The sequence below is a fragment of the Hyaena hyaena genome, unplaced genomic scaffold (assembly GCF_003009895.1).
Source record: "Hyaena hyaena isolate Hyena2069 unplaced genomic scaffold, ASM300989v1 scaffold_45, whole genome shotgun sequence".
Lineage (NCBI taxonomy): Eukaryota > Metazoa > Chordata > Mammalia > Carnivora > Hyaenidae > Hyaena > Hyaena hyaena.
The window spans coordinates 2,314,808-2,378,761 of NW_024080677.1; the positions used below are offsets into that span (position 1 = coordinate 2,314,808).

The 63,954-nt window shown below is 39.1% G+C and overlaps 1 protein-coding gene and 1 pseudogene across 2 annotated transcripts; one reads left to right on the forward strand and one right to left on the reverse strand.

The window, feature by feature from the left end:
• Positions 1–33,567: 33,567 nt before the first annotated feature.
• PPP1R2 (protein phosphatase 1 regulatory inhibitor subunit 2) lies at positions 33,568–59,290 on the reverse strand. Of its 2 annotated transcripts, none has more exons than XM_039230345.1 (6): positions 58,869–59,290; positions 45,287–45,394; positions 43,061–43,138; positions 42,314–42,411; positions 37,500–37,667; positions 33,568–35,089 (listed from the first exon to the last, which is right to left on the reverse strand). In XM_039230345.1, exons 1-6 carry the CDS (start codon positions 58,988–58,990, stop codon positions 35,043–35,045), a joined length of 621 nt encoding a protein of 206 aa, XP_039086276.1. In that variant the 5' UTR covers positions 58,991–59,290; the 3' UTR covers positions 33,568–35,042. The 2 variants fall into 2 exon arrangements, with proteins under 2 accessions (XP_039086276.1, XP_039086277.1); XM_039230346.1 differs by having other exon boundaries at positions 42,317–42,411; positions 58,869–59,288.
• On the forward strand, positions 45,825–46,874 carry LOC120230643 (annotated as a pseudogene).
• Positions 59,291–63,954: the final 4,664 nt, after the last annotated feature.

Genomic DNA, 63,954 nt, shown 5'->3' on the forward strand with positions numbered 1-63,954 from the left:
AGTGGGGCGCCTGGGTAGCTCAGTAGGTTGGGCATCAGACTTCAGCTCAGGTCATGATCTCAGGATTCCTGGTTTGGATCTCCATCCTCGCATAGGGCTCTGTGCTGACAGCTGGGAGCCTGAAGGCTGCTTCAGATATTCTCTCTCTCTCCCTCTCTCTCTCCCCCTCTCCCCTGCTTGTGCATGCAATCCCTCTCTCTTTCTCTCTCAAAAATAAACAAACATTAATAATAACAATAAAAAGATGCAGCTTAAATGCCACCTCTTTCAGGAAGCTTCTCAGTTTGCTGAAATACAGTCCTCTCTTTTCAACACACAGTGAAAGTTAGTTAATAAATATAAATGTCAAACCTTAAGTCTCTCAGAAACTTCTTCTCCCTGGGCTTCCCAGTTCCTTCCTTCAAAGTCTCTGGAACCCTGTATCCTCAGCCCTTCCCAGAATGCTTTTGATTTCCTCTGAGGAGACTTTTAACTGTAACATCGTCTTGAGCAGAAGTTGTTCACTACACCTTCCCTGATCCTCCCAGGCCAGGATACATAGTCAACAAGGATCTAACTCTTGAAACTTAGAATTTACATTCCACCTTCATACAAGAATATCTTGTTTGGGGGTAATGTCATCCAGCTACACCACTGTCTTACTGTCCTCATTGCTGTTCTCTACCAATTTCCCAGTAACTCCCTGCCTTCACCTGGCTAATTGCATTGCAGATTATCTCAAGAACAGGGAGTTATGAGAGTAACTATGGGCAGGTACTGAAACTGGGAAGCCCATGAACCCAAACATCTCTGGGAACTGGTTTCCCTCTCTTGGTGGCTGTATCCCCTCTCTGTCACCTGTTGCCCAACTCCCACCAAGTACTTCTCTCTTCTCTGAGTGGGTTCTGTTCCCTATGGGCTTGGCTTGTGCATAACCCTCCATTGCTACACATTCCTTCACCAAGTTGGCTGTCAGATGGTTCCAGGGGCAAGCACGTGGTGTAAGTGAAGCTGGCCAGGTGTAAGCAGCCATGGCGCCCATGGTCAAGAGGGAAGAAAGTATCTTGTGTACTGCTCAGCTCCAGCCTGCTTTTGCCGTATTGGGCCTTCAGATTTTATAAGAGAAGCCAAATAGCCAGGTTTTAATGTGAAACTTTCCCAATTTTCAAACGTTGGCAACACTTTCAAAATATTAGAAGACATTGCACAGGTCACGAAAATAAGTTTCAGGGTCACACTGCAACTCCTATATCTTTTGTGACAATTCTTTTTTTTTAAGTATTTTTTTAAATATTTATTTCTAGGAGAGAGAGTGAGAGAGAGACAGCGTGAGCAGGGGAGGGTCAGAGAGAGAGGGAGTCACAGACGGAAACAGGCTCCAGGCTCTGAGCTGGCAGTCAGCACAGAGCCCGACGCGGGGCTCAAACCCACGAACCGTGAGATCATGACCTAAGCGAAAGTCGGACACTTAACCGACTAAGCCACCCAGGCACCCCTTTTGTGACAATACTTAATGTATCCTTTCAACCTAAACTCCTGGAGCTTATTGCTTTAATCTGTTTCCTAATTCCCACATCTCAGGAGAAAATCAGATTAACCCAGCTCATCTTTTCATGACAAATCACACAGGTCCCGAGCTGGCAGATAGGAGGGTAGCATTACCCAATTTAATCATTTACACAGGAATGGGGGTCACTGGGAGCTGCATGACAGCTGCCTAGTAGACAAGGCAGTTTCCCTAAAAGAAGGGATCAGTGATTTGGTCCCATATAGCACAGTAGTAAACTCTCACATTTGGCCTCTGACTCACAGTCTGCCACCCAACTCCTGCCACCAGCTAGGGTGATTTCAACATTCATTCATTCTTACTTCGTTTAATAATATCCATAGGGGTGCCTGGGTGGCTCAGCTGGTTAAGCATCCAACTTCGGTTCAGGTCATGATCTCACGGTTTGTGAGTTCAAGCCCCACATTGGGCTCTCTGCTGTCAACACAGAACCAGCTTCAGATCTTCTGTCCCTCTCTCCTTCTGTCCCTCCCCCACCAGTTCTAAACAAACAAACAAACTTTAAAAATAATATCCATTAAGCAGGTATGCTGGCCAGACACCCTGACAGGCTCTGAAGTGAAATAAATAGTATTTCCCCTCTGGAGCTCAGAAAGCTACTCCTATTCTGACATTCATTTCTCCCAGAGAAGGAAATAAGGGTTCTCTTACCTTGCAGACATAAGGAATCTTGAAAAAGTAAGATCCAAGAGAAGGTGAGTAAGGTTTTCCAAGGACCTTTTAGTCACAGGGAATTGTATGAGGAAAGCAGAGGTACAGTGACCAAGACAAAGGATTTCGTGTGCCACCCCAAGGAATGGTGATCTTAAGGCAATTGGAAGCCTTTGCAAGAATTTAAGCCTGGAGTGAGAAGAACTCATTTGAATTTCAAAGGAAAGTGCGCCAAGGAGGTAGAACTGTCAGGACTGAGACCAAACACTGTTGACAATTCTGAGATTTTCAAATAAGGCCTTTACAATCAAACGATATTTGGGGCGCCTGGGTGGCTCAGTGGGTTGGGCGTCCAGCTTCAGCTCAGGTCATGGTCTCACAGCTCGTAGGTTCAAACCCCACGTCAGCCTGTTTCAGATTCTGTGTCTCCCTCTCTCTCTGACCCTCCCCTGCTCACGCTGTCTCTCTCTCTCAGAAAAAAAAAAAATTCAAAAGATGTTTAGGAAACAAAATCAAAAGGATCTAATGGTCAACTAAAAGTGAGGAAGGAAAAAAAAGACTAAACGCTTAGGGTGATTCCAGTTTCAAGTTAGAGTGACTGGTGAGAGGTGGTGCTATTCACAGAAGAAAATTTTCTCTTTGTCTCAAAATATGTCACTTAAGACAGGCCTTAAATGTTCCCACCCTAAACCTTGTCTCACCCAGTACATTCCATACACAAGCTTGACCTCCAATGTCTTCTGCTGTCTCATTCCCATACATTCACTTCATACCCCCAACCCCACCCCAGGATGCTTTTTATCTCCTAGGCTGTTGGCATCCAGCTGTATTGCCTTCCTGCTACCATTTGAACAACTCCAATTACAGTGGCCCCAGACCTCTTCCCAGGTCCTCCCTGACAGTGTCACACTCCCAGCACTGGATCGATCCAGACATTTCCTTCATGTTTCCCCTCCTAGTTCCTGAGCAGTACTGGAGGCCATTTCTATCTTAAAGCAAAACAACAACAATGATAATATGATGATAATAAATTAGTAAAATTTTTAAAGGCCCCCTGGGTGGCTCAGTCAAATAAGTGTCTGACTCTGGATTTCCACTCAGGTTATGATCTCACTATTTGTGGGATCAAGCCCTGTGCCACAGGGCTCTGTGCTGACGCTAGAAGCCTGCTTGGGATTCTCCCTCTCCCTCCGCCCCACCCTTGCTCTCACACTTAAGGTCATGCATATGCTCTCTCTCTCTCTCAAAATAAATAAACTTTATATATATACATAAGGGCATCTGGGTGGCTCAGTCAGTTAAGCCAGCGACTTCGGCTCAGGTCATGATCTCACATTCATGAGTTCAAGCCCCATGTCGGGCTCTGTGCTGTCAGCAAGGAGCCTGCTTCAGATCTCTGTCTCCCTCTCTGCCCTCCCCCACTCGTGCTCACTCTCTCAAAAATAAATGAATATATATGCATATATACATTATTTGTATATAGGAGCCATTGGAAAAATCTTAAGCCAGGGAGTGTGATGTGATCCGATTTGTGTTTTAAAGCAGGCTGAGCAGAATCACTGGGTTCTGCTCCTGAAACTGATACTACACTGTATGTTAACTAACTTGAATTTAAAGAAATAAATTTAAATTTTTTTTTAAAATAAAAGGGGCTGAGCAGGCAAGAGGTGAATGCTTTTAGCGCTGAAACTACTGCATTCAGTTATGCAAGACCTGAACATTACCTACTTTTCAGCTGGTTTTGTATTCTTTACCTGTGGCCAGATCTCTGGCCCACTGGTACAATAGCCATTCCTAACCTTGCCACCTAAGCTGTGGCCCACTCCACTCATAAACTGTAGATAATTTTGACTCTTCCCACAGAGAGTAGGAATCTTTAGGTGGGAACACTCCTAGCTCTGACCCACATACCCCCCCCCCCGCCACATTCCCATCTTCTTTACTTCTTACCCACCTACCTCAAAGGAAAGCGCACCTCTTCCTGTGCTCCTGACCTCGTCCCTTCTATTCTTCTCTGAGAATGGCTCTATCCATTATCCTCTCTCTGCATCCTCAAACTCTTTCTCAAATGACCTTTCTTTTCTCTTTGAAGAAAAAATAAAAGTATACATCATCTGTATCAGGAAGGGTGTGTGTGTGTGTCTGTGTGTGTGTGAGAGAGAGAGAGAGAGAGAGAGAGAAAGAGAGAGAATTGTTTGAGTAGGGCAAAAATAAAGAGTTCATGATAAGATAGGATGGTTTCACTCCAAGCCCAGATGATAGGCTCTCCATGGACCTTGAGAAGGATTTGGAGCCAGGACCTGTAAAGCCTGGATGCTCTCTCTCTTCCATCCTTTCCACACATGTCTTGCTCTTCTGCACATCTATAATTCATTCATCTGATGCTCCAGGCCTAGGTCTCAAGATCAGCCAACTGGAGAGAAAGGCTTTTCTCTCATGGCCCAAATTAGAAATTTTTTTAATGTTTATTTTTGAATCTTTTTTTAATGTTTTATTTATTTCTTAGAGAGAGAGAGAGAGAGAGAGAGCGTGAGCAGGGGAGGGTCAGAGAGAGAGGGAGACACAGAATCTGAAACAGGCTCCAGGCTCTGAGCTGGCAGTCAGCACAGAGCCCGATGCAGGGCTCGAACCCACAAACCGCAAGATCATGACCTGAGCCGAAACTGGACGCTTAACTGACCGACCTACCCAGGTGCCCCTTAATGTTTATTTTTTTAAAGAGAGAGAGAGGGAGAGAGGATCCAAAGCAGATTCTGCACTGACAGCAGAAAGCCTGATGGGGGGCTCCAGCTCATGAACTACGAGATCATGACCTGAGCCGAAGTCAGAAGCCTAAACAACTGAGCCACCCAGGCAACCCCCAAATTATAAATTTCTTGGGAAAATATTGGCCTAGCTTGGATGATGTAATCCCATCAAGGGCCAATCAACTACAGCAAGAGGGCAGTGTGTACAAACATGGCTTCCAGAAGCCCACTCCTATGACCATGTGGTAGGGGATCAGTTAACAAAAAAAGGGAGCCGTGAATTAGACAATTTCCCTTTAGCTATGGCCAAATTTCCCTCCATTGCTTTTTTTTTTTTTTAAATATTTATTTATCTTGAGAGAGAGAGAGAGAACGAGAGAGAACAAGTATGGGGGAAAGGCAGAAAGAGAGGGAGAGAAAGAATCCCAAGCAGGTTCCACACGTCTCCCTGATGCAGAGCTCAAACCCACGAACTATGAGATCATGACCTGAGATGAAATCAAGAGCCGGTCACTTAACCAACTGAGCCACCCAGGCGCCCCTCCATTGCCTTCTATCTAATGCTCTTAAGCACACAGTCTCCCCATTTTCTCCTATTCATTCTGCTATGCACTGCATTCTCTTTTCCACTCCCTTCCCACCCCCATCAACTTTTCAATAAGTCACTTTCCAACTGACAAACCAAAGGACACTTTTCAGTACTTATTTTTCCTGACATCACTTTAGCACTTGACACTGTTCACAACTCTTTTCACCTTGGAAATGCACAGCGCTCTCCTGCTTATAACTCTTTTACCAGTTTGTCATTGCCTAAAGCTTTGGTTTTCTAAACTTTCCTTAATCATGGAACCCTTTGTTTAAAAGAAAAAGTCTTTCTAAATTAAAAAAACAAAAATTAATTTTAAAAAAAAAAAGAAAAAGTCTTTCACCCATGCTTACCATTAATGGATAATAGTGGAGTTGGTGTGGTTGAAATGGATGGGAGACGCAGAGCCCTGCCTGCCTGGCTTCACTCCCCACCACAGATGACTCACCGGTAGACTCCAGGGGGTGCTTACAGCTCTACTGAGAAATATATAATTTGAAAGCCACAGATCTGTAGGATAAATTCCAAATTTCTTAATTTTATACATAAGTTTCCTTCAATAGCCAGCACCTACCAAACTTCCATATCTTCTTTGCCGCCTGTCTGTCTACTCCAGCAGGGTTCATGCATCCACAGAGGAATTCTCTCGGCCGCTTCAGTGTGCTTTCTCAGCCCCACCTTGGTACATGAGGTTTCCTTTGCCTGAACGGGCCTCCTCCCTTTGTGTGCCTGGTGAGCGTCTACTATTTAAAAGTTGGCTTAACTGGAAACTCCTCAGGTCCTCCCTCCTCACAATGACATGACCTCTCCTTTGTGCTCTGGCTATTTTGTCATCTGCTGAATATAACTATTAGAATAGAGTTTAGCATTATAACTTCAGATTTTTATACCCATATTCTCTTCAGACCTGGAGCTTCTGCATAGTGGCATTGTCTTCATCTTTGTAGCTCTAGAACCTAGCCCAGTGGCTGGCACTGAAGTATCTAATAAAGGTTGAATAAATGGATGTATTTCTCTCCCAAAGTGGTCTTTTCCTTATTCAAATCCCCATGATTACCCGTGCGCATGTATTTGTCTAACAGAATCTGAGCTCAGAGAATGATATGTGTATGTTAGGGTGATTCGAGGATTCTAGAAGATACACATCATGGTGCCTAATGATGCCTGATGCAGCAGTGCCCTCCTGGCTGTAGAACAGAATCCCCTAGAGAGTTTCTCTGTGTTTGTTTTAATATCGATCCATGGGCCTTCCATACTAAACCATATTTTCCAGAGGGGGTGCTGGGCACACGTCCCGCAGATGATTCTGATGCACAGCCTTCATAATTGAATCTCAATAAATGCTCGCTGCTGTTCATGTTGTAACTCTGGGATCTGGCACAGAGACTAGCAATGTAGTAGGGGCTCACTAAATATAGATTGAGTTGAAATTGAAATCTATGTTGTCAACATTTAGAACATAACATTTCTTACATCTAACAAGCCAAGGGTTTGAGGTGAAAAGGTGGATTTAGATTAAAGGAGCCCAGACCAAAACTTCTTGATTTTGTATCTGTTACTCCTTTACTTTTTGTTCTGTTTTGATTTGTATCCCTAAATAACATATTGTTTACTTCTGTATAATTTTTAAAAAGTTTTTCTAATGTTTATTTATTCTTGAGACAGAGCATGAGCAGGGGAGGGGCAGAGAGAGAGGGAGATACAGAATCCAAAGTAGGCTCTGAGCTGTCAGCACAGAGCCCAATGCGGGGCTCAAACACATCAACTGCGAGATCACAACCTGAGCCAAAGTCGGACACTCAACCGAGTCATTCAGGCGCCCCACTTTTATATAGGTTTTAATTACATATATACATATATATTCTCCTGTAACTTTCTTCTTTATTTTAGCTCAGAATCATGTTTACAAAATTAACCCATATTGATGTCTGTAGTTTTAGATCATTCTAGGTCACTCAGTTTCACTGCTGTATGAAAATACTGTTTACTATTCTCCTATGAACATTTAAGTTGTGTATAGTTCTGCTTTCAGAAACAATGCTGCAGTGAGCCTTCTTGTCCACAAGTTGGGGGCCCTAATCCAATATGAGTGGTGCCCTTATAACAAGAGGAAAGGATACAGAGATACACGCACACATATGTACACATTTGCGAGAGTATCTCCAGGGCATACGCCTAGGAGTGGAATTGCCGAGCCACAGAGTATACATATCTTCAACTTTGTACGAAGGAGGCAGCTTCCTTGCCAAGTGTTAAACCACTTTGTATTACCTCCACCCAGCATGAGCTCCCATTACTCCATATCACCAATCCTTGGTGCTGTCAAATGTTTTCATTCTTGCCAGTCTGATGGTATAAAAATCATCTCACTGAGTTTACAATTTACATATATACATTTCCCTGATGATTAATGAGGTTGAACATCTTTTTACATGCTTATTGGTCATGTTACCACTTCTATAAAATGTTTATTCACATCCTTTGCCTAGCTTTTATTAGTTATTTTTTCTCTACTTGCAGAACATCTTTGTATCAATCTTTTGTCAAGTATATGTGTTGCAACTCTCTTCTCTCAGGTATGGATGCTCTTCTTTTTATATGGTGACTTTGAATAAATAGAAGTAATTATTTTTAAAGTAGACGAATCTGTTTATGATTTGTGTTTCTTGTAGAAGACATTATTTTATATGATCTTCAAAAATGCTGGTCCTCTCATATAAATCTTTGATCCCATGTGGACTCAATATTTGTGAATGGTGCAAGATAGCTACCTTTATTTTATTAAACTTATTTTTGAGAGAGCGAGCTTGAGCAGGAGAGGGGCAGAGAGAGAAGGGGACAGAGGATCCAAAGCAGGCTCTGCACCAAGAGCAGTGAGTCCAATGCAGGGCTCAAACTCTCCAACCAAGAGATCATGACCTGAGCCGAAGTCAGACACTCAACCAAGCGAGACACCCAGGCACCCCAAGGTAGCTACCTTTAAAAAAATATATTGATAGCTCATTTCCCCAGTGCTATGCACTGAAAAGTCCATTATAACACATTACTTTTTGTCTGTTTACACATCTATGTTGCCTTACTAGCCCCCCCAAAAAAATTTTTTAGACCCATTATTCAAAGACCAGTGGATCCTGAAGAATTTCAAAAAATTTTTTAACATTTACTTATTATTGAGAAACAGAGAGACAGAGCATAAGCATGGGAGGGGCAGAGAAAAGGGGAGACACAGAATCCAAAGCAGGCCCTTGGCTCTGAGCTGTCAGCACAAAGCCCGATGCGGGGCTCAAACACACAAACTGTGAGATCATGACCTGAGCCGAAGTCGGATGCTTAACCAACTGAGTCACCCAGGCACCCCAAGAATTTCAAATTTTATCTATTTACTTTCATTTAATTATTTATATCCTGCATATTTCTTGAATTTAAAATAAATAATAAGGCAATTAAAACGAAAGTTTAGAAAAATGAACACCTTATAAGAAAGAGTAAAAAGTTATGCCAAAAACCTAGGCTTTGTTTTATGACAAGGCTAAAAACGAAATACACTGTGCTATGTTGTTCTAGTTAGCTAAAGAGAGAATTCAAACCAGTATGTCAAGAAAGACATTTTCCTGAGTTCCAAGAGGAATTTATACATTATACAATATTCCTGTTACCTGTTAGCCAATTAATGTGCACTCCCACTGAAACCTCTCTGAAATGCTGAATCTGCAGCTTTGAAAGTGCTTACACATGAGGATATTTTGGTACTTCCTTTTGGTGGGCATCAAAACACATACCATATTTGTTTTGGTACCTGGGGTACCTGGGGTACCTGGGTGGCTCAGTCGGTTAAGTGTCCGACTTTGACTCAGGTCATGATCTCACAGTTCACGGGTTCAAGCCCCATGTCAGGCTCTGAGCTATCTGCTTTGGGTTCTGTGTCTCTGCCAGGGAAGGGGCAGAGACACAGAATCCATGTCCCTCTCTCTCTCTCTCTCAAAAATAAACATTATTTGCTTTTACTATTTTTAAGAAAACATGAAAATGAAGGTTAAATTCAAGTATTAGGGGACTTTAGTTTTGTTGCTATTGTTTATGATTTAAATACTTTAAACACTTGCTCATGGTACAAAGGGGTATGCAGTGAGGAGTAGGTCTCCCTCCTGCTGCTGCTGAAGCTGGGGGAACTCAAGTCTTGGACTTCACTGCCTCTCTCTCCTTAATTGCCAATTGCCAAAGTGGACTCACAACCTTCGGCATGAACCCTTAACTGCTTTTCTTCTGAGTATCTTTCTTTTCCCTTTAACTGCCTCTAGATTCTAGGTGGAGATGCTAGGGGAAGTATTAGGCAATAGAAATAAATGTCTTCTTCCTTCATCTGATAAAATTGGTACTGGAAGATAAACCAAGGTATTGACTTCCATGGTTGAAATTTAAAACATTTCTTCAGTTTTTATCAAGCGTACAAATAGAGCTAAATAGTTCCCTTAATGGGGAAGCTAAGAAACTACCTATACCAAACTATCTGCCAAACATGGTTTATAGATGCCTCATTCTTGAATCTCCCCTAATGAAAAAGGAGCTTCTTGTCGTTGAAAAAAAAAAAGTGGGGGGTTGGAAAGGGAGAGGACAAATTTTACCTGTTTGTAAGTTCCTTTGAACATACTATCCTAAATCATGGTGCAGATCTACATTATAATTATGACTTCAAAAAATTCTTTTTTTTTTCTTTTTTAAATATTTATTTTGAGAGAGAGTACGAGAGCTCAACGAGTAGGGGAGGGGCAGAGAGAGGAGAGCGAGAATCCCAAGCAGGATCTGCGCTTTCAGTGCAGGGCCCAAAGAGGGGTTCAATCTCATGAGTTCATGATCATGATCATGATCATGACCTGAGCAGAAATCAAGAGTCAACACTCAGTCCACTGAGCCACCCAGCGGCCCCAAAAGAGTCTTTTTAAAAAGAGGTTGAGTTTCACCAGAGGGAAGTCTTCATTTTTATCTTTTATTTGAATACAGTTGAAGTATTCGTTTTTAAAATGTTGTAATGTTGGCATTACTAATAGCCTTTTGCACCAAAACAAATGCTTGCCAAAATGCTAGCGATCCTAAACTACACATTCAAAACACCAGATTTGTGTGATCTGAGAATACAAGAGGAAAAGTGATGTTTCAATTTGGTAAAAAAAAATAGCCAGAACAAGGAATAAACTGTTAAAGAAGAGGCAGAGTCTAGGAGTACAGGGGATTAAACACTCTGCACCTCCAGCCACGGGGCCTCAGTGCCTCAAAGTGTAATGCTCTTCAGTGTACTGTGATTTCTACATGTTTGGTCACAACATAGCTACGTTCAAGGAGAAGAAATTGTCCAGCTCCTCTGATCCCAGCCACCACTACCCAATTCTTCACAGTCGTGACTCCCAGCTTTCTTACCTCTCAATTAGCACAAGTGTTAGAGCTAAACTAATAGGTGGGCTAGTGCCAGTGCCATGCCGACACTGACAAATGGGTGTGTAGCACCATTGGCATTGGGTAAAGTGCTATTTACCTATAATTAGCTAGGTCAACCCTCCCCTCCACCATAGAGCAGCGGACCCGCCAGGCAACTTCTGGCAAAATTCCACAGAGGTGACCGTCAGCATGCAGGGGCTGCCAGTCTCCTCGTGGGCACACCAACCTTCACTGTTCTCCCCAGCTGATTCTGTAATTGGCAGCTGAAGGGGCCAAGGTGGGCAGGGGCACTGTCACTGAGCTGCCGGCAGCTTGTAGAAGTGACTGGAAGGCAGCAGAGGTGGGTGGCACTATGGAGATAGGCAATTCACACCTCCCCGTGCTTCCTCCCACTCCCTAACTTGGAAACACAAGGTACTTTGGATCTGGATTCAGCCTCCCGCAGCTGTTCTGCTATGGCTTATGCTTTGCCAACTGCTTCCCTTGGGACCGTCCTCAAGGAGTGGTTGGGTTTTGCCTCTTAACTCACTATAGGTCACAGAATGATATTTGGCCACACACCCAAAAGAGAGGATTTCCTACATCTAGAGTCATAATTTTACAAAGCCGTAAGAACCATGAAGATCCTGGAAAGGACTCCCCCAGGATGTCACTGGTAGCTTACAGAACAAGATTAAAGCAGACCCCCGAAAGCCGTGTTTCTCAAATTTGTGAAGCCAGGACCCATGGTCCGAAGTACATTTTATTTATTTTTTCAAATGTTTTATTTATTTTTGAGAGAGAGAGAGAGACAGCGTGAGCAGGGGAGGGTCAGAGAGAGAGGGAGACACAGAACCCGAAGCAGGCTCCAGGCTCTGAGCTGTCAGCACAGAGCCCGACGCGGGGCTCAAACCCATGAGATCATGACCTGAGCCGAAGTCGGAGGCTTAACCGACTGAGCCACCCAGGCGCCCCTGGTCCGAAGTACATTTTACCTAGTAACCAGAGAGTGCAATATCTACATATAGGAGGTTAATATATACATATATGTAATTAAAGCAGGAATGTCATGATACAGTGGTACCCTTTCCAAATGCTAAGTTGTTTGTTTAAGCTATTTTTGCCCCACTAAATTGGTCTATGATCCACTAAAGAGTCACAACCTGTAATTTGAAAAGTACCACACACATAAGCAAAAGCTCCTTGTGCTATCTCATACTGAACCATTTAACTCAGTTTTAATTATATAGTAAAATTTTCTGAAAATAAAAGTAATCACTACCCTTAATTCAAAAGGTCTCATATTTCTTTTTTTAAACATATAGATTTGTTTCTTAAATCTTTTTTTTTTTTTAAAGAGAGAGAGAGAGTCCACGCGCATAAGTGGGGGAGAGGGGCAGAGGGAGAAATAATCTGAAGCAGGCTCCGTGCTCAGTGTGAAGCCTGACATAGGGCTCAATCCCACAACTCTGGGATCATGACGTGAGCCAAAATCAAAAGAGTTGGACGCTCAACACTGAGCCACTGAACCACCCAAGTGCCGCCCAAAAGGTCTCACATTTCATGTAAGGAAAGCTCTTTTCAGAAAACCCTGTTCATCACTCCCATTTAAGCATACATAGCCACAGCAAAGCTTCTACAGTGTAAGTTCTACCATGTTAGTCATTTGCATAAAACTCCTCAGCGGCCTCTGGTTTCCTCTAATAATAATAGCTGACACTCAAGCCATGCTTACAACATGCCAGGCCCGGTTCTCAACATTTCACATGTTTCACTCATTTCTTCCTCACAATAGCTCTAGAAGGTTAGGCTATTCTCGGACTCCTCTTACAACAATGATGAGTGACCAGCACAAAGACCCACAGCTAATCAGAGGCAGGGTTAGGACGTGAACCTAAGCAGTAGTCCAGGTCCAGGGTCAGCGCTCTTGGCCACAGGGCCTCTCCCCCCTTGGCAGGTAACCGTTCATCCAGCTGCTTAAAATGCTTTCCAAGCCTCATCATGCTACCCGTTGGTTCCGGCCCCCTGACCAGTGATAGGACCTCTCACGTGCTGTTCCGTGTCTAAAATGAGTCACCTACTTCATTTCAGCTTCCGTTAGGCCTTCCTCATTCCTTTACACTACCTTAGATGTCCCCTCTGTGTCCCTAGAGTACTCCGTTTCCCTCTGTCCCTGCTCTCCCCCTTGTCCATCCATTCATTTGATAAACACTCAGCACTTACTCCATGCAAGATGTAGTAGCAAAAGTGACCAAATCCGTGTCCTCATGAGCTCGTGTTTTCCAAAAAGGGGAGAGGGGAAGAGAGAAGAGATGACTACATAATGTGTCAGCTGGTGATAGGGAGTGCACAGGGCAAGGGGCATGTGCCTATTTTATACTGGGTGACTAGGGAAGGGCTCACTGAAGAGGTGCCTCTCAACAGAGATCAAAGGAAGACAGAGCCATGTGGCTGTGGGGGGGAGGAATAGCCCATAAAGAGAAGACAACCAGTGCAAGTGCCCTGAGTGCATGGAGGGTTCAAGAAGAGTAAGAGGCCAGTATGGATGGAACAGAGTGAGATTAGAAGAGAGTCAGAGAGGGAGGGAGCCAGATGGCTTGGGGCCTTGCAGGTCACAGGCTTTTGCCCTGCCTGAGTGAGCCACTGGAAGGTTCTGAGCAGAAGAGTAGTATGTTTTCTATTCCTGCTGTAACAAACCGCAAATTTAGTGGCTTAAAACAACACAAATTGGCTGTCTCACAGTTCTTGAGGTCAGGAGTCAGACACAGGTCTCACGGGGATAAATCCGAGGTGCTGGCAGGGCTGTGTGCCTTCTGGAGGCTACAGGGGAGAATGTTTCCTTGTGTTTTCAAGCTTCCAGAGACCCTCTCCATCTTCAAGGCCAGGAGTGTACATTTCTGTGGCCATTTTTCAGTAGTCACATCTGCCTCTGACCACAGCCACTTTTAAGGTTTCGTGTGATTTAGCTTGGGCCCGCCTGAATAATTGAGAATATTCTTTGCATCTCAAGGGCCTTACTCACATCTACGAAGTCCTTTGGTAGCATATTTGTAAGTTCCAGGGATTAGGCCATGAACATCTTTTGGAGAGGGGGGCATTATTCTGCCTACAAGTCACATGATCTGACTTAAGTTTTAACAGGATCACTCTGGGGTGGATGCAGGGAGACCAGGTAGGAAGCTATTAGAGGTGAGATTCACCAAGGCCTAGGCCAAGTGCCAACAGTAAAATGGAGAGACGGGATCAAATTCTGGATGTTAAGGTAGAGCTGATAGTATTGCTGACGGATAGGATGTGGGATACGAGAGGAGTCAAGGATATTTACAAGGTTGATATACTCTCCCTTGCTTACAGAACTTGACAGATGTTGTGTTTGTTTAACTGACTCCCTTTTAGACTGAGTTCTAAGGGAAATGGGCTCAAATCTGGCTTGTTCATTGTTGTATTCTCACATTAATGAGTGTGTAGAACATAGCAATACAGTTCATAATTAATGCTTATTGGCTATTACTATGTGTCAGGGACTTTAGATTATCTCATTTAATCACTGGAACAGCCTCATGAAGTAGGTACTATCAATACCATTACTTACTAAATGAGGAAAATGAGGCCCAGATACTTTTTTTTTTTTTTGAGGCCCAGGAAGATTAAAGGACTTATATAAGTAAATACAGGAGCCGGGATTTAAATCTACATTGAATAAATAAATGAATTCAAATTAATCAAAATTTGAGGTTTAGCTAAATATTTCTGATCACATGCAGAATGGGAGATGGAGGAAAAAAAAAAACACAGGCTTATAAATATTTTGGTTTTAGGCATAGACAAACCATGTCAAGAAAACAGCAAACCTTGGCACAACTTACAAATTCTCAAAGTATAGTCAATTTAGCTGTGGTTTGGTTACCTGACTGAGTGAGGCAGACAATAATTTCAGAAATGTTTTGTAACTACTCTGAAGGCAAAGAGGAGAAAAACAGATGATGTCAACAGACCACGGTGCTACAATGAAAAGTGCTCCAGACCTGAGAGTGAGAAGGGAGAGATTTCAGTACATCTCACTTCAGTCCCAACCACTTATTAGCCAATGTATTTTGAGGTATTTATTTCATCTTTCTGAGACCATCTTGACTATGAAAAGGATATGTTTTCTGCCTTATTTACTTCATAGGTTCTTGGGAGAAACTAAATGTATTCATTTAATAAATCCAGAGCACTGTGTGTGCCTGGCACTGCTCTAGACACCAGGGGGTCACCATGAACAAAACAGACAAAATCCTCACCCTCATGGAGTTTGCAGTCTAGTGGAAAGGGAAACTGATAAAAACTAGAACAAATAAGTAGATAATTCCAGGAGTGGTAATTGCTATCAAGAAAAATACAACAGGAGGTGGCTCAGTTGGTTAAGCATCCAATTTCAGCTCAAGTCATGATCTCACAGTTCAGGGGTTCAAGCCCCACGTCAGACTCTGTGCTGACAGCTCAGAGCCTGGAGCCTGCTTTGGATTCTATATCTCCCTCTCTCTCTCTGCCCCTTCCCCACCCATGCTCTGTCTCTCACAAAAATAAATAAACATTATAGGTTAATAAACAAACATTTTTTTTAAAAGAAAAATGTAAGACAGGACTTATAAAGTGATCCAGGGAGGAGGTAACATTGGATACAGACTTGAATAAAGAGAGATCAACCTAGACAATAATCTGGGGAAAGGGCAGCCCAGGCAGAGGGAACAGAATTTGTTAAGTTCCTGAGGTCAGAATGAGTTTAGGGTTCACATCAACAGCAAGGAATGAGTAAGCAGGAACAGTGGTGGATGATGCGGAAGACATAGGCAGAAGCTCAGTCATGCACAATGTGGATTATATTATACAAATGAGAAGAAAATGGAAGCAAAAATGTGGAAAGAGCAAGTGGTATACAAAGAAGCTGTAACACAGACTTGGGCAGCAATGTGGCACACCTTTTAAGAGCATGGGCTCTGATACTGCCCGAGTTGGAATCCTGGATACACCCACTGTGTGTGCCCTTGGCCAAGCTAATTTCTCAGAGCCTCAATTTCCTTACTTGTAAAATAGTAGTAGTAATAGTACCTGTCATGTTAGAGTTGTGTTGAAGATTAAATGAGATATTACATATATAACCCTTATAATCTCTAGAACACAAGTGCTCAATAAATGTTAGCCATTATTACTACTAATTACCAACCTGTGCAACAGATTGAATTCACTAATGCGGAGTTCTCTAATTCAGAATCTACAAAATTTTTTAAAGTTTTTTTTATTTTGAAAGAGACAGAATAAACAGGGGAGGGCAGAGAGAGAATCCCAAGTAGGCTCTACATGCACTGTCAGCACAGAGCCCAAGGTGGGGTTCAATCCCACAAAATCAAGAGTCCAACGCTTAACCAACTTAACCCAGATGCCCCTACAATTTGTTTTTTAAACAAAAAATTGACATATAAAGAGAAAACTTTTTTTTAAGTGTGGGGTTTTTTTTAATGTTTTGTTTTGTTTTTTGAGAGAGAGAGACAGTGTGAGTAGGGGAGGGGCAGAGAGAGAGGGAGACACAGTCTGAAGCAGGCTCCAGGCTCTGAGCTGTCAGCACACAGCCCAATGCGGGTCTTGAACCCACGAAGCATGAGACCATGACCTGAGCCAAAGTTGGACACTTAACTGTCTGAGCCACCCAGGCGCCCCAAAAATGTTTATTTATTTTGAGAGAGAGAGAGAGAGAGAGAGAGAGAGAGAGTGTGTGTGTGTGTGTGTGTGTGTGCGCGCAAGAGGGGAAAGGACAGAGAGAGAGGGAGACAGAGAATCTGAAGCAGGCTCCTAAAAAACTGTGAGATCATGACCTAAGCAGAAGTCGGAAGCTTAACCGACTGAGCCACCCTGGTGCCCCTAAAGAAAAAACATTTTAAACAGAAAAACTAAACATATATTTTTTTAAATATATCATGTGTTGTAGAATTCAGGCAATAAATGAAATTAATCACCCCCAAAGTACTGAATAACATAAGGTGCTTAAATATAAAGGATGTTAATAAACATACTGAAGGGCTTTACTGCACATTGTTCTTTCCTTTAGGGGACCAGCCCTCCCTCTTCCCATGATTTTTCTTGGTTCATGTAATCCTGGTGAGGAGGGAAGATCCAGGTCTGTTCAGAGTCCCCAACTGCCATCACTGTCCCCACCCACTCTCTGCAATGTGCACCCACAGTGACTGTTCAAAGAATGAACAGCACAAGGCCCAGACCAGGACAAATCAGAGTCCTCCTTGGGGTTTTTGTCTTACGCAGGAGAAAAGATGTTCTCTCTCTGGTATATCTGGCTTCTACAGATGATGTGGACCAAGTACCAGCAGCCAACACTATCTACCACCAGGTGGAGAGAAGGAAGCCAACACAGAGAGAAGCAATCAAAAGGTGGAGCCAGAGCCCTGCTGAGAATTCAGCCATATCTAAAGTCAGATCTACCTCTGAACAGTTGCGTGAGCCATAAATTTCTACTCTGCTCAAGAATATAGTTTCTGTCACTTGTACCATAAGATTCTCAATATACTATTTTCTGTGAAAGACACTCTGATTTTCTAAAATCTGTAAGAGCTTGCATCTATACAACATTCCTATACAATGCTTCAAGAATTTAAAAATTCAATACAGATGTTATGGGATGGATAAGGATGAAAGTTAGAAATCAACTGTCAGCTTAGCTGATAAACCAAGGCATAGACTTTGTCAATACTGTTGGTAACCTATGTGTTCAGGACTACAGAGGATCTCATGTTAGTACTGGAGGCACCTTAAGAATGACCTGTGTCATATCAAGCTTTCGTTGTACTTGTTACTTTCAGATAAAGTGATTTCAATCTTGGTAAAAACGAATACATGTAGTACCATGATGATGCTTTTTGCATTTTTGTGTAATAATAAAAAGGCAACATCTGTTTTCAATAGTGTAATGTGATTCCATATCCACAAATTCACCCTATTTTATATTTTTATAATTTCCCCCTTACAATATTTAGAAAAACCTTATTTTTGCGGTTTGACTGGAAGAAGGAAGTTAATGTGTAATTGAAGCAAACCAAACTAAGGACAAAGCTGTTCTAAAGCCCAGCTGCCAACCAGCTACTCAGTCACCTACCTTACTTAATTTGTTCCCTTGGAACTGGATAGCAGCCAAATACAAATTCTCCTCAAAACTGGATTAAGATGCATGAATAACAAAATGCTGTTAAACAAGTCTTCTCCCATTAGTAAATAGTTTAAAAGAAAGAGAAGGGTGAAAAATCCCTAGGGATTTATAAAAACTTGGCAGAGATGTTTTATCATTTAGGTCATGTAAGAACTTATCCTGATAAATAAGCACACTGAAAAAGTCCTGGTGTAAAGCATAGCATATTTTACCACCTTTGAAAAGTAAACATGTTTTTGTTTTTATTTTTAACCTAAGTCCAGGCACCCAGTGCCTTCAAGAAGCTATTTTTGGCAACAGTACAGTGTTCTGACACATTTTCCCTGAGTAAAATTGACACATCTGCTGAAATTAACATTTTTATCTCCATGGACCCACTCATCACTGAAAAATATAAAATATCATTGTTATTTTTCTGCTAACCAGCATTTGGAAGCAGCTGTTCAAGCCAAACCTATTCTAGTCCTGTGAGAGAGGAACTATGTTATCACTAATTCCTATCTCCTTTGAATACTGTAAGGCCTTGGACAGGGTGGATAAACTCAGATCAAACCAAACTGAATAGATGTGTCTGTGGTAGCCCAAATCGCATCTGGTGGAATCCACATATAGATAATACCTTGGCATCCAGCAAGTTTGTTTGGTGCCCAGATGTAGAGAAGGAAGAGCAACACAGCTGTAATGTTCTCTTACATCGAATAAAGAAACAGGTCCAAGGCACCGGAATCTTTCCTCTTGGCCCCTTCACCCATATCCAGCTATAAATTGACACTAGGGCTCTCTTTTAGGTTCCTGGACTCAACATCCATAACATGGAGATAGGAGGCTTCCCCACACATGGCGTTAATGCACCAGACATCAGCTTAGTGTCCTACAGTTCAACTCAATTCTGCTACTATCTACCCAGAGACATCAGATATCAAAGGTTATGCGTTAGTCCTCCAAGACTGCTCCCTACCCCTCCAACTTCAGACATCAGTCACTCACAAGCCCCACACTGTTACCCATGCTTCTGACCAACGGCTATAGATTGTGGAAGTTCCAGCCTCCTATTAGATTGGATTATTTGCTGGGGCAGCTCATAGAACTCAGGGAAGCACTTACTTTTACCAGTTTGTAAAAGGATAGGTTGAAGGATACGAAATCAAGAGCCAGATGAAAATGTACATGAGGCAAGGCATGGGGAAAAGGCATGGCACTTCCATGCCCTCTCCGGGTGTGCCACTCTCCACATCTCCACGTGTTCACCAACATGGAAGCTCTCCAACCCCAGTCATTTTGGGTTTTAATGGAGGCTTCATTGCATAGGCATGATTGATTAAGTCATTAGCCACTGGCTAAATCAACTTCCAGCTCTGCCCTCTCCTAAGGAGGGAGGGGAGCAGGGGTGAAAGCCCCAACCCTCTAATTACATGGTTGGTCCTCCTGGCAACTAGGCTCATGCTTGGGTGGGGCCCAAAAGCCACCTTTAGTAAGACATCCATTTCACCTTCATGTCTCTGAAGCATTTTCAGAGCAGTGGATGAAGACCAAGTATGTTTGAGAAATATATTTTGGTCAAATCATTATATCATAGGCTCTATCCTTAGAGATTGGAATTATATACTAATGCTTCACTAGTCAATATACCTCAAAACTCAGGAATTAAAGTCATGCACCTTGCTATGTGTTAGGAAATATAAGGCATACATGATTAGTTCAAAAAAAGAGAAGACAGATACACAAATAATTATAACACAGAATAGAACATTATTGGGGAGAAATAAGCCTAATAATATAATAAGGATTCAAAGGGGGTAAAATCACATGGTAAAAAGATTAATGAAAGAAGTGAAACAACAGAAAAGATCAGAATGATACTGGGTTGACAGAAAAAAGTAAAAGGAGGTAAGAAAGAGCTATGTTAGAGAAAAAGAGAGCTGTCAGCCTCACCCAAATCCAGGGGACATACCAAGAGTAGAGAGAAATATACGTGGAAAGGTAGACCAGGGTCAGAGCATAAAGGACCGAAGGCCACGGAGTCTCAGTTTTATCTCGCAGGCTGTAGGGAGACCGGGGTCTCTAAACTGGGAATATTTTAATGTATGATTACATTCATTTTAAAAGGAAATTAGCATCCAGGAATAGAATGTAGATTAGCAAGGGTGACAGAAGTGGCCTGAAGGCAGGAGACCAGCTGGAAGGTGGGGAAGAAAGTATGAGAACAGTTACAGAGGGGCTAGAAAGGGATAGATGAAAGTGGTACTTTCAAGGGAATATTGACAGAATCTAGTAATTTACAAGATGTGGATAAAGGCAACAAGGACATCAAAGATGACTGCATAGCATGGGTGACAGGAACACACTGCTCCACAATGACAATGTTTTGTAGATAAATTTTATGAATTTAGTTTTGTACACATTGAGTTTAAATGAAAGAATGCAAACTTAAATGCTTTTGTTTTGTTTTTTCAGATATTCCTTTTGAAAAATTTTGCGTTGACTGCTAAGTTCCAAAATTAGCACTGAGCTGTCTAGCTCGGTGCTCAAGTGCTTTGTTTCGGGGAGTTAGAATATCCCCTTTCTCTAAGATCTGCCACTTTTACTGTCCAAAATTTCATTTAAAAACAAGTAAGTGGTGGTAATCTTAAATGTTTTTCTCAATAGCCTATTCCCTCCACTGCTATCAGGAGATATTTTAATTTTTATTGTAACTAAATTTTGGATGCAATTCACTTTGTTAGTAAGATGGGTGAACAAAGAATCATAAAGTTTGGGGTTCTAACTTTATACCAAAGTCTGACTTTAAAGAAATATTTTTTAGTTGCTGTGCCATCTGTTTAGAGACTACTTAATGCTTTAAAAATAGATGATCTTTTGAAGACAAATGACATGAAAATAAAAGAAAATGTTAATATAACTCTCATAAACCTACACTACAAAATACAATGATGTGCTTCAGGCATTGCTTTAAAAGAACAGGCTGAGAAGATGCTACAATGAGATGTGTGCATTACAACGTGCACAGTTAAGGAGGCGGCTACTTCTAAGAACTGCAAGGCAGTTACTGATTAGGAATTTTCATAGGTCTCTGTTCAAACTGTTACTGCTGGTGATTAATTTTTAAACTTTGGTAATTTGTACATTTAAACCTATATACTTTCTCTTCCTATCTTTCAAGTCTACACTAATTTCTAAGATACAATTATAAACATACAAATCTCTATTCTACCTTGTCTACTGTTCTATCTCCAACCTCCCTTTCACAACTAAACTTGGAACAAGCTACCCACACGTGCAGTCTCCGCGTCCACACCTTCCATTCACTCCTCAGTCCCCTTCCACCTTCACAAGCCCAGTTAAGTCAGTCTGTTCTCACCAAGATCACCAGGAGCTAGGTGGGTCTTCATCTAATAAAGACTTTGTCATGTTAGCCCTCTTGCTCTGGGAACTGAATTAATTCTGTACTCAGTAGAGTGTCTGAAATGTTAAAGACCTCTTCCAAATGTATCTTTTATTGGTGTAGCCACATCTTCTATAGGTAAATCTAGCAAGTGGATTTTTTCATTATTTAAAAAAATTGAAAAGCCATCACATTTTTACTCATTGTATTTAAAGAACAAAACCAGGAAAAGCAAAAGAAGAATAAGGTAAAGTATGCTCTTCCACTTTAAGTCTTCAGAAGAATCTCATCAATATATGTTTGGGCATAAGAAAAAGCTAAGTGCTCCAAGTATTTAAAGTCTGGTTCTCAAAATTCACAGAACTTTGAAAACTCATATTCTAGTTGGACCACAGAACTCAGTAACTGGTATTTTTTCAAAAGTGAAAAGACCTTCCTAAAACAGGTAGGGCTGGGCACGGTTCAAGCATTATTACATTACAGTAATAACCTATTTACCATGTTATGAAATTTTTGGCAATTACAGCCAGAAACAAGACACTAAGCTAGAAATGAAAAGCCTCTTGGCATCAAGGAAATAAAGCCCACACCCAGAAGCTGGCAACTTCACACACTTTACTTTTGAAAAGGACCGGCATGTTAGACTTGGGAAAATCCCCTTTAATGGACCCTTGAGGGCAAGACTTTCAGACAACACAAATGGTCATGCTTATAAAAACAAACTGGAGTCAGTAAGTAAAGATTAAGTCTGGGGTCCTTGGTTTGTGAACACTGCAGGGGATTGGCACAGAAAGATTTGAAGAGCTAAGTGGGGACCAGTATATACAGAGGAAGTGGTAAAGAAATCACTGAAGGGCTTTAAGTAAGGCAGCAATGCTTGCTGTTATAGGAAATGGATTGGAAAGCGACAGAATGAAAGTGGGGAAATCAGGAAGCTGTGACAGTATAGGCAAATGATAATGGAACTTGACTAGGATACCATGGAAGGGATTGGAGAAGGAAAGAGATTTAAGATACATCACGGAGTAGTCAAAAATGTTTACCTAAGGGACTGGTTTTATTTATTTGAGAAAATGAACAAAATCAACACTGAGAAATGGCATAGTATAAGAATGCTTAGTAGGGGGAATGGTGCAATTAAGAATAGTTGAAGGACAAAGAACTCCATTTTGGACATAATGTTTGATGCGGGAGCCCATCCTATGTAAGTAATAGACATTCTGAACTCTATTCTACTTCTTGTAGCTTATGTTCTGATTTTGGTCACAGTAGTTGCATGTATTTTTTCTAAGAGCTATCTTTTACTTTTTTATACACATTGCTCAGCAAATTCCTAGGCATATTAGTGCTTAATGTTTAATAATGTTCTCAAAAACAAACATCATTCTCCCTTAACTTTATATTCATCAGTGTGCTCTCATCCAAACCATAAAATTCTGGATAACTCTAGCCTAGGTCTACAGACATAATTGAAGTTTAGAATAACAGGGTATACTATTCTGCATCCGATTCACTTTGCAGTCTAGCCAATTTGGCTACTAGGGCTATTTGTAAAATTCCTAGATTAGATTCTATACTTTGTGATTTACCATGAAAAATTCAAGGCATTCCTAGTAGTTTAGTGGAGAATAATTTGCTTCTCAAAGTTAGCACTGGATCAGAGCACATTTCCTGACAGTTTCAAGCTAGAGTGGGACTCCCATAATTGTGGTCTTAACTGAGACCTTCTCACCACATTCCCCTACCCCCAAAAAACTGATTTAGGGATTACTAAAATGGCTTAATTGCCAACTATCCATAATCTGCTTCAACTTCTGAAATCCAACATTTTGGAATAGACTTTGTTAAAAAAAAAAATCACTTGACATTTCTGATTTCTGTGGGATTTCTCTTGCTGGGTAGGTGACTAAAAGAGATTGTACTTTGGTTTTCAGGAAAACTGCATAAAAAATCTGCTAAACAGCAAAGTCTTGCTAATTATAATCAGCCCAGCCTTCCCTACCAGAAAGGCCTCCTCAAAATGGCTAGAGAGGGTGAGTACATTGCTTACTCCTTCCGTCTCCCCACAAAGCAGTAGTTTCTACTCTATATGTATACATAAATTTGAAAAGGCAGGGGAATTCTTATGGCCACAGCTCCGAATTAGCTTGGCATGGTGCCATACAATAAAGTGCTTGTTTATTTTTCAATTGGGTACCTCTTTTACATACAAAGTAAAAAGAAAACACAGTTCACCCTTAAACAACAGTTTGAACAGCATGGGTCCACTTACATGCAAATTTTTTTGGATAAATCCACTAAAGTACTATAAATGTACTTTCTCTTCCTTAGGATTTTCTTAAAAACATGTTCTTTCCTCTGCTTTATTGTAAAAATACAGTATACTATGCATATAACATACAAAATATGTGTTAATCAGTTGTTTATATTATTAGTAGGCTTCAGGTCCATAGTAGACTATTAGTAGTTAAGTTTGGGGGGGAGTCAAGTTATACATGGATTTTCAACTGTGCCGTTAAGTCAACACCCCTAACCATTGCATATTCAAGGGTCAACTGTATATTGTCTTCTAAGTAATTGCTTATGTAAGAGATACTTCAGATACTAGGGAGTATAACCAAACAAGAATATTTCTTCTTCCCATGTTTGTTAGTTCTATTACTGGTAAGATATTTTCTTAGAATAAGTCATACTGCAAAGCTGCTTATAATCCCTTTTTGCTTAAAAAATGAACTCAAATGATATTTAAAAAGATCAGCCTGCACAACCCTCTTCTATTTCTAGTCAAACACTCTATTATCAATCCAAAAATAATTGAACAAAAATTTATAGAAGTTCTCTTCCATTCCAATAATCCTATTGGTAATAGAACTGAAATACTGAACACTCAACTTGGCAGACTTACTGAAAAACACTTCAGGTTGGGCAGTTGAGATAAAATCATGACTAAACACTTGCCAAATCCACCCTCACTTACCTACTTTCAGCATTACCTCCCCCAAATAATTCCTCAAATAAAAAACTAGATGAGTCAACCCCCCCTAACCAAAACCCCCAAAACACTTTGCTGGGGCAGCTAACCAAGGCTTGGGGGTGTGAGCCACAGACCAGAGACACTTGCTATCTGCTCTTTTATTTTCCTAATGTGTAGCAGATGTGTTCTTGTCAACCAGTTATACAAGAGCTGATGGGGAGAAGTGGCATTTTAGAAAATTGCTTAGAGCAGCAAGTCTCTAAGCAATAGTCAGATCAATACTAAACCCAGAGCACAAAACAGCTCCTGTTCTGCCACATTTGGCAGGCGACCTTGGTGGGACCAGCCCGTCATGACCCACAGTGCACCCACAGTAGTCGTGGCCCAGCCACAACAGGAGGGCACATGTAGCTCACAAAGGGAATATTCTAGGAGCTCCTGATTCTGGTTACCAGGGGTGATTGTATTTCTGGGCCTCACAGGACTCCTTCTACATAAGGCTACTCCTTGAAAACCAGGAGCTATCACCGATTCACCTAATACATAAAAACAAATTCAGAAAGGTGGGGAAAATGGGAACACAGAGGAATATGTTCCTAAATAAAAGAATAAAACAACACTTCAGAAAAAGAACTAAGTACAGTGGAGATAAACAATCTATCTGATAAACAGTTAAAAGGTCACAAAGATACTCACTGAACTGGGAAGAATAGACAAACACAGTGAAAACTTCAAAGAAGAGATAGAAAATATAAAAAAGAACCAATCAGGTGCACCTGAGTAGCTCCATTGGTTAAGCATCCTACTCTTCTGACTCTTGATTTTGGCTCAGGTCATGATCTCACAATTCGGGAGATTGAGCCCCACTACCAGTGCAGAGCCTGTCTGGAATTCTCTCTCTCCCTCTCTGCCACTCCTCCACTCACGCTCTCAAAATAAACTTAAAAAAAAAAAAAGAGAGAGAGAGAGAACCAATCAGAGCTGAATAATACAATAACTTAAATGAAAAACATACTAGAGGGAATCAACAACAGCTTAGAGGTGCAGAAGAAAAGATCAGTGATCTGGAGGGCAGGGTACTAGAAATCACCCAAGCTGAACAATTAAAAAAAATTTAATGAGGCTAGACCTCTGGGCTAACATCAATCATACTAACATTCCCATTATAGGAGTCCCAGAAGAAGAGAAAGGGGCAGAAAACTTATTTGAAGAAAGAATAGTTGAAAACTCCCCTAACCTGGGGAAGGAAAGACATCCTGGTCCAGGACACACAGAGAACTCCAAAACAAGATGAACCTAAAGAGGTCTCACAAAGACACAAACTAATTACAATGTCAAAAATTAAAGATAAAGAGAGAATCTTAAAAACAGCAAGAGAAAAATGACTAGTTATATAAGAGGGAAACCTATAAAACTATCAGCTGATTTTTCATCAGGAACTTTGCAGGCCAGAAGTGGCAGGATATGCACTACAACCAAGAGTACTCTACTTGGCAAGGTTATCATTGAGAATTGAAGATAGAGTTTCCTCAACAAACAAAACTTAAAGAAGTTCATTACCCCCAAATTGATCTTACAAGAAATGCTGAAGGGATGTAAGCAGAAAAGAAAAGGTCATAACTAGAAGGAAATTTTAAAAGAAAAAAAAAATCTCATTGGTTAAAGCAAACAAAAGGTAATGGATCAACCACTTATAAAGTTAGTATAAATATTAAAAGACAAAGTACTTAAGATCAACTAATATCTATAGTAATTAGTTAAGGGATACACAAGATAAAATGTATAAAATACGACATCAAATACATAACACCTGAGTGGGGAGGAGTAAAAATGTAATGTTTTAGAATCTGTACAAACTTGAGTGACCACCAACCTAAAAGAAACTGCTAACATACACAGGGTGTTCTATATGAACCTCATGGTAAGAACAAACCAAAAGCCTGTTAATATATACACAAAATATAAAGGGAAATACAAAAATAATACTGAAAGTCATCAAGCCATAAGAGAAGAGAGCAAGAAGAGAGAAGAACTACAAAAACAACCAAAACACAATTTAAAAATGACAATGAAAGTATATACCTATCAATAATCACTTTAAACATAAGTGGACTTGAGATGTCAGCTGAAATCTATCCCCCATTTCCTCCACTGGCAAAACACATCCAATCTGATGTATCTCTTTGGTGAATAGCTTGATCTTTAAGAACTCTATGCAACATGTCAGCACTTGAGACAAAATCAACAAGTGATTTTGTCAGTGATGGGGTGTGCTATGCCTAAAAAAATGGCCTCTCCACTCGCTGGCCCATTTCCCAACATTCGCTGGAGTTGTCAGCATTTTTGGCAGAAAGTAAGAGAACCTAACTCCAGCCAGCTCATGAAAAAAGGTGGCTATCAAATCAGTTAAAAAAAAAACCAAAAAAAAAAAAACCAGGATGACTGAATAAATAAAAAAACAAGACCTATCTATTTGTTGTCTACAAGAGACTTACTTCAGACCTAAAGACACATACAGACTTAAAGTAAAGGGATAGAAAAAGATGTACATTACATACAAATGGAAATGGAAATAAAAATAAAATAATAGCAATACTCTTATCAGACAAAATAGACTTTAAAACAAAGACCATCACAAGAGACAAAGAAAGGCATTACATAATGATAAAGGTATTAACCCAGTAAGAGGATATAACAATTCTAAGTATTGATGCACTCAACACAGAAGCACCTAAATACATAAAGCAAATGCTAACAGACATATAGGAAGAAACTGACAGTAAACAATAATGGGGGACTTTAACACCCCACTTACATCAGTAGATAGATCATGCAGACAGAAAATAAATAAATATTCTTGAATGACACATTAGACCAGATGAACTTAACAGACAATATGCAGAACATTTTATCCCAGATTATACATTCAAGTCCACATGGAACATTCTCCAGGATTGATCACATTAGACCATAAATCTCAAGAAATTTAAGACGTAAATCATCAAGTATCTCTTCTGACCACAACAGTATGAAACTAGAAATCAACTGTAAGAACAAAAAATGGAGAAAAAAAATTCATCATGGAGGCTAACCAACATGCTATTTAAAAAAAAAAAAATTTTTTTAATGTTTATTTTTGAGAGAGAAAGACAGAGTGTAAGTGGGGGAGGGGCAGAGAGAGACACACACACAGGATCTGAAATAGGCTCCAGGCTCAGAGCTGTCAGCACAGAGCTCAATGGCGGGGTTCAAACTCATGGACTATGAAATCATGACCTGAGATTAAGCAGGACATTTAACCAACTGAGCCACACAGGTTCCCCACAACATGCTATTAAACAATGAATGACTCAATAAAGAAATCAAAGAGAAAATTAAAAAATAACTTGAGACAAATAGAAATAGAAACGCAGCATTCTAAAATTTGTGGAATGTAGCAAAAGCAGTTCTAAGAGGGAAGTTCATAGCCTTAGACCTATCTCAAGAAACAAGAAAAATGAACAATTTAAGCTAATACCTAAAGGAACTAGGAAAAGAACAAAGCCCAAAATTAGTAGAAGGAAGCAAATAATAAAGAACAGGGAAGAAATAAATGAGAGACTTAAAAAGCAATAGAAAAGATCAGTAAAAATAAGAGCTGGTTCTTTGAAACAACAAATAAAATTTATTAAAACCTTTTGCTAGGCTCAACAAGAAAAAGAGCTCAAAGTCAAAAAACAAAGTTACAATCAACACAACAGAAATACAAAAGATTGTAAGAGACTACTGCAGGGGTGGCTGGGTGGCTTTAGTCAGTTAAGCATCTGACTTCAGCTCAGTTCATGATGTCATGGTTTGTGGGTTCCAGCCCTGCGTGATCACATCTGTCATCTGTGATGCCAGTTCAGAGTCTGGAGCCTGCTTCAGATTCCGTGTCTGCTCCTCTCCTCCCCTCTCAGGCTCTGTCTGTATCTCTCAAAAATAAAGATTAAAAAAAAAATTTTTTTAAGACTACTATAATTAGATGTCAATAAGTTAAACAACTAGAAAAAACGGATAAATTTCTGTAAACATACAATTTTCCAAGACTAAAAATCAGGAAGAAATAGAAAATATGAGCTGATTACTAGCAATGAAATATAGTACGTAATAACAAATACTCCTAACAAAAGTCCAGGACCAGATGGCTTCACTGGTGAATACTACCAAACATTTGAAGAATTAATATCTATCCTTCTCCCACTATTCTAAAAAACTGGAGGAAGGAACATTTTCAAATTTGTTCTATGAGGCTAGCATTGCCCTGATACCTAAACTAGAAAGATACTACCAAAATGAAAAAGGTAAGTCAATATCCCTGATGAATACTGATGCAAAAAAAAAAAATATATATATATATGTATATATATATATATCTCCTCAACAAAATACTAGCAAATGAAATTCAACAATACATTAGAAGGTTCATACACCATGACCAAATGGCATTTATTTCAGGGGTACAAGGATGGCTTAATATCTCCAAATCAATGTGACATGACACATTAACAACTTATCATATCCATTTATGATAAAAAACTATCAAAGAAATAGGGAACAAACCTCAATAAAGGCCATATGTGACCAACCCACAATTTATATCACACTCAATAGTAAAGAGCTGAAAGCCTTTCCTCTAAAATCAAGAACAACACAAGGATGCCCATTCCTGTCACTTTTATTCAACACAGCACTAGCAGTACTGGCCACAGTACTCAGACAAGAAAACGATACAAAGTATCCAAACTGGTAAGGAAAAAGTTTAACTCTCACAACTGTAGATGACAGGACACTATATATGGAAAACCCTAAAGACTCCAAACAACAGAAATATTAGAATAAATTCAGTAAAATTACAAAATAAAAAATATACACAGGAATGCTGTATTTTAATACACAATTAACAAACCAACAGAAAGACAAATTAAGAAAACAATTCCAGTTATAATTGCCTCAAAAAGAATACAATACATAGAAATAAATTTAACCAAGGAGATGAAAGATCTATACTCTGAAAACTATAAGATGCTGATAAAAGAAACTGAAGATGACACAAATAAATAGAAAGGTACACCATGCTCATGGACTGGAATAATCAGTATTATTTAAAAAAAATTTTTTTTAATGTTTTATTTCTCAGAGAGAGAGACACACAGCATAAACAGGGGAGGGTCAGAGAGAGAGGGAGATACAGAATCTGAAACAGGCTCCAGGCTCTGAGCTGTCAGCAAAGAGCCCAACGCGGGGCTCAAACTCATGAACCGTGAGATCATGACCTGAGCTGAAGTCGGACGCCCAACCGACTGAGCAACCCAGGTGCCCCTGGAATAATCGTGATTATTAAAATGTCCATATTCCCAAAGCAATCTATAAATTCAATGCAATCCCTATCAAAATATCAATAGCACTTTTCACAAAACTGGAACAAAGAATCCTAAAATTTGTATGAAACTACAAAAGACCTCAAATAGCCAAAGTAATCTCGAGAAAGAACAAAGCTAGAGATATCACAGGCCCAGATCTCTAACTATACTACAAAACTATGGTAATCAAAACAGTAATTGGCACACATACAAAAATTGTGGCACATACATATACAAAAAAACCCAAACAGATTAACAGAACAGAGAGCCCAGAAAAGAAATTCACACTTACACAGTTAATTAACCTATGACAAAGGAGGCAAAACTATATGATGGGGACTATACAATGAAATAGAACCACTACTCACACCATATAAAAAAACAAACTCAAAATGGATTCAAGACCTAAATGTTAAGACCTGACACTATAAAACTCCTGAAGAAAATATAGGAAGTGTATATATATGTATATATATGTATGTGTATTTATATGTACATATATATACATATGTATATATATATATATAACACTCCCTCTATCTCTATTTATATATATATACTTACATATATATAAATCTGACTTGTCTCCTCAGGCAAGGGCAACAAAAGCAAAGATAAACAACTGGGACTACATCAAACTAAAAGGCTTTTTACACAGTAAAGAAACCAACCACAAAATGAAAAGGCAATCGACTGAATAAAAGAAAAAGAAAATATCTGCAAGCTGTGTATCTGATAAGGGGTTACTATCCAGAATATATAAAGAACTCATACAAGTTAACACCAAAAAAATAATTAATCCAATGAAAAAATAAGCAGTGAACTTCAATAAGCATTTATCCAAAGACAACATACAGATGGCCAACAGTCACAAGAAAAGATTCTCAACATAACTAATCATCAGGAAAATACAAATCAAAACCACAGTGAGTGAGGATGTGGACAAATAGAACCCTCATGCACTGTTGGTGGGAATGTAAATTGGTATAGTCACTAAGAAAATCACAATAGATGTTCCTCAAAAGATTTTTAATTTTTAAACACAGTATCATCCAGTAATTCCATTTCTGGGCACTTACCTGAAGAAAATGAAAACACTAATTCAAAAATATATTATGTATTCCTATGTTTACTGCAGCATTATTTACAATAGTCAACACATGGAAGCAACATATGTGTCCATCAATATAGATGAATGGATAAAGATGTGGTATATATACAAGAGAGTATTACTCAGCCATAAGAAACAAATCTTGCCATTTGTGACAACATTGATGGACCTACAGAGTATCATGCTAGTAAATGAAATAAGTCAGACAGAGAAAGGCAAATACCATATGATTTCATATGTAGAATCTAAAAATCAAAACAAATGAATAAAAAAAATCCAGAAACTGACCCATAAATAAGGAGAACGGGGGGTTTGCCAGCAGGAAGGGGAACGAGGGGATGGGAAAAAAGGGGATTAAGGAGGTACAAACTTCCAGTTACAAATTACCAAAAATTAAAGTCTTATGTTTAACAAATTATGTACAACCTGAAACTACTGTGCAGTTATTGCTACCAAGGCTTCCCTCTTTCAATAGTAAACCATTCTCTTCCTCTTTTAGGAGGAAGTTCAACTATCATGTTCCCCTACCTCTATCTGGTATGTTACTTAAGGGAAAGGAAGTTATAGTGAAACATTATTTGAAAATGGTAGTTTAAATTTTTAAGGGGGTTGTTTATGGAGAATGTCTCAGACTCTTTAATATGATGATCAACATTATTTTAGATCTCCAAGAGAGTAGGAGAATAAAGTACATACTATGTGCAAATGGAATCCTTTCCAGATCTCACATATTGTGAGATGTAGGTTTCATGGAACACATTGGAAAATACTCGTTTAGGTACATGTTATGTTTTTACAGGCTAGTTTAATTCTTTCTTCATAAAATTAATTCTATGAGAAAACTAAGTTCTGAAACAACCTGCTTAGGAATAAACTTGCCAAATACAACCAAATCACATGTATTTAGACATCTCCAGTCACTGATTATTTGTGCTGGAAATTTTTTCTAAATGGCATATTAACCTCAAACAAAATAAAATTATTCCCAGGTTTTAAGATTAAAACAAGAAATAAAATCTCCAACTAAACACTCGAGAAAAACATTACTTCTAGAGCACACAATGTGTATCAGTGATCCAAATAAAGTTTATTTGTAAGATACAATTTCTAAGTTTTCTACATCTGAAAATGCATGGATAAAGAGCGTAATATTTAGGTGGTCTAGATTTGAATCCTTCATTAGCACTTACGAGAGACTGAAACTGAGTAACTTAGTCAAGAGCTTTTTCCTCACTACAAAGTGTTAATACAAATACTTGCTTTGTGTGGTTGTTTTGAGGATTAGGTATTAAAGACCTAGCAAAATGCTGGGCAAGAACAAACAATAGGTTCTTAAGAAATGGTAGCTCTTGTTACCATTTCCATCACAAAACAACTCGTTTGCTACAATATAGTCCAAGACCGTCTCCTGGTATTCAGAACACTTGGTCAACAAAACATAGTCCTAAGTAGCAACAAAATAAAACCCACTGGGAGAAAATGGTCATACTACTATAGTTTATTACATGTTTACTGTGCTAACTTAAAGGAGGGGAAAACGTAAATAAAATGAATGTCTGAGGGAAAAGCACACTTTCCTTCCGTATTCAATTTAAAGTAATTCTTATTTTAATAATCTTTCATACCATTATAAGTCTCAGATTTTAAAGAGCATCACTGTTGAATGTCAGACTGAAAAATGAATAAAAAAGACGACACCAAAAGAGTTAAGCAGAAATGATACAGACTACAAAGTTGAAAATAAAATCTACCTTGACTAGAACTAAACACTGGCAGACAACTTTCTCCAAAGGAAAATCTAACTTGAACTATAAGGATTCATTTTTTATATAGCCCAATACCATGTCAATGAGGAACTCCTGACATGAAGAAAACAGTTTCAGTTACATTTAACTACCTAAAATCCTACTGAGCATGCCAATTCCCATGCCTTACTCCTCTGAGATAATTAGCTACTTCCTGAAACCAGAAATGAGAGTTTGCCTGTGATTTAAGTCTCAAGACAGTCTGTAGAAAACAGCAAACAAATCGGTCGTTAAAGGTCTTACCTTTTCCTCATATATGTTATTTCTACAAATAAAGAATATGTGGATACTTTCTAAGAACTCAAAATGAGAAAACCCAGAAGTGTTTGTGTATGAACATATGTACAGATATATGTATAAGCTTAAATCCCCCAAAACGGATTTAAACTGGTTAAGAATACTTCAGCATTCTAAATTCAGAAAGCAAGGATAAAAACTATTTTGTTTATAAATCTGTGGTATTATGAGCTAATAAGTTTGTTAGAGTACTATATAGTTTAGAAGCACTCTGACTGGGGGCGCTTGGGTGGCTTAGTCAGCTAAGTGTCCAAGTCTTGACTTCGGCTCAGGTCATGATCTCGCAGTCATGAGATAGAGCCCCATGTCCAGCTCCACACTGAGCATGGAGCCTGCCTAAGATTCTCTCTCTCTTTTTCTACCCTTCTGCCCCTTTCCCCAACTCATGCTCTCCCTAAAATTAAAAAAAAAAAAAAAAATTCTGATTGGAGCCCATTAAAAAAAAGCCAGTCAAAATAATAAGCACATTCTTCTAACAGCAAAGAATTCTCCCACTTTTTTATTTAATCTGACATATTGGTATTTCCATAAACTTGCAGTGGAAGATAAGCTGTTCAATAAAAGCCATTTCATATATACAATATACAGAAACTATTTTAAAAGTCTGTTCATATAATGAATTCTTTTGGTACTGACAAAAAATTAAGAGACAAATAATTGACTAGAAATAAAACTATCACTAAACTAAGATACACGGGAACTGCACTTCAGTTCAGGAAAAAAATCCAGATCTTACTGTGTTAGAAGAATAAAGTACATTTGTCATAGTATACATTATCATATTCCCTTAAAGCAGGGACTATTAAAAATTTTAAATTAAAAAGTGTTCAGGATTACTTCTGTCTGTACATTCAGAAACTATCATCATATCACTAATTACACATAATTCTCTCATCATGCAAAAAATCTGTTAGTCGTTTTCTAAGGTCTAATCAAGTCAAACAATAAACTATAGCAATTTAATTAGCAAGCTGTAAATCACAGAGGTGCAGAAATTCCACAGTTCAACAACTGTATTTCCTGTCTATAGTACAGCTGCTATTCCATTTTCTCCGTGTATTAGAGCTAATAGGCATTGATACTCAAAATAAAAATTTCATTGTAAGAAGCAAATGAGAATATGTAAGAGAAGGAGTTCCTAATTCCATGCCAATCTTTATAACCTTGTAAAGGACTGTGCATGTATATGCGGAATGGAGTAAGAAACAAAAGCAGGTTAAAATAGGTATATAAAGGGAATGTTGAGATTACATTAGAATTATATTTAAAAAACTGATCTGAAAGTCTGCCCATCAAGTGTACAAAAAACAGAGCAGATATTAGTGCAAGTTTAACCTGATAATTTATTTGTGAAAAAAGCTAGTTTTGATGAGAAAAAATTCAATCCTGTCCTTGTAAACATAAAGAAACTCAAGGGGAATTTTAAAGATAATAGGCCAGAAATGCAACAATTACTCTTATAATCCTTTTCAATTAAACAGACAAATCAAGCTGAAGACACATGTTAAAAGACTTTTCAGACTGAGTATTTACCAGCCTATATAATTGGTTGTTCCAACTGGATTTGAATTAAAAAAAAAAAAAAATTTTTTTTATAAGAGCTATCACATCTAAAAGTGAAGAAAATAAATTAGATCCCCCCATGAGATATTATTTAACATCTAAAGCATAAAAAGCTATATAATATCTTATACAAATTAACCAGTGTTCTTATAAAACATCAGTTTTGGACTGATGACATTATGCTGTATTTGTGGTGAAGTACTAGGCACAAGAATGTATGTATCAAGTAGGCATTTCAGTCTAATTAGTCTCTAAAGTTATTTAATTCTTGGCAATATATAATAATTGGTATGCATTTTGGTACTTAAGTCATGAATTGTTGAGAACAAGAAGCAGTGTATTATAGTAACAGGGTTTGTATCTGACAGACAATTACAGTGTTGAACAAATCTTTTCTATGAACTCTGTGATTTGTTTTGCAGTTGGTCACTTGTAGTAGATCCTGCAAAGATAAAAAAAAAAAAAAAAAAGGTCAACATACTTTGTTGCGTACTGCCAACCTTGGCACTACTTGAGCTAAAGTTCCCTTCCACTGTCAGGGATGATAAACAAATATAAAAACCTAAACACAAGGTATATTTGATATAGCCTAATTAGTGTGACATAAAACAATCTGTGTATTTCCTAAATATTCTAAAGAGCAGAACAAGAGTGTCTACTTGATGATGGGACAGAAAGGTTTCAGATCAAACATTTTTGTTGAATAAATCACAGATAGGCAGTTAAGGCAACTCAAATACCCAAAGTTACAAAAAGATTTGCATTTATGATCTCAAAACAAGAAAATATTTCCTTAGAGTCTAAACATGCTACTTTTCTTTGTATAAAAACACCAATAAAACAGGGGTGCCTGGGCGGCTCAGTTAAGTGTCCAACTCTTGATTTCTGCTCAGGTCATAATCTTGCAATTTGGTGAGTTTAAGTCCCGCATCAGGCTCTGAGATGACAGCACAGAGCCTGCACGGGATTCTCTCCCCCTCTTTCTCTGCCGCTCCCCTGTGCACGTGTTCTCTCTCAAAATAAATAAATAAACATTTAAAAAAATTTAAATAGTGAGCTCCATAGAACTTGGAGATTTTAAAAGCCAATTAAGATTTTTTTTCCAAAGGCTCAAAAGAATGTACAAATGTATTGTAGAGGACAAATAAGGAACTTACTTGCCTATGCCTTATTGCATAGTCTTTTCTATCTTTGTGGACTTTATAATGCTAAGATAAACTCCTGTGTAAGGAATACTTCATCTCTACTTAAGAAAAATCAGCATTGAGCTAACACAAATTTTAATCATCTATTGTATTTAAATGAAAAAAATGTATGTATGTTACTAAACGTGTGAAATCTAAGTCTTAAAAGCAAAGACAGACAAAAGGCCAGAGTTAACTGTCGAAAGCCATGGCTTTAAAAAAAAGTCCTGTTAACATTTGCACGGTGGTACTGGTGCAAATTTCCAGCAAATGAGGGTATTCCTAGTGCTTTGTCAGAGTCATTAAAGAATTAATATTGGAAGTCTGAGCAGAAATTGATTAAGTTATAAGCAAAAAGACATTCACTTTGAATACATCAAAATACATCACTGAGATATAGGTAAATGGGAAACAAAGACTGATTAGGGTATGTCACCTAAAAATAGGTAATAAAATGTAAAAAAGGAAGAGAGATATATGTAACAGTAATTACTTAAAATGAAGATTGTTCAGCTAAATATAAGCTAAAAAAAAAACTATGGTGAATAAAATGGAAATGAAATGCTATATTATGAAGCAAAATGAAAGGCTAAGGCATAATACAGAATAACAAAAATATTGTAATTTAGAACATGAAATGAGATACAGAATCATCTGGTCCTACACCATAGATTCATTTTTTTTTCTTTTTTGGGAGAGAGAGAGAGAGAGAGAGAGAGAGCACGCGCGCGCGAGCGAGCAAGGGAGGATCAGAGAGAGGGAGACAGAGAATCCCAAGACAGGATCCAGGCTCTGAGCTGGCTGTCAGCACAGAGCCCAACGTGAGGCTTGAACCCACAAACTGTGATATCATGACCTGAGCCCAAGTCAGATGCTTAACCGACTGAGCCACCCAGGTGCCCCAATAGATTCATGTTTCATATATGCTCACCAAAACAGTAATGTAGTAATTATTTATTTTCCTGAGACTTAACTATCTGAGGCACAACAAATAAAGTAACTTATATCTCCAGTTTTCAAGTACAAAGCATCAGTTTTTAAATACAAAGAGTAGTAGGTAAATGGGCACAAAGCCTGCACAAGCAGTATAGGAGATTCACCATCATTAAATACCAGAATAATAGTTTATTAAAAATAAAATCGATTACTATGATGGATCAAGAGCTAGTAGGTTGCCAGGGTAACTATCCGAGACTTAAAAACAAATAAAAATCAGCCAGATATTTTATCAATCCAACAGTCAAAAGATTCAACATTGGAAAGATAGGACATACTTTGTACTTGAAAGGATGTTGTTAAAACAAATCTTCTGTATTAAAAGCATGTTTTTTGAAAAAAAAAAGTTTAAACCTTAGATTGGTACAACAGATGAAATATAATCTGAAACATCAAAAACAAAACACAGCTTAATGCGAAGACAAACATCATTGCTTAAGCCAAGTAAACAAAAAACCCCAGCCATATACATAACCCATGGTCTTAAATCAACTCCGGGCATAAAAACTTCATTTTGAAATTAGCAACAGGAGTTGAAATTTCAGAAAGTGTGGCATAGTAAGTGAATTTCAAAAAAATTTTTGAGGTTTTTCAAACTTAGGTGTAAAGCAAAACAAAGTACAGGCACAAAGAATCGTATGAGTATCAGTGATAATTTCAGAAACATCTAACCTTGATTTGATTGTTCTGTGTTCATGCTTTCTTCAGCTGCTGTCTCCGACATTTCTTCATCTTCCTCATCATCATGCAGGTCTTTTGAAATTAATTGTCTAGCTAATTTAATATTCAGTCCTTCATTGTAGTGAAGCTTCCTTTTCATTTCAAACTGTCGCTTTTTTTCTACAAGATTCAAAAAGTAGGCTTAGGAAGTCTTTAGCTCAAGGACTAGGAAACTATAGCCTGCATATCTGTCTGGTAAATAAACTACTACTGGAATACAATGTTGCTAGTTTGTAATGCTTAAGGCTGCTTTTGAACTCAATGGCAGGGTTGAGTAGATACAACAGTGACTATCTAGCCCACAAAACCTAAAATATTTACTATCTGGCCCTTTACAGAAAAGTTTGTAAATCTCTGCTTTAGATGGTTCAAGTACATCTTAAAAGGAGAATAGGAATAAAAGCCCTTAATAGTTTATATTTGTGATGAAAACTTAAAGATCCAAGAAAAATATCAAGAGTGGAATGGGAAAAAAAGTAAGGTATATAATACTATATGTCAGGGACAAAGCCTGCACATATGTGTATGCATACACACAGAAAATATAACTCAACAATACACAGTGGTTAATTCTGGGTCAAAGAACTATGGGGTAATTTGAGTCTTGCATTTTTATAATTACAAATTCCTTTTAAAACTCCTATGATCCATTAAGAAACTGCCGTGACTTAAAACACTGCTAGCTAAAAACATAACCTCATTCCCAGAGTAATTTTAAGGCAACTGTAAGACACAGTGAAGTGACTCGAGACTATTCTTTCATTTACAGTCTTCAGAATAGGAAGAAAAATTTAGCAGTAAATCAACATAACTGATATTTTGTTAACAGTATTTAAACATTAACGGTATACAAAGAAATAGTTCTAAGATTTTAAAATTTCTTAGACCATTAAATTTTAAAAAAAGGTGTGTGTGTGTGTGTGTGTGTGTGTGACATAAAACTGTCAACTGTTTATTCTGTCAAACAAGAGTATTAAAATTCATTTACAATAGTTTTATGACAGTATTCATTAAACCATTTCAATGCCAAAAAGCACAGAGAAATCTCAGAATAAGGCTACTCAAGTACTTTCTCAGTCTCCTCTAACTCCCTCTAAGTTTTCATCATCATCTACACTTATAGATGCCTTAGCACTATTTGTGTTTCAAGTGTAGGCATTTATAGTTTTTCTTAGTACTGATCAATCACTTCTCAGCCTCTATTTGGGATAGAAGGAAGGTTCTGAAACTAAAAGCCATCTCAGTATTCCATAAAAATTTGTTTCAAACTACCAAGATTTCGCCAGGCATCTTTCTTCTTCCCTACTTAAAAATCACTTTTGTGATTTGATTTATTCTTTGAGAACATGATATGGTAGAAGGAAGTAAAATTTAGAAAAGAGGCTAATAAAAAGACCAAATCCTCATAACTAAATTTTTAGTGATGTCTTTCAAGTATTCACATGATATAAAAACCAGTATTAAAAAAAATGGTTTTATAAGCTTCAATAGCAAAGCAAGTCATGGAGATGTAAGATACAGCATAAGGAATATAGTCAGTAATATCATAATAACATTGTAAATGGTGACAGATGCTGACTATGTTTTATCATGATCAGCACTGAGTAACGTATAGAATTGTTGAATCAGTATGTTGTATATCTGAAACTAATGTAACATCAATTATACCTCAATAATAAATTCTTAAAAATGGTTCTGATGGACTCCAATACCAGATATATTTACTAAAAAGGTAACACTTTTTATCATTACAAAGTAACATACATTTATGCTAGCAACTTAAAAAAAAAATCACTTGATTTCCTCACTCAAATTACATTAACATTTTATGACTTTAGAGTAATTTTCTAAAAATATGATTTTTTTAAATAAATAACTCATATATTTTTATATATGCTGTTTTTTCACTTACTATAGATTTAGGATTACCGTTATGTCCCAGTTTGCTCAGCCAAGTTCAGTTTATGCGCACCATATGATTAAACACAGTATGACCCTTTCTTTCATTTCACCATGATCCAGATTTTAGACAATAAGGTATATGAAGATATAGTAAAATTCGGCCGTGTACATAGCAGATTTATATAATTTTTAAATGGTCATAAAGTATTGAGTTACCATTTAATCCTCTATTCTTAGTCAAAGATTTCTGATTTCCCCTCCTTTGTATTTTCAGTGTTTTTATAGTGTAATATGCATACATTTTTGTGCTTTGGCTCTATTATTTTCTCAATATGAACTAGTGTTTTCTTCAAACCATGCATCAGGACTCTTTAGAGAGTCACAACCAATATTTTTACAAAAATGAAACAAAACAGAATAAACTGGATTGCATTAATATAGTAAAGCTGAGTACTGTTTTGTGAAATTTTTCTTTTGTAATTTATGCAGACAGGCATATGGAGTAGGACTTAGTAAAAAATGTTTACAAATCATTGGAATAGACTCCAGAAAACTGAACTGCTAGATCAAAGGGTGTCATTTTCTTTTGAAGCCTGTGGCTCATATATTGCCATACTGCCTTCCAGAAAACCAAACCATTTGTCATGCCCACATTATATCAGTAATTTATTTCTCCACATTCACAGCCAAAAAAAATTTGTCATTCTTTCTAATCTTTGTTGATCTGTTTTAATTTGTAGTTTCTTATTCCGAGGGGTTGATGTGACAGTGTTTCTTGTGAAAAACATTTATAGTCTAAGAAAATTATGTATTTTTAATTATTTACTTTTAATTCTAAATAATTTTAATTACTTTAATATTTATAGTCTAAAAATGATTTGTTTTAATTCTATTTAATTTTTTAAATTTATTTCTAAGAGATGTTGAACTTGATTTTGCTTTTTACAGATATATTCTAATTTTACAATACTTAAAAGTATTACTTAAATTTAAAATACACAACTATTCATTTCACAGAAAGATGCTAATACAACTGGTCTCAATCTTTGAATATTTATGACCATTTCATCTACAATTCTTGTATGGTAGAACAATATATTACAAAGTGTACAAAGACATTAAGATTTGAGGCCCGGCGCTAACAATAATCAACTCTCCATGTGAACTTCACAAGTGAGTATCTTTTTTATACTTTTTTTTTTTAACTATTCTATAATATAATGCAAACATACCAATTATTTAAATTATTAAGTTATTATTTACTGAACACTTACAATATGAATCAGTGTTAAGTGCTTTAAATCCTTTATCTTACTTAATACTCACAATACCTCTAAATATTTTTATTTGAAATGAAGAAACTGAGGCTCAGAGAAATTACAAATTAGAAAAGTGATACCTGGAGTACAACCTTAGATTTGTCTGACTCCACAGCCAGTAATTGTTATACTACTGGTTACAAGATAATTTTTTCTAAGCGTTTCTACCAATAAACAAGGACCTTCAGATATGTAATTTGTTTAAAAGCAATAAACACCTACATGAGTCAGTAACTCTACTAGCAAGAACTAAACTTCTGAAATCGTAATCAAATTGTTCCCCCTGCTGGCTAATCCATGAAACTACAATTTGAGGGGGGGAAAAAAATCCCTTAATGAAAACTGACAATATAGGTTATTAATAAATTCCTTTTCTCAACAGATCATGTTTTCAAGAGAATAATGAGGAAACCAGCTCTAGAAACTTTTATTTTAAACTGTTTTCAAGGGTCTTTTGGACTATATTTTTGGAAAATTAGGAAGTCACTGATGAGAGAAGATACGAAATACAATTTGAGATTAGGCTATCTGTATATGGCTCTTTGGTAGAACAATAGGCTCAGGCCATCATACTTTGTCAAATATGCTATATTCTGAAGTTGGCAGACAGGAATAACAAATTATATCTTAGGAGCTACACATGATAAAGATCCTGAGGATTAACTAGCAAAATATTCAAAATCTTAGCTGTATAGTTCAGAACTCCTTTATAGGACAGGTAACATCCGTGGCTTCAAGTACACTACTACTCTCTTTTCCTTTTGGGAGGGTACATGTGTTTTACTTGCATCTTTTTCTCTATATGAGCTTGGCTTTTCTTTTTAATAACAGTTAACAACAAACAATATAAACAATTTTAAGTCTTGAAAAGACTATACATTCACATAGTTTAAAAAGTAATGAAGTGAAGTTTTCCTTGTCTTCTTACCTCCAGATAACCAATGTTATTTGTAAAAACAGAAACCGTGAGTAGGTAACAATGCCTTAACTGTGTATCTACTGTATGGCCTCTTCCTACCCTATTGCCAAGAGCTCTTTATCTCCTTGTCTATGATATTACTGTTCTTTTTGTTCAATGTTCAATGGTACCTAATAAAGATCTTCACTCTACATCTGACCATCTTGATTCATTTGGTAAGTTTCACTGCTGTTTCAAAACAGAAAAAGCACAGGCAATTGGGAAATTAGCTCTTACTGTTATACATTTTAAGATGACCCAAACACTCAATGACTCCAAAGCATTAATTTGCTAAATATTAACTGAGCATCTACTCTATACCAAGTAGTGAAAAAAAAAGTACAAAGAAAATAACACTTACAATTATTGAAAAGATGGTAATATTTTCCCAAATTCTTGAAATTGGGGGGACGGGGGTAGAGTTGTTTTCCAATAAACCCACACGAGTCTGAATTACAAAAATATTGCTCCCTGATCTCCCCACCATCTACTTCCTCAAAAGGAAAACCACTTGACAACCTCCAAATAATGGATTTATTTTAGCAAAAATTATGAGCACACTGCTAAAAGCAGTAAAGGAAATCAACTACCTTGTTCTTCAGGTGAGAGGTCACTATCCTCATCTTCACTGCTTTCTTGTTCATGAACCCGATACTTTGGCTCTGAGCCTTCAGCAGCAGCTAATCTACACAACAATCATTTACAAAGAAATCAACACTGTGATATTCTTTTATTAAATGTCTCATTCAACTTCTGAGTCTCATAAAAACATTTAAAGATCATTAATATGCTAGTTATAACCTGATGAGGAAAAGAAAAAAAAAGTGGGAATGAGTATAGAAACCAGTAAGCAACAAGAACAGTGGTGGGTGACAGAAATCAATGAACAGCAAAGGAATAGAGCTTTTTGTTTATGAACCCACTTATTTTTGCTTTTCTTACTCCAATGTTTTTTAAAGTTTATTTATTTTTAAGATATCTCTAGATGTAGACCCAATGTGGAGCTCAAACTCATGACCCCAAGATCAAGAGTCCCTTGTCTCTGAGCCAACCAGATACTCCGTTTTACTTCGATCTTTAAAATATAGGATATTAAAAAAAAAAAAAAGGAATAGGGTATTGACACAAGGAGTCTGCGTACAAGGCTCTAGTACTCTAATCTTTCTGCTACTGGCGTACTTTGATATTAATCTAGAAACGAGACTATACAAATTGCTATGAAAAATCCAGATAAATTTAGCACGTGCTTTTTATTTACACTTGGACAAGTGGAATATATTTAACTCTGCACAATTAAAAACAAGTAAAAATGCTTCACAGTCATCAGTACTTACTTCTTAGCTAAGATATCTGGGGTCAAGGCTTCAGTGGTTTCTGAATCACTCAACGCATCTTCATCATCACCTACCATACTAGAATGACAGCACATTATAATTAATACCTGAACTGTAATTTTTCAAGCAGAAAAACAAGGTAGAGAACCATAATTCTATTGCTTTAGTTATATCAACATATGTATAGCTCTGTTGTCATCTTTAAGGCTTAATTTTGTTTCTATTCCATGCAAACATTTAGAAATTCAGCACCAATCAAGAAAATCCTCCAAATGTTCTACTGCAGCCATGAAAATAAATATTAAGAACTCGAATCATTTGTAAAAATTAAAAGTACTTCAATTATTCCATCCAGTGGGAGGAAACAAATATGTAGGAAAACAAAAACAAAACCAGTGCTTGGTTTCAGAATATGTATTTGTACATCAACCTGAAGACAGAAACAAATGATCTATGCAGACATAAGGTTAGGTAAACTACCATAATTAGATCCTAGAAGACCTAATTCAGGAAGTTAAAAAGCTATTTATATTTAGCTTTCCCAGTCTAACTCTTATTAATAAAAGATCTTCTCCCCACTTAATTGCAAACATGGGCATCGTAATTCTCAAGCCACTGAAAGGTGTATAAAAGCAGAAGTCATCTATATTTAAAAAATGATTTATACCCTTCTTGGTTGAGGAGACAAGTTAAGTAAGTGCAATAGTTTAGATGATGCTTTTTTCTCCACAGAAGTTGAAATAAACTCATTTACATTATTGGATATAATTAAATCAAGTAGGATAAAATAATCTATCAATTTGCAGAACTTCTACAGACAACTCTAGGTTATGCTATAAAACTTATATTATGAATTATGTGTTTGTGTGTGTGTATATATATATAAACATGTCCATATATATAAAAACAATAATAACTTTTGTATACGGTGAGTTTTTTTTTAAGATTTTACTTTTTTTTTTTTTTTTTTTACAAGTTTAGTTATTTTGAGATAGAGAGAGAACAGGGGAGGGGTGGACAGAGAAAGAATCTCAAGAAGGCTATACACCAGCAGCACTGAGCCCAACATGGGGCTCGAATTCACAAACCATGAGATCATGACCTGAAATCAAGAGTTGGATGCTTAACCAACTGAGCCATCCAGGCACCCCAACAGTGTGAAATTCTTCAGGAGTATAACATGGTCTAATAAAAGCATCTTCTTCTATTAAATAAAACTCTTTTAAAAATGGGCCATGAAAGAAATTGGTAAAACTGAGCACTAAGTCGATCAAAACTAAGCACATGTATCTGCACGTGTGTGTGTGTGTGTGTGTGTGTGTGTGTGTGGCCTCAATTACTTAAGGACCAAATAACTTTGACAACTTCCAGAGGAAGGATATGGGTAAGGTAAAGAGGGGGAGGGGGGAAAGCAGTACCTATTCAGATTTATTATATTTTAAGTATAAACAGTCTAAAATAATAATTTTAATTCCTTTAAGATAGTTATTTCTAACCAACACAGATAATAAAGGATATCTATCTATTACCATTATTGAAAAGGAAGAAAGCCCTGATTTTTGCTTCTGGTACAATAAAAGCTTTAAGATATGTTTTAAATTATATACTTGCAATTAGAAAAATAAGGGCATAAACTTTTCATAAATGTCTACTTCTTCCCTCAAGCTTTATTAGTACTGAGTTTCAGTACCTGTACCTATTTCATTACCTCTTTCTACCTTTGTCACAATCTTCATGTTTATTCCTGTTTTTACTAGGGACCACTGAGTTACAACAAACATTTACCACCAATTATGATGTACAAAATGGGTTCCCCCAAATTTGAGTTACATATTACTTATTACTATTGTACAAAAATAAGCAGTTATTATTATTTTTTTAATATTTTATTTATTTCTAGGAGAGAAAGAGACAGCATGAGCAGGGGAGGGTCAGAGAGAGAGGGAGATACAGACTCTGAAACAGGCTCCAGGCTCCGAGCTGGCAGTCAGCACAAAGCCCGACGCGGGGCTCGAACCCACGAACTGCGAGATCATGACCTAAGTGGAAGTCGGACCCTTAACCAACTAAGCCACCCAGGTGCCCCATAAGCAGTTGAGTTATTGATTAGTGTTCCAGTAGCAAATATAAAATCATACAGAAACTTAAATCAGCTGTTATCCAGAAGCTCATATCGAATGCAAAATGGAAACAAGTAAAAAAGGAATGATGTCTGGAAAACATTACCTATGGTAAGGAGTGCTAGGTTCATCTATTTTCATTAAACCATAGTCTTTGTCTGCTGGATGGTATGTCGCCAGGATGTTCATTTCATCCCACTTCTGGGATTTTTTACTAAAATTAAAAAGAAAAACAAATTTCCTCAGTGAACTAAAAGATAAAAAATGTGCACATCTAAAGTTCACAAACATCCAAATCCCATATTTCAACTTTTATTTAACTGCTAGCTTCTATTTTTACAAACACTTTCTTGGAATAGAAACAGACTCACGGTAAAAGCCTAAGTAATTACAATAATTGTCAGTAAATATTTTATAGAATACTTAGTGCCCACATATTCAGAATCTTCACCAGGCATTCAAGACACTATTACATCATGACATGCTTAGTCTTCATCTAACCTATATGGAACAGCAAAAAAACTGAAATTTACACACTGCATGATCTCAGCAGTTGAGGATTTTTTTATCTACTCTTTACTGGTAACTGTTCAATAAAAAACAAGATATTTCCAGGCTCTGAGCTTGGGGTACCTCTGTTCCCCATGGTGGGGCACCTGGTTTCCGCTCTGGCCTTTTTGCCCCACGGGCAGTGGAGGTGATGGGCAGGGAAGGCCAGAGCCCAGCTGGATTGACCCTCAGACCTGGCTGAGCTTCCAAAGCCCTCCCAGTGGGTGAGGAATAGGGCAGGGGTTTGGGCCAGGCCTGAGGTGTGGGGGACTTCCTCGTGCCCCCATGCTGTATGAATTCTGTGGGGGGATGGCCCACTGTGGGCCTCAGGTTGGAGTGGGGCTAGTGCCTCAAGGCAGCCAGCCTGGAGACCTCTCAGCTGGAGGGTGAGTAGGGAGCCAAGCTGGAGAGCAACTCTGAGAGGGCCTGCCTCAAGCCCTGCAGTGCCTGACCTGCGGCTGTGGAGCAGGAGCAAAAACCCCAAGGAATCCCAGGACATCAAAGCTCTGCACACCTGGAACAATTTGCCAAGCTCCTGAAGCAGAAGGGGATCACCCCAGAATATGCTCAGGCCAATGTGGGGCTCACCCTGGAGGTTCTCTTTGAAAAGGTGTTCAGCCAAATGACCACCTGCTGTTTTGAGGCTCTGAAGCTCAGTTTCAAGAACATGTGTAAGCTACGGCGACTGCAGCAGAAGCGGGTAGAGGAAGCTAACAAAAATCTACAGGAGCCAAGCAAAGCAGAGATCCTGAGGCACGCCCAAAAGAGAAAGCAAACAAGTGTGGAGAACTGAGTGAGAGGCAACCTGGAGGCCATGCTCCTGCAGTGCCCCAAACGTAGCCTGCAACAGGTCAGCTACACTGCCCAGCAGCTCAGGTTTGAGAAGGATTGTGGCAGGAGTGTGGTTCTGCAATCCTCAGCGGAAGGCAAACAATCAAGCAGTAACTGTTCGCAGTTACTGAGGATTCTGAGGCTGCTGCGTCCCTTTCTCAAGGGCACCAGTATCCTTTCCTCTGGCACCAGGGCCCCATTCTGGTACCCCAAGCTATGGGGTGGCCCTCACTTCACTGTACTCCTCAGTTCCTTAAGAGGTTGAAGCCTTTCCGTCTGTCTCCACTCTGGACTCTCCCACGCATTCAAAGTGAGGTGCCAGCCCTCCCCAGGAATGGGGGCCAGAGGAAGGGGAAGAGCTAGGGAAAGAAAACCAGGGATTTGTTCAAACCAGGACTTTGGGATTAAGTGCTTCATTCACTAAGAAAGGATTTGGGAACACAAAGGGTTGTGGGGACAGGGAGTTTGGGGGAAATTGGTTGGAGGTAAGGTAAAGTCCAAGGATGCTCTTGTTTTTAATCCCCACATCACTCACTACTTTCTTACATAAAGAAGCCTGGAATGCACACACACACGCAAATAAAATAAATAAAAACAAAACACACCGAAAATCTCCTTGGCCTAAGTTTTTCAGATTTCAAAACAATCAAAGGAATTAGAACATAAAACTACAGAGAATACTTTATTAATTTAAATACCATTAATATTTAGGTTGCAAATAAAATTGCAGTTCAGTTTTTCTTTAATCTAGAAAAGTAAGAGTTTGCTAAGAAATGGTATATTCAGAGCACCTGAGATAAATCTACCTAAGAGAAATAAAAATAAGTGTTTTATACACATTCATTAATATACATTAAAAAATATTTACACAACTTTTAAGGTGCTAAATAATTAGCCAATGTGATTATAAATTCTGATCTACTCATTAAAAGAGATATCAAAGACCTCTGCCACCCAAAAATATTTTGTTACATATACAGTTTGTGCCTTGGTTATATATTGAAAATAAAACTATTATAAAAATCAATGTAGATTTTACACAGATTCAAATCTTTTCTGCATTGGTCCACACTGGTGAGGGTTTACTGTATTTTAAATTTTCCTATATCTACCAACACTCAGATTCTGAAATGCTCTTGAAAAATTACATTTGAACTTCTACCATCACATTCCCTTCTCCATGCCTTGAGTCACTCAAAATTTTATGTGCCTATTCATGGTAGGTGAAGCCTGACTTTTATGTTCTTTTGCTTTCTCCTCCAAAGCACCCACTGCATCCCTATTTCAGACTAAATAAGAACTTTTTTCTTCTTCCTATTTTATTATGATAAAATATGCATAACATAAAATTCACTATTTTAACCATTTTTAAATGTACAGTAGTCTGTGGTATTAAGTACATTCACACAGTTGTGAAACCACCACCATCCAATCTCCAGAACTATCCAGTGAACACGAACTCCCTATTCTCCCGTATCCCAGGCTCAGGCAACCCCAATTCCATTTTCTGTCTCTACGAATTTAACTACTCTAGGTACCTCACGTAAGCAGACTCATACAGTATTTGTTCCTTTGTGACTGGCTTATTTCACTTAATGTCTTCCAGGTTTACCTATGTTGTGGCATGTATCAAAATTTCCTTCCTTTTTAAGGCTGAATATTCCACCACAGACTAAGTACTTTTGACTACAACTTCAAGTTACTTACCGTATGTTTTCAAGAGGCAAAGGTTGGCCCAGACATACTCAAGTGACTGAGATTCCCATTTTTCCCCAAAAAGCAGTCAGAAATTACCTAATGTCTCCTTACCACGAAACAGGTGAAATCTTTTTTTTTTTTTTTTTTTTTTAAGAGGTAAAGAGAGAAAGAATCCCAAGCAGCCTCCACACTGTCGGCACAGAACCCTATGTAGGGCTTGAACTCATGAACTGTGAGATCATGACCTGAGCCCAAATCAAGAGTTGGATGCTTAACCAACTGAGCCACCCAGGTGCCCTGAAACAAGTGAAATCTTTTCTTTTTTAAAAATTGTTTTTAATGTTTTATTTATTTCTGAGAGAGAGAGAGAGAGAGAGGTAGTGTGAGCACGGGAGGGTCAGAGAGAGAGGGAGACACAGAATCGGAAGCAGGCTCCAGGCTCTGAGCTAGCTGTCAGCACAGAGCCCGATGTGGGGCTCAAACCCACCAACCATGAGATCATGACCTGAGCCGAAGTCAGATGCTTAGAAGACTGAGCCATCCAGGCGCCCCGCGAAACAGAGGAAATCTTACAACTTGTTAAGAAGCTAAAAATTAAGACATATGGGTCCATTAACTGAAGCACAGAAACAAGATTTCTTCTTTGAAGAGTTGCTTTTTTTTCTTTTTAAAATTCAGGATGGAGGGGCGCCTTCACAACTCAATGTCTTGTGAGTTCAAGCCCCGCATCAGGCTCTGTGCTGACAGCTCAGAGTCTAGAGCCTGCTTCAGGTTTTGTGTCTCCCTCTCTTTCCCTCTGCCCTTTCCCCGCTCATGCTCTCTCTCTCTCTCTCTCTCTCTCTCAAAAATAAACATTAAAAAAAAAGAGAGAAAATTCAGGATGGAATGCACCTGAACTTTGAACTAAGTCAAATTTAAATCTCACTACTCTTAAAAAAAAAAAAAAAAAACTTGATTGGACTAAACTGGAAACATAGATCCTGCATTGTATTGATTTCTTTAGAGGTCTAGTTGCTATCTATTGAGTAATACATAACAGTTTAACTGGGAGACAGATGTTTAAGGTTCAAGTTCCAGTTAGTTACTTTCACTAGTTCTAGGACTAAAGGCAAGTCCCACAAACACCCTCCTTTGGGCTATATTTATTCTACATGTAAATTATAATAAAAGGGGAGTTTTAGTAAGTCTTTCTTACAATACAGGATTGAGATAATCAACTGAAATAATGTGTGTGAAAACAAAATTATAAAGGCGCCATACAAACATAGGAGTTTTTATGATTTTAAAATCTAAAGCTTTGGGTTAAAAATCCTGAAATCATATCTCACTTAGCACTATAGCCAATGGGTTAAAAAGGGCCCTCTAAAAAGATTTGGTTAAGCGCCAACTTCAGCTCAGGTCATGATCTCACGGTTCGTGGGTTCGGGGCCCGCGTCAGGCTCTGTGCTGACAGCTAGCTCAGAGCCTGGAGCCTGCTTCGGGTTCTGTGTCTCCCTCTCTCTGCCCCTCCCTTGCTCACACTCTGTCTCTCTCAAAAATAAACATTAAAAAAAATTTTTTTTAATTGCTTTTGAACTGAATGTCTTCCATCTTGCCCCGTAAGATTCAACATTTAAATGATTTTGAAATATTTAAGATCTGCTACAGAATGAACTTTTCTAAAAAGCAATCTGTTTTGTATCTAAGTCTACAGTTTCAGACACTTTGCTGAACATTTCTTACCTATAAATTTCTGTGAATTTAGAAAGCAAATGACTAGGTCCACTCATGGTCATATTCTATATAAGGAAATTAATAATGAAGAGATACATTTCTAAAGATTTAACAGACATGATAAAGAAGCTCTGATTAGAAGAATCATGAAAGAAATATACATACACAAGCTTTAAGAGAATTTAAGTCTGTGAAGGAAGCAATTCAATTTAACAAAGGGAGACTTATGATACCATAACTAGTGTTCCCTCCTGGGAAACAAATGTCTTTGAAATGACATCTGGAGTGAAGTATCAGAAACAAAAGCACAGGTAAGAGTTTCATAAAACCTGTATTAATAGTCCTATTAGCACTTCCTATTAAAGATACTATGAAAGAAAATGAACACATTCGTATATAAAGTTCAAAAGCTGGCAAAACTAAAGTGTGTAAGGATGTATCCTCATAAAAGACAGGAAAGCGGTTATGTTGGGAGCAAGGGGAGGAAAGAGTGTGACTGGAAAATGCAGGGGACATTTCTGAGGTAAGAGAAACTTTTTTTTTTCTTAAACAGGATGGTGGTTACAGGGGTGTTCTGTAAGATATATAATTTTATAACAAATATAATTTATAATTTTATAATTTCTTAAGCTTTAAAATTATATAAGAATATGTGTATTATGTCACAAAATACTTAAATATAAACACATATTAATGACCTTGTTAGGTACTTCCTAACTTCAAAGAAAAGAAGTTATTTCCTAAATGATGTCAACAATATTGAATTAAAATGACTAATTTATCATCATGACTGCTTAGGATAGGAGAATGATAGACCTTTGGAATTTAAAAGGTTCTTCTAATTGGTGGGAAACCGAACACCACATACATCTATTTGGTGAGAGAATATGAAAAAAAGAACTGTAGGATACAAGCAGAAATAGTGTTTCCTTGGAGCACCGGGGTGGTTCAGTTGGTTAAGTGTCTGACTTCGGCTCAGGTCATGATCTCATGGTCTGTGAGTTCCAGCCCGGTATTGGGCTCTGTGCTGACAGCTCAGAGCTTGGAGCCTGATTCAGATTCCGTGTCTCCCTCTCTCTCTGTCCCCCCTCCGGCCCCCCTACTCATGCTCTCTCTCTCTCTTTCAAAAGTAAACATTAAAAAAATTTTTTAAGAACTGTTTCCTTAAAATTAAGAATAAAATTTAGTAATCATAATCCCAGCACCTGAACCCATTACCAATTTTGATTTCTGTATACTCTGTTATTATAGGAAATAATATATAAGCTTTCAGTATATATAAAAACACATACACAGCCTATATACACATATAAAATAAATACACTATATAAAAATAAATATACTGATATGAAAGCTATTACTATATATATTTTATAACAAGCCACTTATATTTTTTAAAGATTTTATTTTATTTTTTAAAATGTTTGTTTATTTAAGGGGGAGAAGGGGCAGAGAGAGAGAGACAGAATCTGAAGCAGGGTCTGAGCTCTCAACACAGAACCCTATGTGAGGTTCGAACTCACGAACTGTGAGATCATGACCTGAGCCAAAGTCAGACGCTCAACTGACTGAGCCACCCAGGTGCCCAAGATTTTATTATTAAGTAATCTCTACATTTAACTTGGGGCTTGAACTTAAAAGCAGGAGATCAAGAGTCACATGCTCCACCAACTGAGCCAGTCAGGCTTCCCTCTAGTCTTTTTTAATAAATGCATAAGACTCAATAATAAACTATTCACCTAATATTAGATATTTATATTGAATCCAAGATTTTCCTATTTAGAATAAAGCAGAGAAGATCTTATTTGTGCACATTCTATTCAATGACATTTTTAAGATAATTTGGTAGCATAGGTGCATCTACGTTAAAATTTATCCAGAGCTTTATAGTTCACTCCATGTTGTCAAAAGTTTTATCTTTTATTTATTTAAATGTTTATTCATTTTTGAGAGAGAGACAGAGCGCAAGCAGGAAAGCAGCAGAGAGAGGGAGACAGAATCCAAAGCAGGCTCCAGGCTCGGAGCTGTCAGCACAGAGTCCTACTCGGGGCTTGAACCCATGAACTGCAAGATCATGAGCTGAGCCAAAGTCAGACACTTAACTGACTGAGCCACCCAGAGGTCCCTGTCATAAAGTTTTAATAGAGAGAACAATATGTAATGTCCCCAATAATCACCAAACTTTGCCACAATTGGGTATTTGTGTATGTGTTTTCTCCACCTGAGTAGGTATAAATCAGTATTTAAAAGGGGGGCTCAGTCAGTTGAGCATCCAACTCTTGATTCCGGCTCAGGTCATGATCCCAGGGTTGAGGGACTGAGCCCCTCATCAGGCTCCACATTCAGTGGAACCTGCTTAAGATTTTCTCTCTCTTGGGGCACCTGGGTGACTCAGTCGGTTAGGCACCCAACTTTGGCTCAGGTCATGATCACAGGGTTTGTGGGTTCAAGCCCCGTGTCGGGCTCTGTGCTGACAGCTCAGAGCCTGGAGCCTGTTTTGGATTCTGTGTCTCCCTCTCTCTCTGACCCTCTCCTGTTCATGCTCTCTCTCTCTCTCTCAGAAATAAAACATAAAAAAAAATTTTTTTAAAAGACTTTAAGATTTTCTCTCTCTCTTTCCCTCTCCCCCACAAATGAGCGCTCTCTCTAAAAATTAAAAAAAATCATAATAAATAAAAGCTGTTTTGCTTCTTTGTTCATTACCTTATAAATATGGGAAATTCTTGTAATTTTACTTTTTTTTTTTTAAGTTATGTAATGTTGGGGGTTTTTTATTTTTTTATTTCTGAGAGACAGAAAGAGACAGTGTGAGCAGGGGAGGGTCAGAGAGGGAGGGAGATACAGAATCTGAAGAAAGCTCCAGGCTCTGAGCTGTCAGCCCCTTACTTTTCTTTTTTTAAAAAGTTTATTTATTTGAGAGTGTGCATGCGCAAAGGGGTAGGGGAAGACACAGAGAGAGAGAGAGAGAGAGAGAGAGAGAGAGCGTGAGAACGCGCGCGCGTGAGAGAGAGAAAATCCCAAGTAGGCTCTGTGCTGTGCCCACAGAGCCTGATCTCACGAATCATGAGATCATGATCGGAGACAAAATCAAGAGTCAGACATGTAACTGACTGATCCGCACAGGGGCCCCTTACTTTCCTTTTATGAATTATGCTTACATACTTTGCCTTTCTACTGGAAACCTTCTAAGGTTGACTAAGTTCTTTAGATATGAGTAACTTCTTCACATCTACATAGATTTACAATGATGAATTATTAGAGAACTCAAATTTAAAGATTTAAACCATGTTATGTATACATAAACCAAAGAAATATATATAAGATATAAACCACATTATATATAACCTAAAGTCTTCTTTTGCCGTTTACTCTCCACTATAAACAGAACTAAAGTTGTATATAGTCAAAGCTTTACTCTACTTCCTCAACATTAATACTAAGAGCAAAAGAAATTCTTAGAACTAACCAACTCCAAAGAAGATAACAATAACTTGCAAGAGCATCAATCTAAATAAGGGCATAAAACAATATTACAGAGCACACCAGAATTCTTAGGTAGAAGGTAGTGACATAGAAGAAACTCTCAGCAGAGGACACTAAATATGGAAATTACCATGTCTCAAGTTTTGGCAGAATTAACATTAGTTTTGGAGTAACAGAATCCAAAAAGCAGAAGTTGAGTTTAATTCCAAAATGTCTGAATGACCTTCTACAGTCCATTCTCTCCCCCTAGAAACAAGAGGGGCACCACCACTTACACCGCAGGTCTGCTAGGAGCACGACAGCACCTGCTGGTTTCATTTTCCCCTCCCGCTTGAGAGACTGGTTTTCCTGCAGCCTAAATCTGGTCCAGAAAAAGTCACCCCTTCTCACTTTCACTTTGAGAGCTCAGATGATGCCACCTCAAAACCTACTCGAACTTCTTGTTGCTCCTGACTTGCTCCTTGATAAGTTTTAGCCAGGCTTCCAGCGGGAAGCAGGATTTTGCTTCAAGGTGTTACACTTTGAATGGCACATTGCAAGAAGTGGTTCTTTCTATAAATAAAGATGCAACTTACATAGGTCGACAAAGTACAAGACTTTGAAGCTTGACACAATTACTGAACAATTAAGTAAGAGTTAATAAAAACAATTGGTAATCAAGAAGTCACTTTTGGAAAACTGCTCAGCGAGGCTTTGACTGTAGTCCCTGTCCCTTTACAGGCAGAAAAAGATGAAACTGAACCATGCTTATCTAAAATCATATTCAAGGAAATTAATTCAAGCACAATGTTTTGAAGCAGAATTTGCCTCCATCACCTAAGAGTACCACAGAATTTGAATGGAACATAGTGACTTCAAAGAATATATGCAAAACAACCTAGGGAGATGTGGGAAAAATTAGATTTCTATATTTATTTCTACTTGAAGATTAACATTAGGGGGTGAGGTACTGAGTTAAAAACTTTACATTTATTAATTCATGTAATAATTAAACTAGGCATGGATACAATTAATAACTCACTGGAAGTCAAAGAGCTAGTAACTAGTAGAATCCAAACCCAGGCAATCTAGCCCCAGACGAATCACTAACCTGTAACATTTCTCATAAAATAGGCTTTAGTAACATTTTTAAATTTTTTTAATGTTTACTTATTTTTGAGAGAGAGAGAGACAGACAGACCGCAAGTGGGGGAGGGGCAGAGAGAGAGGGGATACAATCCTAAGCAGGCTCCAGGCTCTGAGCTGTCAACACAGAGCCTGACGCAGGGCTGGAACTCACAGACTGTGAGATCATGACCTGAGCTTAAGTCGGATGCTTAACCGACGGAGCGACCCAGGCATCCCCCCACCCCTTAGTAACATTTTCTTTCATATTTTCACCAATTCAAAATGAATGTTTCTCATTTTCATCTCTGAAAACAGTGTATCTAAAAATGGATGGCATCTCATGACTGACAATTATTTTTTTCTTTCTTGGTGGTACATAAAAGCATGGTACATCTTAGAATACATGATTTCTTATTTTTGATGAAATGCACCTAGCTACTCACCAGATCTGTATGTTAGACCTTCACAAGTTGTACACTATATTCAAGAGGTAGCCCGATAGAATGGGAATTCCAATATCATAGATGACAGTGGTGTTCTAACTAGTTGAACAATGGGATACAACTGAGGGGTTTTTTTTTTTAATTTTTTTAAATTTTTTATTTATTTCTGAGAGAGAGACAGCGTGAGCAAGGGAGGCCAGAGAGAGAGGGAGACACAGAATCGGAAGCAAGCTCCAGGCTCTGAGCTACTTGTCAGCACAGAGCCCGCCCGACACAGGGCTCGAACCCATGAACTGTGAGATGGTGACCTGAGCCAAAGTCAGAGGCTTAACTGACTGAGCCACCCAGGCACCCCTTAAAAAAATTTTTTTAACATTTATTATTATTGAGACAAAGAGAAACACAGCATGAGTGGGGGAGGGGCAGAGGGAGAGGGAGGCACAGAATCTGAAGCAGGCTCCAGGCTCTGAGCTGTCAGCACAGAGCCCGATGCAGGACTCGAACCCACAAACTGTGAGATCATGACCTGAGCTGAAGTTGGACGCTTAACCCATTGAGCCACCCAGACGCCCCAGACTGAGTTTTATCCATGACTGATTACGTGGATTTACAGATTCTACCCAGTTGAATTAACACTCAAAAAATGGTATCTGACAAGTGGTAACTGAAGAAACCATTCATTGAAGATAAGAGTTCCATAAAGAGAATAAGAAAATAATAGCACTGAGACATCAAAAAAAGTTTGACAAAAACTATATGAAAAAAATTCCAGGACTATTTGAAATATGGCATTATATGAATCTCACTTTAAATGTATAATGGGCCATGAAATATTACCTAATGATAGTAATATGTGAGATACATTATAAACAAACATAATTGAAGCATATTTGATTTTCTTCCTACTAAAAATATATAAATATTAATAATAAACATAACATAATAAAAAAGTTTAGAGACCACTGAAATAAGACAACTCAACTTCTGGTCTTAGGGGGAAAAAAATCCCTTAGTGACATGTCTTAATGTTAAATAAAATGTTAAATAATATCCTCACAACTAATGAAGTGAGGACAAAGCAGTAGTGTGTGCAGAAAAAGGAAACTATGACTGCATTTTACTTGATAAAGGCACCAATAAAAGGTAGAGTTACCTGCAGATTCTGAATTTGCAAATATGCCTACTTGATAAAATTATTTGTAACTCCAAAATCAATACCTGAGGCGTTTTCCCCATCTCTCACAGAAATGCACATAACAGGGGAAAATTTGAGTCGCTCCATGCACATCTTCCCAGCTGTTAAACAAGGTGATACTTCATCTTCTTGTTTTAGAGTTCACGTTGTAAACAAGTGTCTCTCTTGCAGTCCATTTAGTGCCACGTCTTTTGCTTTTTTGTTGAATGTATTGTTTTAAATGGCTCCCAAGTGCAGTGCTAAAGTGCTGGCTAGTGCTCTAAGCACAAGAAGGAAACTTGCAGGAACCTAACTCGGTATTTCCCCCTGGAGCAATGGTTCAGTATTCACTAATTCAGTGTCTATGGTGATTATATAGAACAGAACTACTGAGAACAACAAGAATGGACTTAGATCCCTGATCATTTTCACATTAATCTGAGATTCTTTTGCCTTACACTCTGGCCCAACGTTTAAAGATAAACCATTACACTACACTTACTAGTTTCTGAATTTTCAGTGTGCTGTAACTAAAAGAGCTATTTATTTTCAGTCTTCTTTATAGGAAAGGGGGAATACTGGTTGCAATCAAATTAAAATCAACACATTACGAAAAGCGTTCAACTTTTTTAAATCATTTCTGTTCAAAGAGGCTCTCATAATAATACTGTTTACATAAGCTGTGACAAAATAATGTGCACTGTATTACCAATAGAATTTTCTTTGCTATCTGACTGTAGTCATATAACACTGATCGAGAAAAAGCCCATCCTCTTTTACTGCTTGAAACCAAACAACATGAACCTCAACGAATTAGAGCTTTGATGACTTAAGTGTTGTCTAACTCTCTAACTAGACAAGTCAATCAAAATCATCTACCTTGGAACCTTGTAAACGGTCCCTTCTAAGTGGATCTGTCCTGCTAGCAGGCTAGGATAGTGGTTTTCAAGGCAGAAAGACCTGGAAGTAAACCCCAGCCAATGACTGAGAGAGGCTAACCCACTGAGTAAAGCTACAGGAAATTACGGGAGATCAAAGTTGGGAATAAGGAGAAGATAAGGAAGCAGAGAAAGATAGAGAAAAACAATAAGCTACTTGGTAACCAAACAAAAAGAAGCTCAAATTAAGGTTGCCAGTGAGAACCATACTCTTGCTGTTGCATACCTGAAAAGGCATAAGACCTTCTACAGTTTGATTTGTTTTGTAAACTATCTTGGTCTTCCTGCTATAGCTGTGTTCCGGTGAGATTTGTTTTCTGAACTCATTAACCTACAACCAATTCCCCACCAATTCTCATTTGAAGCAGCTTACCCAAAATAAGAGGTTTGAAAATTTCCTGGTAGAGAAGATAAGTCAAGCATCCAAAGGCCACGATTCTTTGCAGTCATCCTACTTAGTGTTTTCTTCAAGGTAACACAAACTTCCACAAATCTATGTGGCGGTAAATTTAGTAGTAGTAGCTCATTGTATAGACCTAGGTTGATACTTAAACAGGCTTGCTCTAGTTGCAATATTCTAAATTTTTACAAACATCCTCATTTTAGCTTTATGACTTTTTTAGATTGCAATTATTTCTCTCCAGAATGTAGAGTCTTTATACTTTTAGCTCTCCTAATGACAACACTCAAGTCCCCCAGCACTTTTAATCCAGTGGTATATTTCACACTCTATTGTACTGCACTACTTTATTTTTTCATTGAGCATGGCACCTTGGATATCTGCCTCTATATGCAAAAACATCTATCTCAGTCTTTTTAAAAGGCTGGCATGTTGTTTCATTATACGAATGTACCATAATTAATATTTCACCAGTCGTTATTAACAGACCTCGGGTTGTTTCCAATTATTTACTAGTACGCACAATGCTATTGGGTAACAACCTCTTCTTACATGTGTCTCTATGAAGTATGTAAGACTAAAACATCACTGGGTCATTTTAAGTTGCTACTCTCTGAACCGTTCCGAGCCTTCCCGGAGGAACAAAGACTAGAAAGCACTCCAAATTCTTGCTGCAGATTCAAAAATAATTAGCAGTAAGGGTATTTCCATTAAGTAGAGGCCAAAGACTCGGAAAATTTTTGTTTCTCTTAGTGGGGAGACAACGACAAACCAGGATCTAAAAGACTGTGTGGCATGAGGTTCACCTAAAAAGGAATGACTGGAGAAGCTCAGTCAGAAAAAGGGGGAAAAGGGTCTCTTCTATGGAGAAGTCTCTTACTGGTTCGAGACTAGATTTTTTAAGGGTTCCCACAACAAGAAGAGACTTGAAGGATATTAAAGAATTTTAGATACCTCAGATATCGGAAGTTAAGGAATAAAAGCTTAACAAGTGAAGCTCTGAAACTTCGGTTTGATTCTTTAATATTCCTAATTCCCCAAAGTTCAAAGATCAGATGTTTGTTGTAAAAATATTACATCTGCGCAAATACTTTTTAAAAAGAAAAAGAAAAAGAAAACGATAAACGTCACAGCTCCTGCCTTCTTGAAACTCGCTCTAGCCGGCAGCCTGGCCGGAGAACGGAGACCCGAGCGGTGCCGGAGCCGCATCCACAGAGCCGCCCCGGGCGCCGGGCAGCGCTCGGGGCCGGGGCCGGGGCCGGGGCCGGTAACGGCGGCGGTGGGAAGGCGAGGCCGCCCGGGCGGGGAGGGGCTTCCCAGGCCCACCCGCGGCCGTCGCTCCCGGCTCTCACCTCAGCTCTTCGTCGACACTCCGGCCGGGCTGTTCGGCCGAGGACACCACAGAGGAAGTCGTAGAACTCTTGTTCTTCAGGATCCCCTTGATGGGCCGATGCGAGGCCGTCGAGGCCGCCATTGCCCGCCGCTCTGGCGGTCGGCTCAGCGTCGCTGCTGGGCGCCGGGTCCAGGAAGGAAAAGGCTGGGCGCGAGCACAGACTCGCCAGGCAGCCGCGGAGCCCGCCTGGGGCTGAAGCGGCCGCACCTGCTGTCGCGGAGACGACTGCCGGAGTCGTTGTCACGACACAACGACCCCGACGCCAGGGCCGACGCCGCGCGCCCGGCGGCCCCCCGCGCGCCCCTCGCCACCGACACTCAACCGCGACCGGGGAGAGAAGCCGGCCTAAGGCCACAGCGCGGGAGCGACGCCGACGCCGAAGCCAAGCGGACCCGCCCTCTCGCGATATCTAGGGAGGGGCGGGGGCGGGGCGAGAACAAAGCCTACCTCCTCGCCCCGCCCGAGAACAAAGCCTGCCTCCTCGCCCCGCCCTCTCCCGGCCTTGGGTCCGCTCGCCCCTGCCCAGGCTGGCTCGCTGAGAGACCAGAAGCTGTTTCAGAGAAGGTTCTGGGGTTTCTGCTTTGCCTCTGTAGAGAGTTACAGATCTCTCCAAGCACCCTCACTCCCACCGCCTCTTAGGGTCCATATTGTTATTTCAGTGTTTCGCAGATGGGAAAACTGAGGCTCAAGCTGACATCATTCCCAAAGAGATTAGATGATTTTCAGATAAGTGATATATGTGTCCCCTCTTTATTTCCATTTTAACGCATGAAATGTTTTAGCTATTATAAGTTTATGGAATATCAGCATTAGACTGATCCTTAGAGACCTCTTATGAAATCACAGAATATTGACTTTTGTGAAATCATAGAATACCAGCATTGAAATAGTCTAACCTAGTTTTACCATTGGAGTAGCTAAAGGACAGAGAAGAGTGACCCAACCACCAATGTCAACCATAGTGAGTGGTCATAGAACTTGGAACATCTGACCTCCGGAGTTTCTGAGTCTGGTCTTTCCCCGTTTTTCCACATTCTCCCTGTTTAATTTCTTGGGAAAAAATTGCCGTCAAAAATTTCTACAATTGTGGTTTATAATCTGTCTCCCCCCAAGATTTAGGAAATTCACTTAAGATATCCAGTTATCCAACACTGGAGGAAATTGGCCAGAAATCTTGAGTGCTGTCTAGGTAATTCTAAGAAAATCCCAAAGGGGAAACAAACAAAACCCTCACACACATACACACACACACACACACACACACACACACACACACACACCAAGTTATTCTGTGCCTGAGTGTGAAGGTAAGATCTCAGAGAGGACTTTGATAAGAGGCGACAGCTTGAGACTCTAAGGTGTCAGTATAAGCAGGTGTCCAGGCTGTGGGTGCTGCAGAGGCTGTGAGGTGACAAAGATTCTGTGGCATATAGGAAAGGGCAGAATTTTGAAGCTCTGGGAACAATCTCAGAACCGTGCTGTATATTGTCCAACAAGGACTAGCAGAGGGAGTGGTGTCCCCTCCGGCCCTACCCAGCCTCTCTCCACACAGTGCCATCATCATGCGTTGTATAGATGGGAAAAGTAGAGGTCTCAGAGATGAAGTGAGTTGCTTCCTATTATGGATTGAATTGTGTCCCCCTAAAAATAAGATACGTTGAAGTACCTCAGTGTGTAAACTTATCTGGAAATAGAGTAATTGCAGATATAATTAGTTAAATTAATATGAGATCATACTAGAGAAGGATGCACTTCTAGTCTGGTATGATTGGTATCTCTGTCAGAAGATGGCCATGTAAAGACAGAGCACCGTGTGATGACAGAGGACCGGAGTAAGCCAAGGTCAACCAAGGGTTACCCAAAGCTGGGAGAAGCACGGACCAGATTCTCCTTTAGAGCGCTCAGAAGGAGCCAGCCCTGCTGACGTCTTGACATCTAGATTGACATCTAGCGTCAGAGCTGTGAAATTCTAAATTTCTGTTGTTTAGAGCTACCCAGTTTGTGGTAGTTTGTTATGGCAGCCATATCTACTCCCTTCCCTCCCACCCCTACCCCCAGTTCCCAAGTCCCTCATCACCAGGCTTCCTCCTGCCACCTCTCCTGGTCAGACCTCATGATCCTTATGACCCACTAGAGCAGAGCAGTCTAGTTCACCCGAAATTGCCTACTCCAGGAGACCAGCCTATTGGGGATTCATAGACACAAGTATGGAAGTATCTGAAGATACAACCCCAGTGGCCAGCAGCTTGCCACCCCACAACACAGCTCATTTTATCTTTGGACACTTCTGACTCAGAAAGTTGTTCCTCAGGTTGAGGGGACACCTGGTTCCCAGCAACATGGGTCCACTGGGGTTGGGGGATGGGGTGAGAGACTGTGGATGGGGGGAAGGGCTGTGGTCTATCTTACCCCAGTGGCAGACATCTCACTCACCTCCCATCTCTGGGCCCCAAATCTCACCTGCCTTTTTTTTTTTTAATTTTTTTTAATTTTTATTTATTTCTAGGAGAGAGAGAGAGAGACAGCGTGAGCAGGGGAGGGTCAGGGAGAGAGGGAGTCACAGACTCTGAAACAGGCTCCAGGCTCTGAGCCGGCAGTCAGCACAGAGCCCGACGCGGGGCTCGAACCCACAAACCGCGAGATGATGACCTAAGCGAAAGTCGGACGCTTAACCGACTAAGCCACCCAGGCGCCCCTCACCGGCCTTAATACAGGCTCTGTGCCTTAAGGAGCAGCACCGTTCATGTTGTTAGAACTCTGCTCCTCAGACTTGAGAGTTCCTGAAAACAATTCTGCTTTTATTGTCTGGAACCCAGCATTGAGCTGAGATCTTGGCATGGAACAGGGCCTCAGTAAAAAAAAAAAATAATAAAAATTTAAAAAATTTTTAAAATGGCTGCTGAATGGAGATAACAGAGGGGAAGTGAGCAGGAAGGGCAGAGAGGCAACAGCTTTGTCAGTCAGGGTCCCCTGTGCTCCCCAGGGATTCCCCCAGGCAGGGCCTCCACAGCCTGTCTTGGCACCTCACTCTCCCAGCTGCCCTCCTCCCTCTCCACCTTGAATTGGATCTGACCTCAACATGCTGACAGCCCTGCCCAGCCCCTGGGGCAGAGAGAAGGTTCTCATTAAAGGGGAAGCAGGATGGCCACCTTCCTTTCTGAGTCCTTTCCACCACGTTTGCTCACGCCTGCGTTGCCTCTCATGCCCCATCAGCAGAAGCCCAGGTCAGCGGTGGTAATCCTGTTTTCCAGGGAATACACAAGACTTCCCATCCTATTCTAAATTATTAGGCAGATTTGCTTTGTTCCTGCTTGGGCCCACAGTTACCTCCCTGAACCTGTGACTGGGCCCTTAATTAAGCTCTGCCTTGCTTTAAGACCCTCTGATGAAAAGGGCTACCACAGTATGACATAATGTGTTTTATTACAGTTAATAAAACAAAATGCTTTGGAGCAGGAAATAATGAAGAGCTCTCTGAAGAACCCTGAAAAAACTGTTTCCCTCATCAAAATTCAAACTTGGCCTTTTGTGTTATTTCTTCCACTCCCAGCCCTACTAAAAGTGGATGCAAATGAAGAGGACTTTTTTAATATTTAAGAAAAAGAGGGGTGCCTGGTGGCTCAGTGTGTTAAGTGTCTGACTTTGGCTCAGGTCAAGATCTTATGGTTCGTGAGTTCAAGCTCCACGTTGGGCTCTGTGTTGACAGCTCAGAGCCTGGAGCCTGCTTCAGATTCTGTGTCTCCTTCTCTCTCTCTCTGTTCCTCCCCTGCTTGCACTGTCTGTCTGTCTCCCTGTCTCAAAAAGAAAGATTAAAAAATTTTTAAAAAACGAATCATTGCCTTAAAAGATAATAAATAAAACATTAGTTTGTAAGATAATGAGTACCGGTACAGCTTTTCCTTATAGTTTAGAACAATTGAACCACGTGATTCCTCCTTGAGGCCCAAAGAAAATTTCCCAATGCCTCCTAATAGAGTTCTCTTTCTATGCCTTGCTGAGATCCACTCTTAGAGGAAGTCATCTGGACAAAACAGTCCAAACACTAAATTTGGCTGTATTTGTATTATTTCCTGAGCGTTGAGGGTTTGGCTTCCAAGAGATGGATTGTGGATGGAATCTTCCATTGTGGATCCTGTTTCTGGGGGTAGCTATGGAGCTCAAAGCAAATCATATATTTAAAAATATGTACATGTTTAAGGATTATATCACAATTATTCCTGCTTTCTTTTTGAAGACTTCATCATGGTTGCCTGATTCAATGCTATGTATAGAGAGGATAGGAGATGCTTTTTAATTTATTTACTCATTTTTTTTTTAAGAGAGTGAGAGAGATAGCATGAGTAGGGAAGGGGGGCAGAGGGAGAGGGAATGAATCTGAAGCAGGTTTCATGCTCAGCCTCAGTGTGGAGCCCAATACAGGGATCAAACTGACAAACTGTGAGATCATGACCTGAGCCAAGATTAAGAGTCTGACACTTAACTGGCTGCACCACCCAGGTGCCCCTCCCAACACTTTTTTTAAAAAAAGTTTATTTATTTTGAGGGAGAGAGAGAACGTGCGCAAGAGAGCAAGCAGGGGAGGGACAGAGAGGGAGAGAGAGAGAGAATCCCAAATAGGCTCTGCACTATGCACATGTGGGGCTCAAATTCATGAACAGTGAGATCATGACCTGAGCCAAAATCAAGAGTCAGATGCTTCACTGACTGAACGCCCCAGGCGCCCCAGGAGACACTTTCAATGTATGCGCTTATGTGGCTAAGCCACTTGGCTCTCTGCTCATTGAAACTGGCTGTTGAGGCCAATACCACTTGGTTTCTCACCAAACCGAATTTCAATCCTAGAAAAGGGCTTGGTGGCTGGGTTTGTCCAGCCTGCCTAAGTCATCAACCAGGGTTCAATGAGCAGAGAAATGGTAGTGCTTGCCTCCCATCCTCTGGAACAATAACCCAAAGGTTGTGACTTAATGACCACTGAGTCAGCAGCAGCTCTTTGCTTGCCAAGAATAGCACATTGTTCTTTCCCTTTTCAAGTAGTCCCTCCACAG

What these genes read in the sequence shown, in the direction of transcription:
- PPP1R2 (XM_039230345.1), bottom strand. Translation starts at nt 58,990, where the DNA reads ATGGCGGCCTCGACGGCCTCGCATCGGCCCATCAAGGGGATCCTGAAG. An exon ending in CCTAGCACTCCTTACCATAG is followed by an intron (nt 43,139 to 45,286) that starts GTAATGTTTTCC and finishes CTGTCATTCTAG; the next exon opens with TATGGTAGGTGATGATGAAG. An exon ending in CACAGAACAATCAAATCAAG is followed by an intron (nt 35,090 to 37,499) that starts GTTAGATGTTTC and finishes TTATCTTTGCAG; the next exon opens with GATCTACTACAAGTGACCAA.